The 72089-nt window shown below is 37.1% G+C and overlaps 3 protein-coding genes and 1 long non-coding RNA gene across 9 annotated transcripts in view; 3 read left to right on the top strand and 1 right to left on the bottom strand.

Moving 5' to 3' along the window:
• LOC131333929 (uncharacterized) overlaps positions 1 to 896 on the top strand; it is a 3949-nt gene extending 3053 nt beyond the window's left edge. For all 3 annotated transcript variants that reach the window (XR_009201971.1, XR_009201970.1, XR_009201972.1), the window contains one exon: positions 236 to 896. This is a non-coding gene — a long non-coding RNA (uncharacterized LOC131333929). The remainder of the gene's footprint in view (positions 1 to 235) is intronic.
• Positions 897 to 14373: 13477 nt separating this feature from the next.
• LOC131332952 (uncharacterized) lies at positions 14374 to 31187 on the top strand. The gene is made up of 16 exons (XM_058367259.1): positions 14374 to 15376; positions 15685 to 15789; positions 16295 to 16443; positions 16532 to 16742; positions 16850 to 17075; positions 17173 to 17320; positions 17768 to 18089; positions 23152 to 23324; positions 23415 to 23482; positions 24100 to 24965; positions 25653 to 25778; positions 28904 to 29052; positions 29147 to 29357; positions 29497 to 29722; positions 29814 to 29961; positions 30507 to 31187. Exons 1-16 carry the CDS (start codon positions 14551 to 14553, stop codon positions 30819 to 30821), a joined length of 4269 nt encoding a protein of 1422 aa, XP_058223242.1. The 5' UTR covers positions 14374 to 14550; the 3' UTR covers positions 30822 to 31187.
• Positions 31188 to 31327: 140 nt separating this feature from the next.
• LOC131333927 (cysteine-rich receptor-like protein kinase 11) lies at positions 31328 to 70060 on the top strand. Of its 3 annotated transcripts, XR_009201969.1 has the most exons (4): positions 31338 to 32777; positions 33112 to 33232; positions 34412 to 34608; positions 69895 to 70060. XR_009201969.1 is itself a non-coding variant. In XM_058368753.1 (3 exons), exons 1-3 carry the CDS (start codon positions 31952 to 31954, stop codon positions 34452 to 34454), a joined length of 990 nt encoding a protein of 329 aa, XP_058224736.1. In that variant the 5' UTR covers positions 31328 to 31951; the 3' UTR covers positions 34455 to 34847. The 3 variants fall into 3 exon arrangements, 2 of the variants coding, with proteins under 2 accessions (XP_058224736.1, XP_058224737.1); XM_058368753.1 differs by lacking the exon at positions 69895 to 70060 and having other exon boundaries at positions 31328 to 32777; positions 34412 to 34847; XM_058368754.1 differs by lacking the exons at positions 34412 to 34608; positions 69895 to 70060 and adding an exon at positions 40537 to 40663.
• LOC131333926 (O-fucosyltransferase 29) lies at positions 37373 to 46000 on the bottom strand. 2 transcript variants are annotated; one of them, XM_058368751.1, is made up of 9 exons: positions 45443 to 46000; positions 43585 to 43675; positions 42317 to 42393; positions 42115 to 42203; positions 41801 to 41990; positions 41283 to 41464; positions 39918 to 40020; positions 39393 to 39721; positions 37373 to 38066 (listed from the first exon to the last, which is right to left on the bottom strand). In XM_058368751.1, exons 1-9 carry the CDS (start codon positions 45686 to 45688, stop codon positions 37748 to 37750), a joined length of 1626 nt encoding a protein of 541 aa, XP_058224734.1. In that variant the 5' UTR covers positions 45689 to 46000; the 3' UTR covers positions 37373 to 37747. The 2 variants fall into 2 exon arrangements, with proteins under 2 accessions (XP_058224734.1, XP_058224735.1); XM_058368752.1 differs by having other exon boundaries at positions 42317 to 42383; positions 43581 to 43675; positions 45443 to 45975.
• Positions 70061 to 72089: the final 2029 nt, after the last annotated feature.

The following is a 72089-nucleotide window of genomic DNA, read 5'->3' as shown; positions in this document are numbered from 1 at the left end:
AGAAATCACATGCATTTTAATATAGATTTTTGGAAAAATTGTAAATGGACTGATTCTGGCCATGTATCTATCTTTGGCTTGATTATGAATGATGGGCTTGCCTTTAACAGTTTAGCGGCTTTAGCTGTTGGTATTAGACTTCAATGGGGTATGGGAAAATTCATAATTCTCTTTTTTTTTCCATGGCTTGCTACTATGGTTAGTTGGTTACTCAATTTTCTTGCACAAATTTTAGGAATCCTACAGAATATTTGCCATCCAATCAGCTTTAAACAGTTGGAAGCCCCGTAACTTAAGAAGTTGGGCTGCCCGCGGAATAGAACATGCTGCTCAGTCGTATCTAGCTGCATCAACATTTGATTCTCGATGCATTTGTGTAGGCAAATACAGGATGAGGTTGAAATATGAGAATTGATTGCTTATTGATCATGTTGGCCATCGTTGCTGTTGGGAAAGTCGTTCGGCTCGAACCTGGAAAATTCAGGCAGTGGAAGACTGCAATGTCTTAGTTGAAACTTTAGAGACTTTCATCGAGGAGTGGGAAGCAGTTACAGAAATATGGCTGTTCCTTGGAGGCAACATTGATGGAAAGGATAAGGGTTTTGAACTTGCAATCTGGGAGTTGGATTTAAGATCTGAATTACCTATTTTATTTATACCTCACAAAGGATCGCGATCAGAATGCGTTGCGCTGTGCCGCCTTCAGGCACGGGCATGCACTAGAAATTGTATTCAATTTTCGTTGTATATCTAAAGGAGTGTGGTGCTGCTCTTTCTTAGAAATTGTATCTTAAAAATGCTGAAGCTGTAAATTGGTAGCTGTAAATTGTATCTAAAGGGTTCTGTTATTGTTGCTGTGTTGTGGGAAAAATGTTTAAACCACGTGCGTTTTTGCCCTTTCTTTTTCTTCTATTGTTATTTCAATCCTTTCATATATCTCTTTTGTTGTAGGCAACGAGGTGCACAAAAGTGAAATGAAAGAAAATCAAAGGTTGCATTGGAAGGAAAGAGTAGGCAATGGCTTTAGAATGAAAAATTATTTTTGATTGATATATTACACTTGGGTTCAGTGTTTATTTGCGTGAGCCGAACGTTCGACCCGTGCCTTTAGGCACGGGCATGCACTAGTTTTACACATTTAAATACATATTCATACACACAAATATGCGGGCTTCACACACTAGATACTCTAGTGTGTGTGATAGATACTCTAGTGTGTGTGAAGCCAAGTGTATTTGGGTGTGATTGTAGAATAATTAATAGTCAGCACCCAAAGTCAAGTCACCCTTCTATGCACGGACTGGGGAGCTGCTGTGCTTGTAAGGGACAACAGTGTGCTGTCCCGGTCGAGCAGGGCCCATTGCGGTCTTGATCCAATGATCGAAAATGTTCACTTCGTAGAGTTCGTTGAGTAGAAGAAATATGCAAAAAATCAGCCCGATTGGATATCACTAAATTCCTAATCGAAATCTTTTTATCTTTAAAAGAACGGATCTGAAACACTAGATCAAATCTATTAGATGCTCCTCAAAATATCAACTTGCAAATTAGTACTACATAATACTAGCTTCCAGGCATTTGTGCCACAGTGCCTCACATATCCTGAAAACCACACCCCATTCTTCTCTTACATACTAAAACTGATGGCATGCAGTGAAAGATATTTCCACCGAATTTGTCCGTCCAAATTAAGGATCGGATCAAATTATTAATCAAAAGGGTAAACATATCCCATGTTTGGTCGATCGGAACCTTCGCGCTTATGATAATTAAACATCGATCCGTTAGGGTCGAATCTGATACCTTGGGGATGTGCTGCTATTATGAAAGTAGTCAAGTCTATGCGGGCCCAAAATAGACTCTTTTCTTTTCCTTTTTCACTCGCTGATGCTAATGCTATTAGCTCAGCCTCCATAGTAGAATTAGCAATAATAGATTGCTTTTTCAATTTCCAGCATATAGCACTACCACCTAAATTAAAAACATATCATGTGGTAGAGAGTGAATCACCTGACAAAGTATTTCAATCGTCATCACTATAAGCTTCAAGTACTGCAGGATACTTTTTGTAAAACAAGCCTTAATTTTTGGTACTAGATAAATATCTTATTATTCGCTCAATGGCTAGCCAGTGTTCTCTACTCGGCTTGCTAGTAAACTTGCTCAGTACTCCTACTGCATAAGCAATGTCAGGTCGAGTACAGTCAGTAGCATAACGTAAACTTCCTATTATGCTCGCATATCCTTGTTGATCAACAATATCTTTGTCATTTTTAATAGAAAATAAATGCATATGAGGATCAAAAGGAGTAAGAACATGCTTGCAATTATCAAAATGGTATTTTTTCAGAATTTTCTCAATATAGTGCGACTGATCGAGAAAAATACCATCACATGTTTTTATAATTTTCATCCCCAAAATTACGTTAGCCTCACCAAGATCTTTCATATTAAAATGGCTACTAAGCATATTTTTAGTCTCATTAATAATATGCACATTAGAGCCAAAGATCAGTAAATCATTCACATATAAGCTTACAATGACATGTGAATTTTCACAAGATTTATAATAGATGCACTTATCACACTCATTTATCTTATAACCATTTCCAATCATGCAGGAATCAATTTTCTCATGCCACCGTTTAGGCGTCTGCTTTAAGCCATATAGGAATTTAGTCAACTTACACACTTTGCTTTCTTGGCCGGGCTCCACAAAGCCCTCGGGTTGATCCATGTAAATTTCCTCATCTAGGTCCCCATTTAAAAAAGCTGTTTTCACATCCATTTGATGAATTTTTAAATCATGAATTGCAGCAACTGCAATTAACAGTCTAATGGATGCTACTCTAGTAACAGGAGAAAACGTATAAAAAAAGTCAAGATCAGCTTGTTGTTTAAAACCTTTTGCAACAAGTCTTGCTTTATATTTATCGATAGAACCATCTGGTTTAAGCTTTCTACGTAAGACCCATTTACACCCAATAGTTTTACAACCCGGTGGTAAATCGACTAATTTCTAAGTTTTATTGGACATTAGTGATTCCATCTCATCATTAACAGCCTCTTTCCAAAAGACAGAATCAGGTGATGTCAAAGCCTCTTGTAAATTAAGTGGAGTATCCTCCACATTAAAAACAAGATAGTCAGGGCCAAAATCTTTTTCAACTCTAGCTTTTTTACTACTTCTAGGTTCAAATTCAAAATTCTCTTAATTTTGTAAACTAGGAGTTGAAGAACTAGGCTCAGGTAAAACCAATTCTCTAGATTCTTGACCCCCACCATTTTTAAGTTTAAAAAGGGAATTTTTCTTCATGAAAAATTGCATCACCTGATTCAAAAATAATTTTATTTTCCATATCAAAAAATTTATAGATTGTACTGTTTTTTGCATATCCAATAAAAGCGCAAGTGATAACTTTAACACCTAGTTTGGGCCTTTTAGGGTCTGAAAGCCTCACAAAGGCCAAATAACCCTATACTCTCAAATATCCCAAATTTAGCTTATGACCTTTTCACAACTCAAAAAGCGTAATTTTAGTCTTTTTGTGTGGCACTCTATTTATCACATGACAAGCCGTTAAAATTGCTTCTCCCCAGAGATTTGAGGGAGGGCTTGCTTCAATAAGTATGGCATTGGTCAAGTCAATTAATGTTCTATTTTCCTTTCAGCCACACCATTAGACTCAGACAAATACTATGGAGTAATTTCATGAATAATTCCCAAAGATTGAGCAAATTAAAGAGTTAAATCCAAAAGATTCATATTCACGTCCTCTATCACTTCTAATACTTTTAATCTTTCTACTGAATTGATTTTCAACTTCTTGGAGGAATTCTTTAAAATTGTCAAGTGCATCACTTTTATGTTTCACACAATATACATAAGTATATTTTGAATAGTCATCAATAAAAGTAATTAAATATCGATCTATTTCCTCCACGAGTTAAAATTCCTTCAAATTCACATAAATCCATATGGATTAGTTCTAACAATTCGGTATTTCTTTGAACACTTTTATAAGGCCTCCTTGTAATTTTTGCTTTACTGCATGTTTCACATTTTTCAAAATCTTTTTTCAGTCTGGGAGTTAATTCTAAACTACTCGTGATTCCTATATATTTACTGTTTACATGATATAGTCTAGTATGCCAAAAATTTAAGGAAGACAACATGTAAACAGAAACAATAGCTGATTTATTATTCTCAACGTTTAGTTTGAACATTCCATCACATGTATATCCCTTACCCACAAACACTCCTTTTTTAGTAATTACAAACTGATTAGATTCCATAGTCTGCTTAAAGCCAGATTTGTTGAGTAGATAACTGGAAATCAAATTCTTCCTCATGGACGGTGTGTAAAGCACATCTTTCAAAGTTAGCACACGTCCAAATGTAAACTTCAAATCAACCTCGCCACTTCCAAGCACCTTGGTAGTACTAGAGTCACCAAACATCACAATTTTTCCTTCTGCAAAGGGAGTATAAGTTTTGAACCAATTTTTATCATAGCAGACATGCCTATTGGCACCAGAGCCTGCCCACCACCCTTCCACACATTGAACCATATATATGTCTGTAATCATAGCCACATAAGGCTCCTCGGCAACATTAGCCTGTAAAGCATTCTGTGTTTTTCGAAACTTGCAAAATCGAGCAATATGCCCACTCTTGTCACAGACAAAGCACCCACCAGTTTGTTGTGCTTGTGAAGGGGATCCTTGGTTTCAATTATTTTTTCTCATTTGCATTTCACTGTGAGATTTACCCTTATTTTTGAAGTTTTTCTTATTTGGTTTTAAATAAGCATTCTTTGGAAACTGACCTATGGGTAAGTTATTTTTTGCGGAAACTAAATTTACCTTAGTGGTGGAATGTCCGTTACCCTCGTGAGTCATAAGTGCATCTTGGCCTCTAGCCTCCTCGGATGCGGGTAATCAAAGTCTCCAGGGACGTCTTTTTTTGGTTGTGGCGCATTGATTTCTGGAACTCCCTCCACAAAGGTGGTAATTTGTCAATGATGCCTACCACCACAAGATTGTCCCCAATTTTGATGCCTTCAGACCGTACCTCCGCCACAATCATTTGAAAATCTTGCATTTGCTCCACAACAGATTTACCATCTATCATTTGATAATAGAAAAAACGGCTAGCTGCATATTTCTTTGCACCTGCTTCCTCAGTATCATATTTGCTCTTTAAGGATTTCCAAATTTTCTTTGCAGTGGAGTAAGTAGTATCACAATAATCATAAAATTGATCTGCAAGGCAATTTAGAAGATAATACCGACAATTATACTCATCTGCATTATACTGCTCAACTTATTCAAGATGAGCATATTTTTCGTCATCGGTCATCCCATCAGTGGAGACATTGTTGGGATCCTTCTCAGTTAGGATGTAGGCCACCTTGAGGAGACTGAGATAGAAAAGCACCTTGCCTTTCCATCGCTTGAAGTGAGCTCCCTTGAACTTGAAGGGCTTGTTGAGATCTCTGATATTTTCATTGAGTTTCTCAGCTGTTTGGTCCATTTTTGAATCTCCTTAAAATTGTTGGTGATATTAAAAAAATTTACACCAAAAATAAATTTTACAATGGACAAATTAACAAGCTGAGTCACGAAAATCTCGCTCTCTTTAAGAAGATTCAAGCCCTCAACGGTAATAAATCGATGCAGTAGAAAAATCTTTGACTTGTCCCCTCCAGGATATAAACTGCCCGATAATTTATCGTATGGTTCGGACCAACTCTGCACAAATAGGAGAACCCAAAACTCCACAAAAGAACACCCTTACACTTTGCCCAAGACTCTAACGTTCATATTAAAACTCACAAACTAGTTTTATTTAGAGAACATGATTGGAAGAAAAGTGTATGAGAAATAGAACAAGTGTTGAGAGTAGTTCTCTCTTTCTCTCTGGGCCTTTTCTTTAGCTAGGATACTTCTTACTTACATAGTCACTCAAGCATGCCTTATATAGGCATTAGATAAGGGCAAGATCAAGCTAAATCTCTTACATTAATGACTAAATCTCATAGGATAAATATGAATCCAAACTATATCTTTTTCATTAATGACTAAATCCAATTTGATAGATATGATCTTGATTTAATCTAGATTTACTTAGATATGGATAAACATGAAAGATATGCTCCTTCTAGATTGAACCTTCTAGATTGCTCTTAGATATTCAAACAACCGCTAAAATAAGAACCTCTCACATAGATATACATGTGACTTGTAAAGTCTACCACAAAAAAAAAGTACAGAAATTTAATATTAAAATAATAAATTTCCAACAATATATATATATATATATATATATATATATATATATATATATGCCCGTTGATAACTTGATATCGATCAATTTTGGCAACTTTTGCAAATTGTTCTCAATCTATCATATCCTCCTTATGAAACAGACAACCGTAGAATTTCTACAAATTGAAAGCATGTGTTGTTTTAGATAAAAAGATGATATTCACATAACAATCCAAATACAACTTACACAACCTCTCACATATATGTGGGGCCCACACATAGTAGTGTGTGTGGAGCCCACATGCATGTGAAAGGTTGTGTAAGTTGTTGTGTAAGTATCATTTTTGTTTTAGATATTAGACTGGTACTTCTTTGAGTGGAGGAAAAATAATGTGACCCCGGCCGAGCCCACGACCAATTAACATCATGAAGTCTACTCCTCCATGCACGATAAGTTGATATTGGGAACTGATTAGAACTTTTGGAAGACCTAATGTCTGATGAAATTAAATTTCATTTTACCCGTTCAGTTTATAAAAAATTAGTGTAAGATCTACTATAGATGTTTGTGTAACGACCCAGATTTTCGACCCAATTTTTTTATCATTAATAATATCATTTAAAAAGTATTATTCGTAATAATAAAATTCTTTTCTTTAATATACATATACAAATATAATTATTTTATTTTATCTTTTTTTTATTACTTGGCATGCAATTATACACAATTAGAAAGAGTTAAGAGTTCCACCTCTCCTCCTCCTGTCTCTCCCTCTCCTACTCGATCTCGACTTCCTCCCGAACCATATAATCGTCCATATTTCATCCATCTTGAAGCCTAAGAAATAGAATCCTTATTAAATACAATTTTATCAACCTCTTCAAAATTCTCCTATAAATACCACATTACTCCGACCCTAGGCATACCACGATTTTCCCCACGTCCCACCAGTCCAGAAGAGAGAGAAAAACGGGAGAAAACCAAGCTCCAATCCATAGAGTTTTAGAGAGAGAAAGAAAGAGAGAGAAAAGTGGGTTTCATAGTTTCGTCCCACCGAAACTCAAATTGATCGATCCAAACATCTCCTACGACCCCTAGCACCGCCAAACATCTCTCAATTCGATCCCAAGGTCTCTCGATCAAAGAACCCGAATTCATCTTCTCCAAAATTCAAGATTCGTTTTAAAATCAATTCGATCCGATTCGAGGTATTATAATTCATTCCAACCCCTTCTCCAAGTATATTAAGTGTTTATATGTTTAACCCTATGTCCCGAACGAAAAAAATATAGTTCACTGTGCGTTTTCTGCCATATTCACCAATATGATATTATTTTTGAGCCTGACACTTTATTTGTAATTATTTACGAAGAAGATGACCCTTATAATATTTATTTTACAATCTTTCTGATATTAATATTATGCAAAACTACTGACAAGATATTATTTTCTTACAATGTAATATCATCTTAGTATAAAACGTATTAATTATATCAGTTTAATTTATCTGGTAGATTGAGTTGATTAATAAAAGTTTTTAAATTAATAATACTCCTATTTATTAATTTTAGATGTTTCGAAATAACTTTGCGATCTTCCAAACAATGTTTTAACATCCAAATTATTTTTTTCTAGACTTCTTGCATCTCAAAGATGATATCTTGTTAATTTAATATTTTTTTATTTAATTTACTATTTATTGTTATTTTATTAGTGTTTCCAATCAAAATTACCTTACGACCTTATAAACCCTATTATTAATGCCCGAGTAATTTTATTTAGACTCCTTACATTCCAAAGATGAAACTTTCTTAACCTCAACATATTTTAAATTTGTAAATTATTTATTATCTATTTACTTCACTTTCGGCCACTTTATTTAACGTCTTCATTTAAATTAATTCCGGGAACCTCCGAACCAAACTTTTGACACTCAAGCATATTGCGTAGGACTGTTAGGACTCTTACTAAGGTCAAGATAATTTTTCTAATATTTTTACCCAATTAATGTATTTAATTAGTTCTTAATCAATCTAATTTCTTAGAAATAATTAATAAGAGCCTAAAATAAAAAAATTTAAAAATTTTCTTTTCAGTTCTTACTTTATTAATGACATCTTGACCATGCAAGACTAATGGCAACGGCCCATTCATAAGAGGTTGTGTGATTGCATTGATTGTTATTTTTTTTAATTATTATTCGTTTTAATTGTATATTGTACCGATACTTGATTTGAATGCTAGGTTGGACCCTAGAGACATGGGGTGGTATGCGAAATAGAATTTACCTAGACGATACTAGGTAAGGGATGGATGTGAAAGTTTTATTTTTAGATTGCCTGCAGGCGTGATGTTGAGAAGTGATGAGTTGGATGTGGTAATTTGAAACTGGCAAAGTAAGCCCAGTGATGAAGTGCTGAATTTGATTTGGAACTGGCAAAGTAGGTCCAGTGATGATTTAAAATCTGGCGGTGGTCCAGCGATGTTTGTGATGATAAAACCTGACGGTGGTCTAGTGATATTTTCTAATGATAAAACTTGGCGGTGATCCAATGATATTTTCTGATGATAAAACCTGGCGATTGTCCAGCGATGATTGTGAAGATAAAACCTGGCGGTGATCCAGTGATATTTTTTGATGATAAAACCTGGCGGTTGTCCAGCGATGATTGTGATAATAAAACATGGCGGTGATCCAGTGATATTTTCTGATGATAAAACCTGGCGGGTGATCCAGTGATGTTTTGTGACGATAAAACCTAACGGTTCGTCCAGTGATATTTTGTGATGATAGAACTGATGGAAGTCCAGTGGTGATTTTGATGTGGTGGTTAAGGTAGGCAAACCCTAGTTACGATTAGGACATGACTAGCTTTCTCTTGTTGTTAGGCTATTGGACAATGATGAATAGGTTTACGTGTGCTACTTCCGTTTTACTTTTCTGCATTGATAATATATTGTTACCTGCTTGCTGTAATGTAAGGAGGGTGGTTGGGTTGAATTATACTACGGGGTGAACTCTTTCACTTAGGCACGGATTGTCTGGCATCCATGTTAGATTTTGCAGAAAACCAGGAAGAGATTCAGGACCCTGAAGGAGGACAGTACTATCCAGGGATGAATCCGAGGATGGAGACTGAACCAATATACGCTTGGGATCCGTATCAAACTTAGAAGTCGGCTCTGTTCATTTTGTCTATTTTGTTATCACAAGACTAATTTTAGTATTTCCCCAGTGGATTGTAATAAATGAATCCTTATGTTGAATTATTATTTTTTTGACTTTGAACTTTAATTTAATAAATTTTTCAGAAATTAGTATTTAATGCTTCTGAGTTATTTCCAAAAATCGGGGCGTTACAGTTTGGACCAAGGCTTAGTGAAAAATTAGGATTCTTTAACAATCTGTAAAAACTCAAGCAAATCACTAAGTAATTAATACTATCAGCAAAAACTATGTAAGTAATCAATCACACAACGCAGAGATATATATGCAAAACCTCTGAATGGATAAAAACTACGGGAAGAAATCAAATTACTTTAATCAATGTGCAGTTACAATATACCTATTCAAACGAAGTAAATCCTCACAACATTCTAAGTATCACTTGTAGAGTCACACGTATACTGCGCCCAGTGATCTTGATCACCAATGGCCATGAGTCCACAAGCCCTCCAAATAATCTTTCAGAAATTCACCGGAAGCAACTCAAAGTTGATTGTATAAATGTTGTAAAAACCTCTTGGAGCGCTCTTGAATGATTATTGATTCATAGATCTTGTACTCTCTAAGAAGAGAAATATTTTTTGAAGAGAAATATTAAGTGCAAAGAAAATGAGCAAAGAAAAAAGACCCTTAAAGTGTACATGAACGGTTTAGATTCAACTTTCCCATGATTTTTGTAGTGTTCAGTTGCCAAGAAAGTACAAGAAAGGATGGGAAAATCAACTTTCCCATGATTTTTGTAGTGTTCAGTTGGCAAGAAAGTAATGGGAAACATGTTTTTAAGTTTTCCTGCAGGAATTACTTTCCTGCAAAAGTGATCCCGCAAAAAACACAGGATTTTGGGTCGCGGGAAAAGGAAAATGAGTAAACACTCACAAAATTTTTCCGAAAGTTTCTTTTTCCTGACAAATGAACAACTAAATCTTAATTATTCTTGCAAAATTCTTTTGTCAAATGAACACTCACAGGAAAATAATTTTCTTTTTCCTTTACTTCACTTTACTTGACTTTTCCTGAGAATAACTTTCCCGTACAATATTCCTGGCAACTGAACGGAGCCTTTGTCCTTAGCACAACCCCTCTAAGAACGTTTGGGGCTGCTGTGTATAGAGATAAGTGGTAACCCTAGAAGTGAATAAAACATGTCGTTATATAGTTCGAACAAACTGGTTGACTACCCGATGGATAGGTCGGCCGATCGATCTGTCTTGCCCCAACGAAAGACTAAAGCATCCAGCAGCTACTGATTGATAAATCGATCGATCGATGGAACAGTGTATTCTGTTTTACAGTAATTCCGATTGATCAGATTGTTGAAGACTTCCAGCCTTTGTCATTTGAACCGCACTCAATTACAAATGATAAATCCTTCCACTCTAATATTATACAGACTGACTGGTCTATAAAAAATAGTAATAAAAATACAACTCGATATAAATATGTTTTATCATACGGAATTGCCAATATAAGAAGACTCCGAAATTTGATTCTTACACCTAGTCCACTAACATTTTTTGCAAGGGTTTGGGTTCATTATTTTGTACTTTCCAAAGTGTGAGCTCTACTCGTTATTTGTAATAGAACAAAAATATCCTTACATAAAATTATCCAGCCACATCATCACCGAAAAGTTTGTCGGAAATTTGGTCAGTGACGGAAAAGTTGTCGGTGCCGGAACGTTTGCAGGAAAATTGGTTGGCGCTAGAAAGTTTGCCGAAAAAATTGCCGGCGCCGGAAGTTTGCCGGAAAGTTGGTTGGAAAAGTTGCAGCCACCGCCACACACACATATCCAAACGGTCGTAATTAATTTTTGATTATAAGGCTTTTATTTTAGTATATAAATCTTTTAACTTTGTTTGGTTTTACAGTTATCTTAAAGTTCTAACAGGAAAGCTTTAGAGTCAAAAAATAATTAAGACTTTTTAGGATAAAATGATGAGAAAAATAAGATCTTTGCACCGGTTTAAACGGATTGAAAACCCACTTAGTTCTCTTTGCAACTTAAAAAGAATTTTTCAAAAAATTCCCCCTAGATTCCCTTTACTTTTAACATTTCTCTCTCTATCTCTCTCCACTTATTACCCCTACTATTTTTCAAAAAACTTTTCAAATTCCAATCCAAACAAAGCAAGAACTATATTTTTAATATATACAACTCTTCTTAGAATTTTACGGCGCCGTTTCGATACAAAACTAACATGATTATAGTATTAAAAATATAGTTAAAAGATTAAGTGTTTCAATTTTCAATCCGTTTGAACCAATGTGAAGATATTATTTTCTTGATTATTTTATCCTAAAGATTAACTGTTCTAATTTTCAATCCGTTTGAACCGGTGCGAAAATATTATTTCCCTGATCATTTTATCCTAAAGGGTCATTATTAATTTTTGATTATAAGGCTTTCATTTTATCTTAATCTTTTAACTATATTTGATTCTACAGTTATCTTAGGGCTCTAACAGGAAAGTTTTAGAGTCAAAAATTAATTATGACCATTTATGGTAAAATAATCAGTTAATTAAAATATTCGCATCGGTTCAAATGGATTGAAAATTATAACTCTTAATCCTTTAACTATATATTTAATATATAAAAGTCTCTTCGAATAGCCTAGATTAATTTCAGATCAATGGCTCAGATCACTTTAATTCTACCCTTAACAAAGTGCCCATACTTTCTTAGTTTATTACACAAATGCCATCAGTCTTACTCAAATCCATTTTCAAACTTCAAACCCAAGTTGGAGAAATAAAAAAAAATATTTCAAACCCAGTTTATCTAGCAGAGAAGCAAGAGGCGAACCCCCCAAACCCAGGTTGTCACGTCACCCTCCATCCCTGTTGCCGCCTCCTGATCGCAGCCCACTCGCTTTCACCCACCACGGATTGTTGCTGATTCAAAGCCTAGATCTGCCTCCACCCCTATAAGTTAGGGGAGTGCTGTTAGCACGAGTAATTCTTTTTCGTGAATCGATTTAGTATTTGAACCACTGACTAGCAAGTGCCGTAGGTATGGGCAAATACTCATATATATATATATATATATATATATATATATATATATATATATATAAAGTAATAGTCATTTTAGGCTAAGCTTTTTTAGGGAATTGATTTTGACACTCTTTTTCTCTAACATCACTCCCCTTATCTTGCAAAACAAATCGCCTAATATAGACACAAAAAAAGAGTGGCGTTAGAGAAAAATGGAGTGGCAAAATCACTCCCCCTTCTTTAATGCCTTAATTACCTCAACGTATGCATTGTACAGCACATCGTGGACATTATCTGGTGTTCCTTTTTCTATTGACATAGAGCTTCACAATGTTTTGGAGAGTGATTTTGGCACTCCCCAAATTGTTAATTTTGAGAGTGCGGTTAACAATTTGGGAGGTGGCAAAATTACTCCCCAATGTTTTATGTATTCTACTTCTATTTGCTTAAAAATAAAAACTGGATTCTCATGGATTGATAACTAGAGATCTGCTTTAAAAAATAATAATAATAATAACTAGAGATCTCTGTATGCATAGTCCCTTTCATCTTATGTATTTTACTTCTACTTACTCAAAAGTAAAAAACTGGTTCTCATGGTTTTATTACTTAGAGATTACTGCAAAGTCCCCCGTATGTTGTAGATCAGAAAATCGGACTTCATATTTGCTTATTCGAATGAATCAATTGTTCTTAATCTCATTAAAAGCCCATGAAAATAGGCGATGCTCGAATTTACACAATGCTCGAAAATAGTGGATGCTCGAATCTATCTCTTCTTCGTAGAGAAAATCTTGTTTACAAAGCAGCTGTAAATAAATGTTTACGGAGCTCAATCTCGGCTGTTCAAAAGCAATTTTGGACGGTCCGGATTTAAAAAAAAACTATTCGCGTGAATAGTTTTTTTAAAATCCGGACTATTGATTGCTGAAACGGATGGCTAAGATTGCACGGCTCTGTAAATAGGCTATTTGCAGTTACTCCGGAAATAAATTTCTCCCTTGGTTCTTAATCTTGTATGAAATACTCTTGTTTGACAAAAATGGTTTCTTCTAAATTTTCTCTAGATGCATGTCCTAAATGTTGGGGGTGACTCTGTCAATAAGGTCATGAAGCTGCCTAACTTGTGGCAAGTTTTGGTGGACCTGACCACAAGGGAAATGCTGGAAATTTCCACCTTAATTATTAGTTCCTCTTTGTTTTTCTGGACCAAGGCCCCCATCTCTATCAAACTTTTGGCTGGTTTTGGCTAGTCTTTTTAGTTGTTGATGTCAAGACTCATAGTGTCTTTGCCACTTGATAACCGCAACCGCATTCTCTCTCCCCTCCCGGCCTTTGATCAATGTCACCGCCGGCAACCGTGGATTTTACACTGCCCCTCTCGAACGAGAAGACTTAAAAATATTTAGCATAATATTCATCCTTGGTAGGAATTTTGAATATACAAGTATTAAGAACAACAAACCTTACTGTCAACCAAAACTAGGAGGTCGGCCTGGTTCGAGTTTAACGCTCTTATAATTGATGACGTTTCTCCTTTACTTATTCCCTCGGCCTATTTGATTGGCTAAAAGGAGAAATTTTTCAGTGCCGGGTGGGCACGGGCCACGTGGTGCCGTGCACTATCTCGGCCGTCCAATGAAGTTTTGGACGGTCCAGATCTGTTCGGCTGTTTTAAAGTGTGAAATGACTAAAATACCCCTCGGCAGCCGAACAGATCCGGGCAGTCCAAAACTTCATTGGATGGCCGAGATGGTGCATGGGCACCACGTGGCCCGTGCCCACCCGGCACTGAAAAATTTCTCGGCTAAAAGGGATTAATCCATCATTGTCAATCTTAGCTAGGGTTGTGGGTGAGTTACCGTAGCTGTTTGTTACTTCCCTTGTCAGTGTCTGAATTGAAAGCTCGCGACATCTTAGTCAGGTTGACTGACTTTGAATGTGTCAAATACGTTTACAGAGCTGATCATGAAGACTCTAGGATTGAGCTGAAATAAACAGCTTAAAAACTCATTCTTGTGCCAACTGAACTGGTACTACCAACCCATCAACTAGCAATGGGTGCGTCAAGTTTGATTCTCCTACTGTCTTGTATAACCATAAGCCTTCTTCATCCCCTAACTTCCGCTCAATACTGTCCCTACCCGGGCAATTTCACTAGTAACAGCATATACGCCAGAAACCGCGACCGAATCCTCTCTTTGCTCCCCAGCGCCATCAACGATAACCATGGATTTTACAACTCTACCCTGGGGCAAGGCTCGGACACTGTCTATGCTCTTGCGCTCTGCAGGGGTGACCTATCTAACCAGAGTTGTTCAAATTGTGTCAATCTCTGCAGCCTGGCTATAATAGCTTCCTGTCCTAACAAAATAGAAGCAATTGATTTCGGGAACCCTTCTCAGTGTATTGTCCGGACCTCTAACAAGTCATTGTTCGGGGCCATGGATACCCGACCAGGGCGAATCGTTTATGAGGAAAGTAACATTACAGGCCATGTCAATGAATTCAATCAGGCTTTGAATAATTTGGTTGACAGGCTTGTAATCAGGACTGCTGCGGGTAATTCTTCACTTAAGTTTGCAACGGGGGAGAAAAATTATACTCGGTATCAGAATAATACTGTGTATGGACTTATGCAGTGTGTCCCTAGCCTTTCATCGGTTGATTGTACCAGATGTCTAAGGGCATCGGTGGATTACAACCAGAAATATTTTCCGAGGACACGATCAGTGATTATTCTGAGACCAAGCTGTATTTTTCAGCATGACTTGTCGCCGTTTTTGGAATCTTCAGCTGGTGCTGAACCACCACCACCAGCCCATCCGGTGGCGGATACTTTTGCTCCTCCTCCGCCATCAACCAACTTGACAAGGAATGAAGGTACGTTCATGTTGTGGGGTGTCTCTTTGCGCTGTACCAGTTGAGTTGTTCATGTAGTTTAATTTCAGTGAGTCTAGCTCACTTTTTAAGCCTTCATTATTGCATGCTAAATCAGTTAATTGTGGGAAATTTTGTACTATGTTTTTGTGATTGGAGTCGTTGGTTTATGCTTCTTTCTGCCTTGTTAATTTGGAATTTTGCTCTCAATATTGCTGAGTAACTATATTTGTTTATATGCAACCTTCCATAAGTGAATTTTGGTATTTACAATTGATAAATTGGATCTGAATATTTTCTGTCCATTGCAGATAATAAGAGTAGGACGTTGCAGCCAACTACTATCATCGTCGTCGCAGTGAGTATCTTTTTGGTACTCACTGTCCTTGTCTGTGCCTTGCTCCACTTAAGGAAAAGTGCGTATCTTTTTAACCTTTTCTTTTTTATTCCTCACTTCCTTTTGTGCGGTGATGGCATCCCGTTGATGTATTTTGAATAAATTATTTTTACTATCTAATACAAGTGGCCCAGATGTCCTATCTAAAACAGGATAATAACAATAAATGAACACACCATGTGTTGTGTCGGTGTCCAACATGTGTCTGCCACAAATACGATGACCTTTAAGGCGTGTGGATTCACTTAATTATTTAGCTAGGTATGTCCACAATTCTTGATTCACTCCGGACCTTCCCCTCTTGGGTATATCTGGGGTACCTATACTCACCCACAAGCCACAGATATAGAAAGGTTTTTGCAGCAAGAGTTAAACATGTACCAGACCACCTAGTTTCCGGTTGATCCCATTGACAATGTTAAACCATGTTTATCTATTCATCTTCCCAGGTATAATGTTAACCAAACTCCTAAGCTGATAAGCTTTAAAAAAACTTGCATGAGCCTTATATTCACAATTGACAGGAAAAGGAAGGTCTACAGTGAAGCAATTAGTTGAAAGCGGCACAAATGAAGATTTGCCATTGTTTGATTTCAACACCATTGTTGCAGCGACAGACAATTTTTGTCTTGAGAACAAGCTAGGTCAAGGAGGCTTTGGTCCAGTGTACAAGGTAGTACTGTTGTCCGTTAGAGATAAATCTCTGCCTTTGTTACTATGTGTAGTTGAAAATGGAATGAGCTAATTGTATCTTGTTTCAGGGTCGGCTACCTAATGGACAGGAAATAGCTGTCAAAAGGCTAGCAAAAAACTCAGGACAAGGGGTGGTGGAATTCAAAAATGAAGTTACCCTGATTGCCAAACTCCAGCACAGGAATCTTGTGAGGCTGTTAGGATGTTGCATTCAAGGAGAAGAAAAAATGTTAATCTACGAATATTTGCCAAACAAAAGCTTGGACTCTTTCATCTCTGGTATTTCTGGTTCTTTTCTATTACTTCAATTCCAGTACATTTACATGACTAATCTTTCATTAACCCATATATGTTGCATAATTCTTTCTGTTTTAAAATTTTTAAAGGATCTCTGCTAGACTGGAGAAAGCGCTTTGATATTGTTTTGGGGATTGCTCGAGGGATGTTATACCTTCATCAAGACTCAAGATTGAGAGTAATCCACAGGGATTTGAAAGCAAGCAATGTTTTACTTGATGCTGAAATGAATCCAAAAATATCAGATTTTGGTATGGCTAGAATATGTGGAGGGGACCAAATTGGAGCAAACACCAATAGAGTGGTTGGAACATAGTAAGTGTCCCTTGCACCAAACAGAGAGAAAAATTCATGAGAATTTTGTTATTATTTTCGACTGAATGACCTGTTTTTGTTGTTGTTGTTATTCCAGCGGTTATATGGCTCCTGAGTATGCGATGCAGGGCCTATTTTCCATAAAATCTGATGTCTTTAGCTTTGGGGTTTTATTATTAGAGATCGTTAGTGGCACAAAGAACAGCGGCTATTATCGAGACAACTCCATGACTTTGATTGGGCATGTAAGCAAAAATTGTGATAATTCTTACAACATATCAGGCTTCTGTCTTGGACCATGCTGTCCGGGCACGTTGGACCAACCATGGTATGCAGTTTGTAGGCCATGGTATGCAGATCCTCAGTAAAAAGTACACAACTTCATCTGAGGATCATTAGCAACATGATTACAACACACTTTCAGATCAAGCAGATTACATTTAGTTTTTTTTTTTTTTGTTCCAAACAGTTAGTGAAATCATGTTTCTACCGTTTTGGATCAAGCTGATTTTTTTCTTGATGATCTGCACAATGGTAGGAACAAATCGGATCATCAAAATTGATCCTAGTGGGACTCACTGACCTGGAGAGCACAATCCAATAGTGGACCGCACAGAAGCCTAATCCTTGTGAACAAAACCTGCTAATACCTTTTGTTTGAAATCCACAAACTGAATACTCTTTCTTTTCAGGCGTGGGACTTGTGGAGAGAAGGCAAAGCCTTGGACATAGTTGATTCGCTATTGTTGGGAGATGGTCATGAGTCATTTCTAGCTTCTCAAATGCTGCGGTGCATTCACATCGGACTGCTGTGTGTGGAAGAGTCCGCTACTGATCGGCCAACCATGTCAGATGTTGATTTCATGCTATGCAATGAAACAGCCTTGCTTCCTCCCCTTAAGCAACCTGCATTCGTAATGAACAGTGTTACAAGCGGTCCAGACTCATCGTCAACTACTAATGGAGCTGCTCCTTCCCTTAACGACGTTACAGTTAGCTCGATCAAGGCTCGTTGACGGCTCCAGCTATATATATATATATATATATATATATATATATATATATATATATATATATATATCTCAAATTAAGTGGATGTGGTAAAGGCGCAATACATTTATTTTTATGTACTTTCGGTTTCGCTATGTTAATGAAATCAGTTTCGTTTGCGAATAAAAGAAAGTTTGGGGAAAATTTTGGATTGAGGATATCTTTCCTCTCTCTCTCTCTCCATAGCTCATTTGCCTGGTTCTTCCGGGCCGATCCTATGTGAATGGAATATGTCCCATTAGGTCCTTGCACACAAATGAGCATAAGTATCTTCCCACAAAGTCCTATTTGCACGCGCGCATTGTTCCTCTTTGTGTCTCTCTCCTCCGTTTGTCCCACGCTCACCCCACTCCCTCTCTTTATTCCACATAGCAGTGTAAGAGCAATTAATGTAGAGTTGAGTTGGGAAACAAAAAAATCTGACATGCACAGTGATGTAAGTGCAAAATGGTCCCTCTTTCTCTCTCCTCTATGTTTTCAGCCTTCTCTCTCTCCCTCTCTCTCTCTTCATTTTCTCTCCCTTCTTTTTTTAAATTCAAAAAACTTAAAATATTTTCTAACTATTTTTGCACATATCTATTATTTATATCCTCATTTGATGGGCCGGAACGCATCCCTTAGCTTTGCGATCTTCCGATGGGGGTCCTAATTTGAGACGTGAGGCTCGTCGGCGACTACCAATCGACATTGTGGCTCCACCAAGCCGGTGAGGATCAGATGCATATGCATATGCAAATATACATGTATATGATAAAAGGGGGTGAAGGACAGAGAGAAATAAAAGCACCACATGCTATCTACATAATAAGGGAGAAGGGTTTTTAAATCTTATCTCTCTATAAATTCTAACAATTGATTTGCTCCATAAATCCTATGGCTCTCCCTCCTATCTCAAACAATATTAATTGCACAATTGCTACTAATTAGATCTCACGTTGCGCCGTGCCTTTAGGCACGGACAAACCCTAGTATATGTATATGATAAAGGACTGTCTGATTTGCTGATTGTAATTTTAGAATTTTTTTTGTTTCATTTTGTATATGATATGTTTTTGTCTATTTTTATTTCTCTAATTTTTGTTTATATTTGGATGTGAATTCTGCAATTTACGGGTGTGAATTCACATATTTTTTCAAAATTCACACCCCTAAGAATTTACACTCCCAAGAAATCTGGGTGTGAATTTTTGAACAAATGTGTGAATTCTGAAAATTATGTGCAATTTTTGTTTTTGTTTTTGAGAGTGTGAATTGTGTATTTTTTGGATGTGAATTATGTAGAGTCTGTGTAAATTCTGCATTTGAGGGGTGTGAATTCTTTCATTTTAGAGAGGGTGAATTCTGTATTTGACAGGTGTGAATTCTTTCTTTTCAGTATGTGAATTGTATATTTTGGAGAGTAAGTTGTGATGTATAAATTCTACATTTGAGGGGAGTGAATTCTGCATTTTGGAGAGTGAATTATTTAGGAGGGATGTGAATTCTGTCAACTAGAAGAGATGAATTATGTTTGGGGCACGTCATTTATTATTTTCTTATTTTTTATTTGATATATTTGTATGGTGGGCTATGAATTCTTTCTTATTTTCTTATTTTTTATTTCATATAATTGTACATGGTGAATTTTGTATTTAGGGCGTGTAAAATTTGAACAACAGGGGTGAATTATGTTTTTAGGGCATGTGAATTCTGTCAAATATAGGAGATGAATTCTGTCAAATATAGGAGATGAATTCCGTTTTTAAAGCATGTGAATTCTGTCAAATAGATGGGGTAAAATTTATTTTTAGGGAATTCTGTCAAATATAGGAGATGAATTATGTTTTTAAAGCGTGTGAATTCTGTCAAATGGATAGGGTAAAATTTATTTTTAGAGCGTGTGAATTCTGTTAAATAGAGGGGATGAATTCTGTTTTTAGGGCGTGTGAAATCTGACCAACAAGAGGGTGAATTATATCAAATAGAGGGAGTAAATTCTATTTTTAGTACGTGTGAATCCTGTCAAATAGAGGGGATAAAATTCTATTTTTAGGGCGTGTGAATTCTATCCAACATGGGGTGAATTCTATTTTTAGGGCATGTAAATTCTTTCCAATGGAGGGGGTGAATTTTGTTTTTAGGGCGTGTAAATATATTTGGGTGAATTCACACCTAAATAAAGAATTTACATCGCTAAATCAAGAGTTCACATACTCATCTGCAGAATTCATACTCCCAAATTATACAATTCACATCCTCCAAATTACACAATCAGCCATAATCACATCCAACCTCAATTACTAAAATGATATAAACCCCCCCCCCCCATAATTCACCACCAAAAAACAAAAAATAAAAAGGTGAGTGAATTCTTTTTCAGTGAAAATAATGCAAAGAATAAGAACACAAGCACAATAAGTATTACTAGAACACCTTCCCCGGCCTTTCGCTCGGTATTACTAGCGCCACCCTATGCTCCACCTCCTTCTCTGCCTCTGCGGCGGCAAGGGAGGGTTCGGCTCCCTTTTCTGCAGTGCCGCCACCAAGGCTAGCCAGAAGAAGACCAACAACTTCGACTGTGCCACGAGATGAGCGGGCGATAGCTGAGGCATGTGAACGTGGAGAAGAAGCTAGAGGAGTGGAACTGTTGAGTGGGGGTATATTAGGTAGATCACTTAAAACGGGGCTTAAGCGAAATGGAGTTGACAAGCGGTGGGCTTGGACGAAAAGGAGTTGACAAAATAGGGCCGGCCAGTAAGAACCCCTTAAAGTGGGGTAGCTGGGCAAGAATGGGTACCACGCATGGGTTTTTTTGGGAGGACCCATCTTAGCCACACCTCTCTCACATACAGGTGGGACCGGTTCTAGTGGGATCCACCTATATATGAGACGGGTGTGGCTGAGGTGTAGCACAACTGATGTGCCTCTAGCGTTTTTGTTGCACATATAGCGCATAGGATTTGGTGGGCTACAAACTCAAAATCTAGGATCGGCCAGTCATTTTCTCCTTCAGTTAATAGATGATAGGGAAAGTCCAACGAAGAGATGATTCACGTCGCGAATCATGTATTTTTAACGAAAGGGAACAGCGTTTGTACTCCAATTAACCAAGGACGGAATCGGAATTTCGTTAACTTGAGACCAAATTATGAAGAGTAAGCATAAGTACCATCACTCCGTAGTCTCAATCAACCATTGATATAACCTGAAAATACTGCCTAATTGTTTGAATTCTGGATGACGAACGACATTATGCTCAAAAATCAAAATGATTAAGCTTCGTTCTTGAAGATGTTGTGAACTTTCCAATACCTGAAAATATTTCTCAATTGGTCACGTGAACTTGAAATATTCATTTTAAAATTACAAAAAAAAAAAAAATTCAAAGCAACACGGAGCCTTGGCCCCATAGACCACTAGTGGTTTCGTCTCTCCAACCCGCGGTTAGAGAGGCACTACAAATGAACTAGCGTCTACCTTTACCCTGGGGACGTGGTTATATTTATTTACCAAAAAACCTTCAAAACACATTTCATACAAGGTTATTATGCCTCTTAATGGTTTCAATGGTTAAGGGTGCATACGGTATGCACTTATTATGTCTGTGTTACGTCTCTCAATGATTTTGGTTATGTCTATGTTATGCTTATTAGTAAAATGTTATGTCTATGTTATACCTCTCAATGATTTAGTTACGCTTCTCCAATGGTTTAATTATGTGGGTGCATATCATACGTACATGTGTACAGTAGACGTTGTCTTCATTTCCTCCATGATTATACAACTTGGCGAGTAAGGCTCTCTAACTGCTTAAGAATTCTACTGTAACAAGGTCAAGCATCAACTATTTTAAGAATTCTACTTTCCGTTTGCAGTATTAACCGACTTTCTCATTCCAAAATATTTTACAAGTTTCATTCTTCGACCAATAAAAAAGCATCTTGTGGTGAGACATTGTGGTCCTTGATCCACCGTATAAATTGCATACATGGAAGGCAAGAAAGGGGAAGCACCAAGGGTTAGTTTGGTCGGTGGATTGTTCCCCACACAATTGATCACTAGAGTTCGATCTTTAAAGTTGGCTGCAAGAAAGTAATTTCTTGTGAATTTTCTAGTTCCGGCGTGAATGATATGCCACCAACCGGGACTAGTTTATAGTTGGTGCAAAATCCATACGGACTAGCCCCACAAGAAGATATCATAGCATTTAAGAGTTTTCAAACCAAACCAAATCGAGCTTTAAGTCTCAATCAATTAGGGTCGGTTACATGAATTATTTTTTTCTATTGAGCTCTGTCAATGGCAATTTGTTCACTCAAACCCATTAGATTCATATCTTTGCACACATTAGCATCAAATATCAATTTAGGTCTTTCCCTCCCCGTAGCGTTGTTACTCAAAGTTATCTTATCTGCTTTCTTAACTACTGTATCTCCAGGTCTATGGTAGACATGATCAAACCACCTTAGCTTATTTTTCCTCCACTTCTATGTGCTACACCTACCATCTCACAAACTGTTTCATTTCTAATCCTATTTGGTCTAACCTTATCACACATCCAAGGATGGGATTAGGAGGGTCTAGTGGCGGCAACTGCTACAACAAGAATTTTAGAAAATCTAATCATTATAGGCTATGTAAAAAAAAATTATGCCCAACTTATGTAGTTTCGCCACCACTAAATTTTTTTAGTATACATTTCGTTACTACTAAGGTAAAATCCTGATTCCGTCTTTGCACACATCAACTTCAATATTCTCATTTCGGCTTCACATTTAAGAGGTTTTGAACTACATGTTGAATTAAGGGAACTCTTTTAAATCTTAAGTCTTAACCATCCGTTGGGTTGGGATTGCACCATAGTAGGGAGAGACCATAAATATTATTACTACTAAATGAAAGGAAAGAGGTGAAGGGAAAGATATGCTAAATTCGAGTTAAATGTAGTATTCGTTTGCCCCCCTGAAAGATACAGCTTTTGTTTTCCTCCCTAAACTATCAATTCGAGTTGGTGCATCCGTCAACTGTTAAATGGTTGTCTATTTAGGTGCACCTAATAATGCTGCGAGTGACTTGGTCAATAGGCGGGGTCATGACTCGCGAAGCAGGGTTATGGCAAGTCGTGGTGGGCCTGACCTGATGGGAAATGCAGGAGAATTCCCATCATGTATTGGTTTCTGTTTATTGTCCCATCATGAATTCCCATCTCCGTCAAACATTGTTTAGTTTTGGAAAGTCTTTTAAACTCCCATCTCTATCAAACATTGTTTAGTTTTGGAAAGTCTTTTAAACGGGGAAAAATTTTCACAGATAGGGCTGTTTATGATCAGGATTCGATCCGAAAAATTCGATAATGTTGATCCGATAATTCGAATTCGGTAATTTAAATACGGATCGGATCGGATTAAATCCGTCATCAATCCGAATCCAAACTTTATTTTTTAATTTGTTTAAATTTTTTTTAAAAAAAATAGTAAATTTTTTATTTTGAAAAAAAAATGTTTAAGAAGTTGTATTTTTTTTTAATTTTTTTTGGAAAATATTTTTTTTGAAAAAAATATTTTGTTTTTTGCTAAAATTTTTGAAGTACAAATGTTTTCGGATCGGATCCGAATTTTTCGAATTCAGATTCGGATTATTACTATCGGATTCGAGTCTTATCGGATCCGGCCCATTGACAGGTCTAGTCACAGAGAACTCAAATCCGTATTAATTATCAAAACACATCCTACGCCGTCATTTTCCTAATCTGAAAGCTTTCCAACTTTCCTGTTGTTGGGCCTGGAGTGTCTTTATAGATTTGGTTACACAATGCTATTCATTGAGACCGCTATAAAAACATACTTGCGGGTGCGATATCGAATGTCATAAAAGATTTAATGAAACCCTCCCTAACACCAATTGATTTGAAGAGATCGTAGAAAAGCGGTTCGACACCCGTCACCTTCCGGGAAAACTCCTTCCTGCGCCGTATCATTTCTTGACTGAAAAACAGCATCAAAAACTCATTCTTGTGCCAACTACGTACTCAACTAGTAATGTGCAAGTCAAGTTTGGTTGTCCTACTTTCTTGTATATTCACAAGCCTTCTCCCTCTAACCGCCGCCCAATATTGTTCCTATCCAGGCAATTTCACTAGTAACAGCACATACGGTACAAACCGCAACCGGATTGTCGCGTCGCTCGTGCAGAATGTCCATGACAACGTCGGATTTTACAACGCAACCCTGGGGCAAGGCTCGGACACTGTCTATGCTCTGGGACTGTGCAGGGGCGACCTTTCTAACATCACTTGTATTTACTGTATCAGTAAAGCGAGCCTGGATATAAAATTGCAGTGTCCTAACAAGATAGAAGCAGTTGCTTATGGAGACCCTTATCCGTGTATTATCCGGTACTCTAACGAGTCCTTTTTTGGGGCCATGGACAGCCGACCAGCCAGATTCCTACATGGTGCAAGTAACATCACAGACCATATCAATGAATTCGATCAGACGTTGAATGATTTGGTTGACAGGCTTATAATCAGGGCCACTGCGGGTAATACTTCGCTTAAGTTTGCAATGGGTACGACAAATTATACCCAGGATGAGAATAATACTGTGTATGGACTTATGCAGTGTGTCCCTGTCCTTTCATCGGTTAATTGTAGCAGATGTCTAAGGGGAGCGGTGGATGATTACCGAAGTTGTTGTCTGAGGAAAACAGCAGTGAATATTATGAGACCCAGCTGTTTTTTTCAGTATGATTTGTCCCCGATTATGGAATCTTTTGGTGGTGCAGCACCCCCGCCGCCAGCCCCTCCCCCGGCACGCACTTTTGCTCCTCTTCCGCCATCAAGCAACGTGAATCCAAAGCAAGGTATGTTCATATTACGAGGTGTCTTTGTATTTTAGTGTAATCTCAGTTAAATACGCCTTTTACGGACAGAGGGCCTCGGCATGGATCTAAAGGCTTATCCCTACTCATGCCCCAACTGAAGGATGTTGTGAGAGTTGAACGTTGCAATTCTTATTGCATAAAGTTGATCTAACATCCCAAGTTTTGTTTTTGCTGAAGTTGAATTACTTTTCCCATTATTATTGCAAACATATTGTGTTAGAACGTTTTGTCAGAAAAGTTAATTTCATGGATTTTGCCAAAAGAGGAAAAAGAGAGAGGTTGATTTCGATAGATTTTGCCAAAGGGGAAACTATGAGGTGGTGATATTGATGATGACTTGTTGTGAACGACATCACTGAAAAACTGCTTTATCACTCCATCCCCATGCCAAAGGGGAAACTGTGTTAGAAGGAGAGGACTACATGAATTTAGAGAATTAGTCCCGGCATAAACCGCGAATACTGTTGTCACCAAAAAAAAAAAAAAAAAGAAAGATCTGCTATAGGTATGTGATTGGAGTCATTCGTTTATGCTTCTATCATGATATTTTGGAATTTTGTTGTCAATATTAGTCCGTAACTATGTTTGTTTAAATGTAACCTTCCATATGTGACTATGTGAGTAATAGATGAATCCATTTTGAACATTTTTTTCTGTCCATTACAGATAATAAGAGTAGCACGTTGCGGCCAACTATTGTTATTGTTGTTGTTGTTGCAGTGAGTATCTCTTTGGTACTCACAGCCCTTGCCTGTGTGTTGCTCCGATTAAGGAAGAGAAAGGATGTCAGAAGTAAGTTTACTTGTGCTTTAAGTACTGTTATTATTGTTGCTGTTTGCTTACTGGCTTCATAAAATTCAGGAAACAATAGTTTACGGCTTTATGCGTAGACGGTTTAGCATTTTGACTCCATCCAAAACATTCAACGGCTTAAAAAACTAATTACTCCTAACTAACGACTGCATCAAATCTAACCAATTCATCAACCAAGCTCCATTTAGTAACTGGATTAAGCAATTACAAACCAAATCAACAAAGAATGAAAGCAAGGGACACATATATACTTGGAGAACTGGCTAATGGAAAAACCATAGTGGAGAGAATCAAATAGTAAGACCCATGTGTAGTTACAGGAGATCTACCAAAATATTAGGCATGCGGATATGGCAGGGGTACCGAGAAATCATAATCTAGCTTTAATAGATTTTATTCGTTATGCGCATGAATATTATGTCCACAGAACCACTTAAACTAAATCTTACATAACTGATAGATGGTCCACAAAGTACTTGTTCGGAGCTATTTGTGGTTGAGATCTGTTGATCTAGGCATTCTAACCGTGCTGTTAACATGAAAGAGAGAAAGGGAAAGGTCTAAGGACTGAGAGAGCAGAAGACGATTGTGAGATTAAGGCTTTTGTCCATCTATATACATGTCATTTTTTTACTTACAAATCCCAACCTTAAGTTTGTACGTAAATGATACCATTTGACACATGCAACAACTTTTTCAAATTCTAAAACATGCTTTGTCGTGTTCCATACTGTGTCTAAGCAAGACAAGTGTCCCAGATGTTCTATCCAAAAAAAAATTGTCAAGCCACATTTCGTGTCCTGTATGTATTTCAGAGTGTCTGAGACGTGTCGGTTACCTATGCGTGTCCGCGCAGATACGGTGACCAATAAGCTGTATCAATGTGTATATGTTCAATAAGCTGTGTCAATGTGTACATGTTCAGTGTGTATTTAGTGTGTCCAATACCATTGAGTTTACGTTGATCCAATTGACAATGCTAAACCACTGGGCTACCCTGATGGGTTCTGCCAGGCTTTCTTGATTGTTTATTCATCTTTCCACGCTACTACAATAAACCATAAAGATCACAGTTATTGGGCGTGATTGTAAGTTTTTCATCACGCTCTTGCTACCGTGATGGATTTGAGTGTGATTGTAATTGAAAGAGAGAAACAATCACGGCCAAAAGGTGTGATCGTTTCTCTTTAATCACGGTTATAAGCCGTGATTGTTTCTCTTGGGCGTGATCATTTCTCTTTTCTGGGTGTGATTGTATGTCACTTTAGATCACGGTATATAACCGTGATTGAAAGTTCAAAATGATCACACCACCATAAACTGAGATGAAAAACCATTGCGCGTGATCTTTTCTTTGTATCTACTAGACCATCTTTTCTTATTATTGCCAAGTTTCAAACCCACGCACCCTTAGTTGATTTCCCAAACTATTACCACTAAGCTAGCCAAGAACTTCTGTTACATGAGGAAAAACAAAAATATTTATATTTACTTCCTAAAATGAGAAAACTTTTTTTTTCCTTAAAATTTACTGAATTTTTTGAAATGCAATTAACAAGATATTAAAATATATAAAAATACATTTATAAACATTGTTTAAAAAAATTTAAAAATATGAAAACAGATCTTTTGCCAATCAAAATTAGTTGTTGGTCACCAAAAGATTTTCTTGGGGTGAAAAATTTAGTTTTAGCTAGTAAATTTAGTAGTGTGCGCTTTGTATTTCTATGAAAATTATCACAACCTGCAAATTGAAACATTATAAATAAACTTTAGATTTTTTTTTTTATAAACTAACCATTTCACATGAATTTTGTGTTTATATTGAATTTCAATTTCAATGGTGGCTTCTCAATTGGATTTTAATCCTTTTTCAAATAAGGCTAAATCATAATAATATAATTGCTTTTTTACCTAATGTGTCAAACGTATACTTGGAAGACATCCGAAATAACTAAATTTCATTACTACAGTAAACCATAAAGATCACGGTTCGCCCACGTGAAAATTGGGCACTAGTGGAACAGTCCACCCGTCGTCGAAGAAACAACTGGGCACTGGTGGAACCAAGTTGTAGGATTTGTCTTCTCTCTCTCTCTCTCAATCGTTTTGGGCGTGAAGATGAAGATGAAATGTAAAAAATTTTTTGGATGTGTGTAATTAAGGCTTATCTTCTTACCTTTTGTAAAAAAGAAAAAAAAAACTTTTCAAAGTTCTTAAATAACGTCGTTTTTCTCACATAATTTTTCAAAGTCTGCCTAAATGAGTACCAGTCTGTCCATGTGAAAATTCAGACTGCGCGCCTAAATAGGTAGGTTTTTTTTTATCTCACCATAAGAGTGAAATCATTTATCTCACTTTTTTTTGTGCTGAAGTTTTTTAACACGCTACAAAGTTGAGGTCATTTCTCTTTTATCTTGGCATAAGAGTGAGATCTTTTATCTCATTTTTTTCCGCTCTAAAACTTTTTATCACGGCACAAGGGTGAGATCTTTCCTCTTTTTTATCACGCCACAATGGTGAGGTCTTTTCTCTTTTATCTCGCCACAAGAGCGAGATCTTTTATCTCATTTTTTTCCGTCCTAAAATCTTTTATCACGCCACAAGGGTGAGGATGGTTTTCTTTTATCTCGCCGCAAAAGCGAGGTCTTTTATTTCGCACTAAAACCCACTTTTTATCTCAGCTTTGGACTTAAACTGAGATAAAAAATTTAAGCACTATTTTTTTATCGCGCTTTCACTAAAAAATATGATCTTTGTGAATCTACTTAGTGTGACGCATATCTATTATTCTAGCAGTGCCATTTGCCAATATTAACCAAATACCTGACTTGATAGGCTTTTTAAAAACTTGCGTTAGAGCATCTCCAATCCACCTCTATTTCTCCAAAATAGAGGATGGATGTGACACATTGAGGGGAGATTTTATAATTTATTCTCTTTTTTCCTCACTTTTTGTAATTTTTGGGAGAATTTTTGAGGGACCCACCGTCCTTTTTAGAGTTTGGTCCTCTAAAAGTAAATTTGGTCCTCTAAAAATGGAGGATCAAAAGTAAATTTGGAGTACAAAATTCCTCCAAAACTCTAATATTCAGAGTTGACAGGAAAGGGGAGGACTACATCGCAGCTATTGGATGAAAGAGGAACGGATGCAGATTTACCATTGTTTGATTTGATCACCATTGTTGCAGCGACGGACAATTTTTCTCTTGCAAACAAGCTAGGTCAAGGAGGCTTTGGCCCAGTGTACAAGGTAGGGTCTTCGATCTTCCCCATGGAGATAAATCTCTGCCTTTGTTACTATGTGTAGTTGACAATGGAATAATCTAATCTTTATCTTGGTTCAGGGTCGGCTACTTAATGGACAGGAAATAGCTGTCAAAAGGCTAGCAAAAAACTCAGGACAAGGTGTAGAGGAATTCAAGAATGAAGTTAGCCTGATTGCGAAGCTCCAGCACAGGAATCTTGTGAGGCTGTTGGGATGTTGTATTCAAGAAGAAGAGAAAATCTTAATCTATGAATATTTGCCAAATAAAAGCTTGGACTCTTTCATATTAGGTAGGGCAGGTTCTTTTCTACTACTTCAATTCAGGTGCATTCACGTAAAAGTTAAAACTGGTCCGTCTTTCATTTACCCATATAAGTTGCATAATCTACTTAATTCATTTCTTTCTTTTTTGTTTCAATAATATCAAAGGATCGTGCCTAGATTGGAGAACACGCTTTCGTATTGTTTTGGGGATTGCTCGAGGGATGTTATACCTTCATCAAGACTCAAGATTAAGAATTATCCACAGGGATTTAAAGGCAAGCAATGTATTACTTGATGCTGCAATGAACCCAAAAATATCGGATTTTGGTATGGCTAGAATATGTGGAGGGGACCAAATTGAAGCAAACGCAAATAGAGTGGTTGGAACATTGTAAGTATCCCTTGTACTAATCGGAGAGAAAAATCCATGCGGATTTTGTTTTTATTTTTGACTGAATGACGTGTTATTTTGTTTTTTTCAGTGGGTATATGGCTCCTGAGTATGCGATGCAGGGCCTATTTTCCATAAAATCTGATGTCTTTAGCTTTGGGGTTCTACTACTAGAGATCGTTAGTGGCACAAAGAACAGCAGCTATTATCAAGACAGCTCCATGACTTTGATTGGGCATGTAAGCGAAAATTTTATGTATTTTTTCTGTCCTGAAATGTTGGACCCACGATGAATTTCATTTTAACCATCTAGTCATTTGTAGGCCCTAGTATGTAGATCGTCAGTGTGAAAAATAGAAATTTATCTGGCCATCAGTAGCGACACAATTACAACACACTTTCTTGGAAAAAGGAACATCAAATCTGTTTTGGGTGGGGAAAAAAAAAAAGGAACGACAATAGAATGCCATCTGTTTTTTTTTCCCAAGACGATTAGTGAAATCATTAGCTACCATATTGGATCAATCTGATTTTATTCCTAGATGATCTGCACACTAAGAAAAACAAATCTGATCCTCAAGATAGATCTTAGTGGGACTCATGCACGGATCTGGAGAGAACGATCCAATATTGAACCCCAGAGAAGCCTAATCCTTGTGAAAAAGGCTATTACTTGTTGTTCGGAGGATGCCTTCTTTCCATGGATATAAGATGTTCCCTTGTTGAAAGCCACCATTTTAATGCTTTTTTCTTTTTCCTTTTCTCATTTTGTGTTTTCATAAAGGCGTGGGACTTATGGATAGAAGGCAAAGCCTTGGACATAGTTGATCCATTTCTGAGAGATCAAGAGTCATTTCCAGCTCCTCAAGTTCTGCGATGCATTCACATTGCTCTCTTGTGCGTGCAAGAATTTGCTACTGATCGGCCAACCATGTCAAAAGTAGCTTTAATGCTATGCAATGAAACCGCCTTGCTTTCCCCTAAGCAACCTGCATTCATAGTGAAGAGTGTAGAAGGGGTCCAGACTCATCATCAACTAGTGCTGGAAACTGCTTCTTCCGTCAATGATGTTACACTTAGCGCCATCCATGGTCGTTGAAGGCTCCAGCTAATGGACTCCAAGCAAAATGAAGGTGGGTCTACAGGAGGATTTTTGAACATAGTAAGATTTGTGCCTTCACATCTTTTTCCCTTTAATAAGTTGGAGGGAGAAAAGGGTAATGGTTATTTGTGATTCTTGAGAAGATATTCCAAAAGGCCGTGGATACCATGACTATGATCAGGTATATTGAAACTGGTTGTCATGGCTTTATTACTAGCTAGAGATCTCTGTGTATAGTCCCAATGTATTTGTAGTTTAGAAGAATCGAACTTCCTTTTTACGTAGTGGATCCATATTTCTTAATCTCATTAAACCGCCACAGAAAAGTCGACGCTTCAAAATACAACAATTATTGATTGTTCCTATCATTGAGTACTGTGTACAATTCTCCTCCTGTTTGTCAAAAATGGTTACTTGGAAATTTTCTCTTGGTGCATATAATGCTGAGTGTGACTTGGTCAAGATGAATTGTATTTGGTTAGATAGCGCAAGCAGGTCATGAAGAATTGTATTAACAACTATTGATTGTTCCCACTTTGTTGGTTTCTCTTTATTGCCTGGACCACTCCTATCTCTGTCAAACTTTGTTTGGTTTTGAAGAGACTTTCAAGTTCTTGATGATATGATTTGGGATGACTATATCTATTACTTGTTTCGAAGTTTATATGGGTGGATACGAGTGGGTGGACCACTCCTGTCGCGAATTACTGCTTCCCCTTCCTTATTACATCCTATCGTCGATTACTAAAAAAAAGGAAAGATTGTGATTGTCGATACAAAGCTGATAAGCGTTGGGAAAATGTGTTCTACCACCCTCCAGACGCCAAGTGCGAAATTGTCACTTCAATTGTCAGCGTCTGAAATTATACCGGGCTGCCTCATGCCATCGTAGTCAAGTTGATTTTGACATGTGGCCAATATGGTTACAGCTGATCAAGCCGACACTATGATTGAACTGAAAAGACAAATGATATGGTTCAGCACGGAGTTTCACCGAAATCTGAATGCTTTCCTGCTTTCCTGTCCCATTTCGGGAAAACTCCTTCCTGGGCCGTATCATTTCTGACTGAAAACAGCATCAAAAACTCATTCTTGTGGAAACTCAACTAGGACAAACTCAACTAGTAATGTCTAAGTCAAGTTTGGTTGTCCTGCTTTCTCGTACATTCATAAGCCTTCTTCTCCCCCTAACCGCTGCCCAATATTGTTCCTATCCCGGCAATTTCACTAGTAGCAGCACATACGGCACAAACCGTGACCGGATCGTCTCTTCGCTCATGCAGAATGTCCATGACAACCTTGGATTTTACAACGCAACCCTGGGGCAAGGCTCGGACACTGTTTATGCCCTCGGACTCTGCAGGGGCGACCTTTCTAACATCACTTGTATGTACTGCATCAGTAAAGCTAGCCTGGATATATTTGTGCAGTGTCCTAACAAGATAGAAGCAATTGCTTATGGAGACCCTTATCCGTGTATTATCCGGTACTCTAACAAGTCTTTTTCCGGGGCCATGGACAGCCGACCAGCCAAATTCCTACATGGTGCAAGTAACATCACAGACCATATCGATGAATTCGATCAGGCGTTGAATGATTTGATTGACAATCTTATAATCAGGACAGCTGCGGGTAATGCTTCACTTAAGTTTGCAATGGGTACAACAAATTATATCCAGGATGAGAATAATACTGTGTATGGACTTATGCAGTGTGTCCCTAGCCTTTCATCGGTTGATTGTAGCAGATGTCTGAGGGGAGCTGTGGACGATTACCGAAGTTGTTGTCTGAAGAAAAAAGCAGTGAATATTATGAGACCAAGCTGTTTGTTTCAATACGATTTGTCCCCGATTTCGGAATCTTCTGCTGGTGCAGCACCCCCGACGCCAGCCCCTCCACCGGCACACACTTTTGCTCCTCCTACGCCATCAACAAACGTGACAACAAAGCAAGGTATATATGTTCATGTTGTGAACGAGATCACTAAATAACTGATTTCTCACTCCCTCCCCGCGCCTTCCCGTGCCTGGTATACGTTAGAAGGAGAGGACTGCATGAATTTAGAGAATTAGTCCGGCGTAAACCTTGAATACTCTAGTCACAAAAAAATAAAAAAGATAGGTACGTATGAGATTGGAGTCATTGGTTTATGCTTCTATCATGATATTTTGGAATTTTGTTGTCAATATTAGCCCATAACTATATTTGTTTAAAACTTTAGATGTAACCTTCCATATCTGAATAATAAATGAATCCAATTTGAACATTTTTTTTCTGTCCATTGCAGACAATAAGAGTAGCATGTTGTGGCCAACTATTGTTATTGTTATGGTTGCAGTGAGTATCTCTTTGGTACTCACAGCCCTTGCCTGTGTGTTGCTCCGATTAAGGACGAGAAAGGATGTCAAGTAAGTTGACTTGTGCGTTATGAACTGTTATTATTGTCGCTGTTTGCTTACTGGCTTCATATAATTCAGAAAACAATAGTTTTCGCATGGACGGTTTAGCATTTCAACTCCATCCAAAACATCCAACGGCTCAAAAAATAATTACTCCTAACTAACAACTGCATCAAATCGAACCAATTCATCAACCAAGCTCAATTCAGTACCCGGATTAAGCAATTACAAACCAAATCAACAAAGAATGAAAGCAAGGGACACAGATATACTTGGAGAACTGGCTAATGGAAAAACCATAGTGGAGAGAATCAAATAGTAAGACCCATGTGTAGTTACAGGAGATCTTCCAAAATATTATGTCCACAGAACCACTTACACTAAATCTTACATAACTGATAGATGGTCCACAAAGTACTTGTTAGGAGCTATTTGAGGTTGAGATCTGTCGTGTTCAAATTCTAAAACTTGCTTTGTCGCGTTCCATGCCATGTCTAAGCAAGACACGTGTCCCAGATGTTCTATCCAAAAAAAAATATATGTCAAGCCACATTTCGTATTTCGAAGTGTTCGAGACATGTCGGTGCCCTATGCGTGTCCGACATGGGGATATGGTGACCAATAAGTTGTGTCAATGTGTACATGTTTAGTGCTTATTTGGGCATGTCCTGTTAAGTTACCAACTCTCCCAAAAGCTTAAGCTATTAGAAAATGAGCTCAACAATGTATATCAAGCTATCTAACAAACACAATACCATTGAGTTTACGTTGATCCAATTGACAATGTTAAACCACTGGGCTACCTTGATGGGTTCTGCCAGGCTTTCTTGATTGTTTATTCATCTTCCCATTTGCTAATATTAACCAAATACCTAATTTGATAGGCTTTTTAAAAAGGAAGTCTACTTTGACCCCCTGTGGCTTGGGTCATATGTGGATATACCCCATATGGTTCAAAAGTGTGCACATAGCACCCCTGTGCTTTGTGAAGAGTGCACATAATACCCAATTCCGTCCATAATAACGTCCAGTGTGACGGACGTGCATTAAAAGTCTGATATTCCCTCATCTTCCCCTTTGATTCTTCTTCTTCCTTGAATCTAACCAATCCATCCCAAATGTTAAATATTGGATCTAAACCGTTGATATTGTAGAATTTGACAAGTGCTACATGTTGAAATCTTGCAGGCATGGGAAACTTGGAAGGAAGGAACAACTTCAAATCTCATAGACCCCACATTGAGGTCTAATTCGGGTTTTATGAGGGAAACGATAAGATGTATTTACATTGGGTTATTGTGCATCCTGGAAAATATTGCGGAACGACCGACTATGGCTTCAGTTGTTCTCATGCTTAGTAGCTTTTCCCTCAACCTTCCGGTACCGTCAGAGCCAGCATTTTTTTGGCTTAGTGGTAGAACCAATTCAGAGCTACCATTGCTTCAGGAGCATAGTTCTGAATTGGCCGTATCGGGTCATTCAATAAATGAAGTATCAATTGCTGAGTTGTGTCCTCATTAAATTCTTAAGATGTGATTTCAGCTATAAGCAAATATGTTTGAACTAGGATGAGATTTTCAGCAATAAGCATAATTGTTAATTTCTATAAGAGGAATGCTATTTGAGTAAATTGATTATTGTAATATAGCTTTCCTGGTTGCTAGAATTGCTTTGCTTTGATCCTTCAATTCTGCCTAATCATAGAAGAATGATGTTTCCACATTGAGCAGATGCACCGTCATGAGTCTCATGATTAGAAGTTAATTTTGACAAAAAACCCACCAACTTAATTCGTACCTATTGGGAAAAATGCAGAACTTGTTATTTTGTAACTAAACGAATCCTATTTTGCTCATCTCATTAAATCCCTCGTGAAAAGGGTTAACACTCAAATTTTCATGTTTCTTTTACGAGCCTAACTTCATTATCCGGAATTCCCCCTTTTAATTTCGACGAATGATCTTTTACTATACGCAATAATCATGGATGCCTTAGTTCTAGAGATTATCAATGGCAATAAGTAGTAATTCTCACTTTTGATAGATCAATCAGACTCACCAATCATGTGTAATGTTTCTAACAAAATAAAACAATGTATTACTGATTGAATTCTTCTTGTACAGATTTTTCAAGCGTACTTCACTTATTTGAGAGAGAGAGAGAGAGAGAGAGAGAGAGAGAGAGAGAGAGAGAGAGAGAGAGAGAGATTTTCTAAAATAAAAAATTGGGTCCAAAAACACACTAAATCGCAACCCTATTTTTTATTTTTTGCAATTTTCATATGCGTCGATCATGTATCTATTAAAGTCCAATAAACATAATTTTTGGCAAGATTAATGTTCCCGCCAAGCTCTACAAAATGAATGGAATCAATCATCAAAGTGTACTTAAAAAATGGCCAAAAAATTAAAAACGGACCGGAGGGGACACCACCACGCCTCTTATCCCTGTGATATACAAAAGTTTCTTGAGGCGGCAAATGATGTTGGAGACTGTTAGGGTTAGGAATTGGGCTTTAAATGCTTGGGCTACTCCCTTATATCTGGTTTGGGCTACGTCGCATTTGATTTACATGTTTTATCTGGGCTTCTAGGCCAACAAGTATGGACTTTGTCCCAATAAGTGTTTTCGTGTTTGGCTTCTTGCTAAACTTGGGTTTAGGTCTCGGATGGGCATAAGATTATTCTTAGCATTATTTCTTGGATGGGTCTCGGGTTAGGAATATGATGTCATCACTCCCTGCTTCTTTTAGTCTTTGTTACAATTTTAGAGATTAATGAATTTTTTTTACCATTAAAAAAAAAAGGTCTTGCACCGAGAGTCTTGGTGCTTTTGTCCACAAAGTGTAGGACAAGAGCCTGAGAACAAGTTGTCCACAAACCACCGAGAGGACTCATGCAATGTGGACCATAGTTTGAATGTACATTTCTAGAGGAAATAAGTGGTTCCTAGCTACGCGGTGATTAACACTGGTGTCTTAATGAGAGTAGAAATTTGTGAGTGATTATTACCTTTTGAGATTTGGTGTGGGTCAAGAGTCTCTATAATCACATCTAGGGAAGATAATTACGGCGTTAGCAGGCCTCGTCCCAAGGTCGGCCATAATAATATCTTTGGAACCAAGACGAATTTAAGAAAGTGGGCCTTATATTCATTTTTTTGAAAAGCAAAGGCAACTCCAAGAAGCGAAATTATAGGTTATTGATTAACAGGATAATTTTTTTAGTTATATATATGATCAGTACAAGAATTCAGAACAATCACTTAAAAAATCACTCTTCTTTCATTTTGTGTTCCAAAACTGCTAATTTGCTCGTGTAATCTATTTTCTCTTATTTGTCATGCTCATTTTGAGCTCTCTTTTTTTGGGAGCTATATGAACATTTGAGCAACTCCAAAATAGTTAGCAATAGACTTCGAACTGTGACCGCAAGTCAATCGCTCCTACCATTGCAATTGCAATTGCAAGTCGATGGATCTTTTTTTTTTTTCTTTTTTGGAGATAAGCACAATTTCATTGAAAAAGCTCCAACGCATATATACAAAATTAAAAGGGGCATACACCAGTATCACAATCTATCCAAAAACTACTTCAGCCAAAAACTTGGCACCACTCAAAACCAATAATATCCACCTAATAATTTCTCCCAGCATTTACTTGCCATTGCAAATTGGCATAAAGACTTTAAGGACTTGAGAATGCAAATCTCTTCAACAAAAGAGAATTATGATGTAATCTCACCATAACAGGTTTTTTTAGTTGGAAGTTCTCCATCTGGGTGGATTGAAATTGCAGCAAGTTATTCCAATCATCAATCATACCATTTTGCTGCTGCAGTCGGTTCTATTTTAATTGGACTCGCCTACTATTCTAACCAAACGGAAATTCAACCGTTGTGTGAACAAATTCAAATTTCCCCGGATGGGTAGTACTAAAATTTGATGGTGGTAATCGGACCAAATTAGGACCACTTCAATATATGCAGTTATTCATACAGAAAACCCTCTTTTCAAGTTTTTAACCAACTAGGAAATAGACTGTATATCCATCAGCAGCGCTCATGCATTGTATGTTGGTTCATCACACCACTTGTGTCAGAAATATCAATGTCTGCTTGGCATACCTTACGGCAAAGCCCTGACACTCTCTTCAACCGAATAATATAAATTAAGAAACTGTGGCAATATACTTGGCATACCTACCTGCTATATACCTTACAAAAGTACATATGAGCACTTGTAGCTCATCAAAAGTCATATACTCCTATACAAAGTCATTCTGCCGTCCAAATTTAGGTTCGAGACACAAACCAGATGCAACCTGAGGTGTGGCTTGGCACCCTGTTGGGAAAAACTGGCACCATCTAACACCAAGCAAAACGTTAGCTGTGCATAGCAGAAAATTCAATCATACACCTTTGTCGCTTTATGCCTAGCCTTGTGGAAAATCTTTGTTGTCAGTGTCTCCTGCCAAAGATACCGGTCCTTCTCTAGCATTTGGAATGTTCAGTCTCTGCAAGCTATTCACCACTTGGCTATTCCCATTGTATCTTTGTGCAAAAAAATTTCCGTAAAAATTGGCCCTTGTTTTGGGGTCTGGTCCCGGTCATTTTCATTGTAGCCATTGGAATATGTGAATGGTTTCTGGCAAATGCAAGAGGAGGGGAATTCGTTAAACTCCACTCGTCCAGGTCTCATTTCCTCCGGGTCTCCCATGAACCCTCTCTGGCATGACTTAACCTTTCTAGCAAATGTAGCTGCATCCATTCGGCCTCGTGCCATGAACAAGGAGCTGAGCTTTTTCGCATTTGGTCGGATGGTCCTCTTATGACCCATGTACCTCCTTTGAACCATGAAAAGTAAGAGAAATAAGTAGTCTTAGGTGAGAAAGACCAAAGACACGGGCACTTAGGGACAGGTATGATGAGAGCAATAAGTAAGCACTACTAATAACAAGATAGAAACACAAATGCAATACCACCAAATAAATTGTTACAATCTTTCGAACCCGGGCAGTGGGTTCTACGTAATAATCCTGGAGACCTAGAATACTAACGAAAATTGATACAATAAATTGCACCTTCACAACCTTTAGAACTTCTCAACCAAGTTTACCCCTGTGAACAAAAGGAACTGCAGGAAGGACAATCTGCATCACTTCCTCGTCTTTGTAATTTGTCCACAAGATCCAAGAAGTACCATCTTTGATGCAGTATCACCAATATACCTTTTTTGTAAAGATTTTGATAACACTCCTAAGATTAAATCATATGCTAACTGAAAGTGAAAATACTCTTTATATACTTGCTTGTGACTTTAACAACCACTGCTCACATTGAACCAAGCATTCTATTTGACCTGTTACTCATCGAACACAACATCTTGCTTGTCTTGAGTCGAACTACTAAAATGCGAATGAAGTTAGATTAAGGTGTTTTGGACATATCTATTGTAGATCAGTGGAAGTGGTAGTCAAGAGTGATATAGTTATGGTAGATGATAGCATAGGGGAGGGATAGACCAAAATTGACTTTAGAGGCGGTAGTTCGAAAGAATATAGGTTTTCTAGATATCACGTAGCATGATGGCCTCAACAGAGCTCAATGGAGAAAACAAATTCATGTAGCCAACCCTAATTGATTCAAGAAGACAAGAACATGGTGTATAGGGAACAATTGAAAGTGCATAATGGATGAGATGTATGTAAATCTCTAAATTATGCATAAGTTCCTCTTCGTTGTCAAAAGGAATAGCTGACACCTCATGGATTTTTGGGGGAGTTACAAGCGTTTAGATTGAATAAGAAAAAAAGCAGCTTCCACAAAAATAAACACTACAGTCAGTTAGTTACCTGATAATTTTCTAATACAGTTTTGAGAAGTGTTGAAGAACCATTTCTAAGAAAGTTTCACCCCACTATAGTAGCTCATGTTATCTCACTTGACTTATATAAAAGTTTGGTTCCGTAGGAATTTTTACGCTCATGGTACGTGTCTTCTTTCTCTTAGCCCCTGCTTTTGGGTTGGAGCCGCAAATCGTTCCACAATAGACTCATTATGCAGCCAAATTCTTTTTACCAGATGCATATTTCTCAACCACAAAAACTAGTATTTCCATTTTTCACTTCCAACAAAACTGTGTCAGAACCTAAAAAGATATGAATTCTTACCTCCGTCCTGCAAGAATCTTGGCCATGTTCCCGTTGTTATTAGTGACAAATACATCACTCTCGTCACACACAATATAGTCAATGGCAGCTAGACGAGAAGAAAAAGAAAGAAAAGGCTGTAGCTCTTCACTGGCAAGCATCTCCTTCGTGTAGAAGTTTGGAAAAAGATCTCTTAAAGGCTGCAGAGTCTCTTCTCCACCATATATTTCACCAGAAGCAACATAAAGGTGTGTATCATTTGAGAAACCAAGTGCCCGGAGCATCAGACCCACTTCGTGAGGAGTAAGTGGACATTTACCGCGCTGTCGCTCTCCCTCAGGGCTTAAATCCTATAGATGAAAGAAAAGGGCGCTCTCAATAACAGGACATGGAAAAATATGTATTTCCTACTTTACCCCTCCAGAAAAGCCCAATTCTACAGATCTTTTAACTTCTGAGAACGTAACAGGAGTTTAGGAATGTCGGAGAAAATAAAAAAATGCAGGTTCGATTGGGATTAATAAGCGGTAAAGATAGCAATCTCACAGGTAATGTTGCCCATCGTTTCCTTATTTCACCAAGTTCATATCTCTCCTTATCACCACCGCCATAGTAACATCCAGAGAATGCTAGCATATCAGGTTCGAACCTGCAACACACAACAAAGGCAGTCTTCAATGTTACTGCTTGCTACTGGGGTCTCCAAACAAATTAAACTAGAAATTCTTGGTTTTGCTATGTTACTTACAGCTGTTCACATTATCTAGATTTCCAAACAATAAATAACATATAAGTTTCCAAAGGCACAGCAAAAAAAATTCATTGATTGGTATAGCAGAAGATACGCCCATACCCCCATTGATTGGGGACAACATGGGTTCTATCTGTCTATCTGTCTCGGTATAGCAGAAGATACATTTCTCCAATCCCATCAGTTGCTAATTCTATATGGTTATATATGGGCCATGAAGAATGCATGCAGATATTGCAGACTGCAAACCTATCTCTGAGTTGCCGGGTAGGATGTCACCTGCCAAAACTGTGATACATCTATCTAGAGTATTCTACTTGATATTCATGTCAAGCTCAAGTATTCGTGAAACAGGTTTACTGTTCCCCCAACACGTTTCTCCAATGCCTCAGTGTAGTTCTTGGCTTTCTGCAGGCTCGATTAAAATTTTCTTAGCAGTTAACAATGAGGACTCGCCGTACTGTGTTGCTTCAACAAGCAGTAAAATAGATATACTTCAATTGCAGTCTGCAGATGGGAGGCTGATGTCACAATACGGGACGCTTTACCACCACTTCATGGCCAATCAATTACAATGATTTTTCTGTGAGAAACTCCTTCCCTCTGAACATGTCATATACCTGCCTGTTCTACTCCTTTACAAATATTCTCCAATCTTTTAGAACTTAACTCGTGCACTCTAAATATATCTTGAAACATTTACAAGATGAAGATATGATATGTAGTATTACAATGTTGTGCAATTGTTGCATTTCTTAGAGGGCAATTTTACTGGAATGATCTAGATGTTTAATTGATAAAACTCATTAATTTTTCAGTTCCTTGTGCATAAACTACTCATCATGTAATAAACGTAACAAAAACTTTAACGTGCCCAAGGTGTAGCGTGTCCTACATTTTATTTTCAATTTTTGAAGAGAATCGATGTATCAGCGTGTTTGTGCTTGCCGTGTGTCCGCATCGACCAGCGTGGAGTGGGTTACTCGTCACCCCTTGGGAAAGGTGGGCAATAAATCAAAGAAATGTGCGGGTACGTCTTTAATTCAGCACAAACATGAGCGATCTATTAAAACTTCATATACATTGTTTTGAAGACTTGTGAGGTGAATTTTGAGCAAATATTAGCTCGTTTTCCATTTTTTCAAGTACATAAGACGAACCTCAAGTGAACTGCAATGAAATGATTTGTCATCTTGCGCATTCTTGACACCAGCTTCTGACCAAGTTCCCGAATAGGTTTTGTAAATCTTAAGGCATGATAGTTGACCCGGCAACGCAACTTTTGCAGCTCTTCATCCAGGTCATTAGAAAGTCTATAATCGAATTTAGTCAACTGGACAACCTGCAAATTATGTCGGCATGCAACTGTCATCAACATGGAAAATGTGACAATGTTACGGCAGTACGGCTTGACAACCAAATTAATCAGAGATCTAAAGTGACTTAATAGCTAGAACAAAAGCTGTATTGACAGTTCTTGGAAACCAGAGGTACTACAGTTCTCCTAACATTCGAGATTGTTATTCATTCAGAAGCAAGTGAAGAGAACAAACAAGTTAGCAAACATAGAAGCACACACAAAGTGGTTATATTTGTAAAATGGAACAGGTAGCGTTACAGAAACTGACTAATAGAATAGGAAAGTGAAACTCGACTTTGAGTTATATCGATCTCTTACACGTCTCCTGAGGAGTATTGGCAGGACTTGCTCAAGATAATACTCAGGTTCTGATTTCCTTGGGACACGCATAGTATACGGTGGCTTTTCCATGGATCTCATAACTTTATCTGGGATCCTTTTGACAATGGTTACATCCTTTGAAAGGGTCGAGATGAACCAATTAACATCGAAAATGTTGGGAAAGTCACTGCACGTCAAGTAATTCATCTTCATGACTACATAATCGTAACGTTAATTCACACTATTATGTCCAAGGAAAAAAAACATAGAACTTATATTTCTGGTCTCTTTTTTCAAAAATCAAAAATCACCTGTCATCCTTCCAGAATGAATGATGATCCAACTCAGGTACAACTAAAGTAGCATTGAGTATCCGAGCTACAACTACAGCATCAGTAATCTGAGAGCAGGAAATGGATTTCAAATTTCAAGTTATGAAGTGGAGAAGTAAATAGAAATCAAATACCTCAAAATGCTAAAGGGTTACCCTAGAGAAGAAATATTTTTACTTACTCCTGTTCTTTGTTGGTTCAGCCCCCCACTTGTTGCAATGAGCAAGTAGCCATTTGAAAACTGCTCACTTACCGCAGCTATGTTCATGGTTAGCAACATTAGGATCTTTTGTGTTCAGTATACAAAAATGGAAGAGCTAAACCACACAAGAAGTAAGATATTGCCAGCTTGAGAAATAGATGTAGGTAGCCATATAAACTTGAGGACCACAAAAAGTGTACAGCAAAAATAAGGTAAACAAATAGCAGTTCTTGTACATATAAATTGCATCCAATATATGTTGTACTCCAAATCCTAAAACTTCATCACTGAATACCCTATCATATTGCCGAAAAGAAAAACATCACCAGAATATCATTTGAGAATCAAAGAAAACAACTACAGTGACATTTTTTTCCGAACTCAAAATGAGAAAGAGAAGAGTTATTTAACTTTCGAAACTCAAAATGGGAAAGAGAAGAGTTCCAGCATATTTAACTAAAGATAGTCGTATGTAGAAAATAAAAATTGAATCAGGGCTCGAGTGCCTTGTTAAGCAAAGTATAGAAGCTTAATTGAATAAAGATTGCATCTGTTCAAGAATTTCTTCCATGCAAAAAAGTGCACAACTTGTACAATCAATGTCGTCCTACTCTTGGCCGATTAAACATTCTCACGCAACTACCAACACCAGATAGGACTAGTAGAAAGGCAAGGGGATGGAACGGTATTGACATCTGCTACCTTAACTATGCAAAACATGCTTGCTTTGGGAATTGAATAGCTAGACACGTGATAATGTGCTTCAAGAAGCATTTTCGTTAAGTGGACCAACTAAAAAGAATTCCATTTTAGGCAGAACCAAGGATTTCGAGGTTAGTTATACAGGAAATTGCCTTTGCCATAACCACGGGAAACACCTAGACCAACATTTGAATTTGATTTTAAGATAATTAAATAAGCAGAACTTTGGGTGCAATAACCACATCGCAATACTCTTCTGTGAACATGGACACAAGATAACCAACTGGCTGAAACATACTTACGACTGGAAAAGATTTCTTGCATCCCACAATTACATCTTTATAGTACACTATTCCAACAGCACTTCAAACAAGGGTCAGCCTTTATTCTAGTTTTGGAAAGTTAACAAAGTGCGAACACCTAACTACGTGATGGTTGAAAGAAACGTTCAGTGATTGTAACATAAAAGAATGAGCAGAAAGTTGCTAACAGCATTTGTGGAAGTAATTCAAAACTTTATGCAGTTAGTTGGTAAGATGACTTACAAGTAAAACGAGGTCCTCTTTCACTGCATTGGTAGTAAAATTCTGAAAACTTGGATTTCCAAATATCAATTGGCGCACGACTGCTCCCTTCCTACAAGGAAAGAATTAGTTGAATGTTCATGAGCATGGCACTCAACAGCATAAAATAAAGCAGAACCGAAATCTATATCTCAACCCTTAGACAGACAAACATCTACATAAGTGCACATAGAGCAATCTGACAACATAACAATGATCCCAGACAACTAATTAAAATAAAGGTCATATAACTAGCAATACTGAAATAATTCGAGCTCGATGGCGTCTGAGAGATCAATCTGCAAAATTATTTCAGTAAAATACAACTAGAGAAAAATGAATCCACTACCAACATCTATCGGAACAGCTCGTATTGATTTACTTTCAGACCACGATTTCACCATCTGCTCTCTTGGTTTTACAATATAGCTAGGCTGCAAGTGATGAATGAATCGTCAATGTAACTCTTATCGATTTACTTTCAGACCACGATTTCAAAGTTTTCATCTATAATTTTTGCATGATTAATCATCACTTTCTTGTCAATCAAGAGTGTAGATGATGCTATTATACTGCCACAGCACGAGCATCGCGTGCCCGGCACAAGTACTCGTAATACCCAAAGTTGCTATGTTGCTGGTGCAGCTGGTCAACCTGTTGTTTTATGCCCAAAGTTAAATGAAATATCTTGGTGAATGCGATATAAACAGTGGAACGGTAGCTACCTTATGAAGGGAAATTAGAAAATTTAAAAACTAAGGGAAATGGCATTTTCAAAATCTTCCATAGTAGCAAAGGGTTCAAAAATAATGCCAAACCCAAAATCGAGGCCAATGTAAAAGTCCAAATTAGCGAGGAAGACAGGAAGTTCCACACCAAGAAAGCAAGTCAACACATCCACAACAAGAACAGTTGTGAGGAGGACAAATAAATATAGCAAATCAAAAGGATTAAATAAATGAAATATCTTGGAGTATCATTGCGTGAGATTTCATTGTTTGATACATAGAAGAACACAAAATGTGATTCTGTTTCTTAGCTTCCTTCCCTTTCCTGACTTTTCTTGGCAAGAAAACAAAGCTCAATGACTTATCTCCCAATAAATTTCAGTTCTTTTGGCCACTCATTTTAGTATCTCAAACGTCCTTTTCCTCGTTTCCCCTTTTCTCCAAGCAAGTGACACACACACACACACACAATGTAGAGAGCATCGTTCCGGCACTTGTGAGAACAACCCATAAACACTCTTCCATCAACGTTACCAATTAATTTCCGTTCAGTTCACCAAACATTTTCCTTTTACTTCAATCCCATAAGCCCATCCACCAACATTTCACCAAGACAATAATTTCAGACAACAACCTTTCAACTCTAACTCAGAGGAGGGACTGCTGTGAAAAAAGAATTGAAATTTCACACAGAATTTTTCCCCTACATTTGGAAAAAGAGAGGGATAATATCAAAAGAAGGGATTTTTTTATTTTTCTCCTCCCTTGTTTGGTTAGAGAAGAAATTAACAAAATATAGTATTAGGAACGATGACATTTTCTTCACATCTTTCTCACACACTTAACAGGGCCAAAAAATTCTACCTGGAAAATCGATTTTTCGGGGAGAGGAAGACCGAGAACTGTTCAAAAAGCTTTGTGAGCAACATATCTAAATGAAATTCTACCATTCAATCTATGAAACTGTTAACACACCATACAGTTTAGCGTAAGCCCAAACCTACAGAATTTCAGTCAACCAAATACTCAAGAAACTTTTAACACTTTCAGTTCAATTTTGAGAGAGAGAGAGAGAGAGAGAGAGAGAGAGAGAGAGAGAGAGAGAGTGGTACTCGTTTATAGTAGAAGGAGGTGGGCTTGACGAGCCTCTGAGAGTACCAGTCGAGATCAGAAGCCACGTGGCCAGTAAAGAGAGAAATCAAACCCAGAGCGAAGAGCATCAATCCACACACCACCGACCAAGACAATCTCCCCAAGAAATGCTGCTGCTGCTGCTGCTGCTGTGTATTTTGATGAACCGAAGCCAATTTACTCAATACTCCTTCAACGCTAAACCTCCAGGCGTTGGCCACCCCCATCGCCGCTGCAGTATTCTCTCCCACAACGCCACCACCAAAAACAACGAGAATCTTCTTCTCATATTACTACGTCAAAACCCCAAAATTCTCAAAAGCTACTTCTACGGGTATTCAATGCCGGCCACTGACACAGTCATAAATGTATTGCCTTTTGGGACTTACAATAAAGAAACAATCAAGCCCCCCCTAATTAGGGTTTTTTAATTAAAGTGTGATCATTGTTGGATTTTCGAAATGGGGGAAGACTGTTCAGAGAGAGAGAGAGAGAGGAGAGAGAGAGAGAGAGAGATGACGACCTTTTCGATTTTCTTCACTTCAACACTCGCGATCGTGATTTATATGAAGGGCATATAGCGCACATATTCTCGAACCAAGGACTCCGCGGAGGAGGAATTGGCTTTTTAAACTCTTTTAATTGATGTAAACCCTATTTTTTTTTTCTTTAAGCGTGTAAATTTATGAAACTATTTCTAAAATTTGGAAAATGTGCATACATGCAGGGATTATTTTGTAAATTCACCTATTAAAAGACAAAAAAAAGTGTTTGTATCAATTAGAAGAGTGCAGAAATAAATTTTCTACATAATTTATACTTACGACTTTTGTTACGGGGTGGTGAAAACGGGTATTAAGACAGAAATAGGGGCCCTTGGGGTAGCTGTGTTTAATACTCCTTAAAAGGAGCATAGAAGCAACACGAAAGCTTTGTAGTTCGATTGATTGGTAGATTTGTTCCCCACACAATTTATCAACATTCTATTCTTGAGGTTAAGTTGGAAAAAAGTAATTTCATAATCTAGTCGAGCTATACATAAACTAGTCTGATTGATTGGTGAATACTTTGCCTTTGGCCGAACCCAAAAAAAAAAACTAATCGAGCTATGCATAAACTGTTTCAGACAACCGAGACCATTGAAAATAATAAATACGGTATAATAAACTAAAAGAAACGCAAACTATGTAGGGACCTGTGTCTTTTGGGGTTTGCTTGATATCCGGAGATAATTCCCTTTACTTGAAAAAGGGGCTCTGCTGACTCTGCTTCATGTAAAAGGTCCAAATACTCCCACATTATTAAAATACGAAAATGATTGAGGTATCGATCGTGTGAAGGGATTTCGTACCGATCGGCCGCGCTGGGCTGTCTTCGGCCACCGGACAGCCGATCCGAGCCATTCAAAAATTCTAAAAAAAAGAACCGAGGGGGCAATTGTGAGAATTAATGGCATCTAAGGTGTGTAGGGTGCTTGATCCGAGCACCCCTTTTCGTGTATATATGTATATACTTGTATATACATGAAAAAGGAGTGTTCGGATCAAGCGTCCTACACACCTCGGATGCCGTTGATTCTCACGCAAACCCCTTCGGTTTTTTTTTATAGAATTTTTGGACGGCTTGGATCGGCCATCCGGTGGCCGGAGACGGCCTGGTGCGACCGGTCGGTACGAAATCCCCACACACCCATCGGTACTTATAGCATTACCCTAAAATAAAATGGATTGTGGCTTAAATTTTCATGACTATGGTTTAGATACATATGTTTGTCAAACAAAATCTACGCGTTACGCGGTATTCTATTCTATAGTACATGATGATTTCAGGTATCACGTGACACCCGATTATATTTGTACTTAATATTTATATAATTGAATGAGTACGCACGAAATATTATAATTTTTGCGACGGCAAAGCAAATATAACCTAGTTATAGTCATTTTGAAGGTTTGTCATTCGTTGTTAATGATATCTAACAATCCCGTTGTGGATGACAAAAAAAAACCTATAAAAGATCTAACATGTCTTTAATTTATCGTGAACAACATTTTGATGGGAAGTGCCCTAAATTAACTTCCGCGTAACACCTAATTACAATTAATTTATTCTAGTTTGAATTTTTTTAGAACTGTGGATGGCGATGTTGGTGTTTTGACAGCAGGCGATGGAGGGTGGGATGCGAGGTTCACGGGGGTCTCTACAGTGGCGGCTTTTTTAAATCGTTTTTGGAACCGACGACATACGGCCGGTTCATGGCGGTTTTGCTATTCGACAGTGGCGGCTTGGCGTTCCAGATTCCAATTTGGCGGCATGCTTTTATGGTTTGGGTGTATCTGGGCTTTATTGTTGAACTAATACCCTTGTATTTGGGCCTTTAGGCTTTTTTTGATATTTGGGTTGCTAGCCATTTCCGCTTTATTATTTTATCTGGGCTTTGTGGCTTTTTAAATAATGAGCTTTAGAGCCCGTTCCAGAAACGAAATAAGAACTTATTTTTTGTGTAATAAGAAAGCTTGTTCTTGAGAATAAGAAGGCTGCTACTTATTTTGGAAGAATTTATATAGGTACCGACCGGCCGGGGAGGGAAATCGTACCGGCAGGCGCGCCCAGCCGTCTCCGGCCACCGGACTGCCGATCCGAGCCGTCCAAAAATTCTAGAAAAAAAAATGAGCAAGCCGTAGTGGGAATCAACGGCATCCGAGGTGTGTAGGGTGCTTGATCCGAGCACCCCTTTTCCGTGTATATATAATCAAGCACCCTACACGGAAAAGGGGTGCTCGGATCAAGCACCTTACACACCTTTGATGCCGTTGATTCCCGCGAAAGGCCCCCTCGTTTTTTTTTTAGAATTTTTCGACGGCTCGGATCGGCCGTCCGGTGGCCGGATACTGCCCGACGTGGCCGCCGGTACGATTTCCCTCCGCCGGCGCCCATTATCATAGCAACAGTCTTATTTTTTGTATAAGACAACTTCAAACTCAAAAATTATGTGTTTACGCAAATAATTTTCCTACCACTATGGATCTTGTTTGATAGATCTCATTGAGATCTTTAATACGGTGCAAAAAAAAATTGAACTTTTTTTTTTCATTTGCATTATTTTTGAGTTTAAAAATGTGAAAGGAACTTTTTATTTGAATTTTGTGAAATGAATCTTCTTATTTTTGAATGAGAAGTGGCAAAATAAGTACTTATTTTTTAAGAAGGTTTCCGGAACGGAGCCTTAGACTTTGGGATTTTCTCTTTGGTTGTCATCTTTACCAATCAAGAATTTGGGTCTTGAATGGACGTTTGTTACATTTTTCCTTGCTCTTTTTAGTCTTTGTTATCACTTTCTAAGGTTACTTAAAAAAAATTCACAGTTCAAAAAAAAAAAAAAAAAAAGATATCGTAATTATTTTTTGTCATCCAAATTGTTGACATTGCTATTGATCATTACCGGCAAACGACAAATTTAAAAACAACTATAGTTGATACGATTTGATTCATTGTCATAAGAATAAGGCTCCGTTCTAGTACTCAATATAAGTATTTATTTTTTAAGAAGACAATTTCAAGTTAAAAAATAATGTGTTTACGAAAATAATTTTCTACCAATATGAATCTTATTTGATTGATCTCATTGAGATCTTTTATACGGTGTAAAAAAAATCAAAAAATTATTTTTCATTTACATTATTTTTGAGTTTGAAAATATGAAATAAATACTTATTTTTTAAGAAGGTGTTCTGGAACGGAGCCTAATTCTATAGTAGCAGATGAGATTCTTATGTCAACACCTCGTGTTGGTTTGATTTGGCAGAGTGTCCTTGAGCCTATAGTCTAGAGCGCTTATCACATATAGTTGCCCGTGTCTTCGATTCAGTAGTTTTGATTCCATCCTCTTGTGGTGATGTCATCTTTTGCCCTTTGGGCATTGTGAAATGAAATGTATTCCCGTTATCAATAGAGATGACAATTACCTTCGACCCGGCCCCACCTTTGAGACCTCCCCGTCCCAATTAGAGCGGGCATTCCCTGATCCGATAAGCAAATAGGGCAGGGATAGTATTTGCTTCCCCCTCCTGTTTTAACTCGATCCGACTCCGATTATAGGTATTTATATTTTTGTATGTATATGTCTAAATAATTTCATTGTTTTCATATAATAAGAATAATATACCAATTACCGTTCAAAAAACAAGAATAATATACCAATTAATAAAACATTAGTGTATGTCTTTGTTTTCTTTATTTCTATTTTTTTTTAACTCTCATCAATCATCAATATCTTGTTTTTCTTGTCAAAATACTATAAAAAAAAACAAAATTAGTCAAATTATTTTGATGAATGGGGACCCGATTATTTTCTGACCCTGACACCTCCCCAATTTTTCTCGCTCTGACTCCGATCCGATATAGATGGGGCCGATTTGGGGGAAGCTAAATCCGACTCTGACATACCCCATTGCCATCCCTAATTCCATAATCACGTGAACGATAAACCAACAATATCAAAGATATCGTTATGGGATGCGAAGGTCCGAAGGAGGGCATGGAATTAGTAGTCAATATTCTAACTGGAACATAACTTTTCTCACCAAAACAAACGAATATAATTATACTACATCTGTCCTTAAATAAGTGTTCGGCCTGTAAATTTATATTCTTTTATTGTGAAATTTTTTCAATTTTTTACAGAAATGCACTTTTTAAATGCTTGTTTTGCGGACCACTTATTCAGAGATGGAGAGATTAGTTTTTTTTTTTTGTCAGAATATATATAAAAGTTATTTTAAAGATTTTTTGGTTGTCAATGAGAAGATAGAGGACAAGTGTAAAATTTTTACTGGTTGTCCTTTTTATTATTATTTTCGGAGAATAATTTTGTTCATCCACACCGCTAGAGCTGGGCAACGGACACGAGACACGATAACACGACACGAACCGGATATGAAGTTAGCGGGTTAGGGTTGAACATTTCTGACACGAAACACGAAAATGACACGACTCGAGAACACGAATTCTAAATGGGTTGGGTTTGGGTTGAACAAGCGAGACACGAAATTGACACGATTAACATGGTTACTAATCTGTGTCACCCATTAACACGAACATATATACATAATATATGGTATATCTGTAATTCTATATAGAGTTGGGCAACAGACACGATAACACGACACGAACCGGACACGAAGTTAACGGGTTAGGGTTGAGCATTTCTGACACGAAACACGAAAATGACACGACTCGAGAAACACGAATTCTAAATGGGTTGGGTTCGGGTTGGGTGATTTGTGACACGAACCCGACTAACATGACACGAACACGACCTGTTACCCAGGTCTACACACCGCGATCCATCAATGCACATCTGCTGTGCAACAGTGCAAGTATCATTTCTGGTTTGGTATATGGTCTCGAGGCCAAAAGATGGGCCGGGTATGGATACAAGCTTAGATGTGTACAAGTCCGATCCGTTATAACCAAAGCAAGGTTGTTGAACTTTTTTTGATGTTTGTTTTTGATTTATTTGTATTTCAAACGAAGTCTGATCAAATCATAGTTATTTTTGGCATGGATATTCTTCTCAACGAAATTATACAAAATGAATAGTTTCAATTATTCTTTGGAGAACGAAACGAACCCAAAAAAATAGAAAAGTGAATGCATGGTATTGGACCTTATAGACACTGGATTCAAGTATTTCGAAACAAGTAACAACGCTTTTTGTTTTTTGTTTCATGAACTCTAAAATTTTTGAAAACTTTTACAATTATCAATAAAGAGAAAATTGTTGTAAAGCGTGTTTTGTTGCAAGTTTCAGACATTTTGCAAACAAGAACAAAGTCGCGCGGACAAAGTATTTACTAAACTGAAAACATCACCGGTCACAGCAGAAAATAAACCAAAAAAAAAAAAAACTTCTTTTTGTATAAAAAACTTATCACTTTTTAAATAAAAAGTTTATATATATATATATACGGGACGGTTCAAGGGACACCCAAAAAAACACCTAAAAAAACACCCAAAATCTCAATCTCATAGTTCCCGGTCGAATTTTTATGATTCGAACCGTTCAATGTGTGCAGAATGTGATTTTAAGGGTGCTCGCGAGAAATTAGCAAAAAAAAATGACCGGAAAAGGCTTGATTTGAGCAGTTTTTATTTGAACCGTTCAATAAAAAACTGTTTGAAACTATTCGGATCAAGCATTTTCCGATCATTTTTTTTGCTGTTTTCTAGCGGGTACCTTTAGAATCACGTTCTGATCACATTGAGCGGCTCGGATCATCAAAATTTGATCGGGAACTATGAGGTGTTTTTTGAGGTATTTTTTTGGGTGTCTCTGGAACCGCCCCGATATATATATATACTAGTGAATGCCCTTATGCCCGTGCCTGAAGGCACGGCGCACCACATTTTGAAGACAACTAAAGCTACTGGTCGAACAATGAGCAAAAGGAGGACATGTTGGAAAAAAATGGGTAGAAACAAACTATACTTTGGTACATGTGCAGGACAAATCGAGGTGCAAATAATATTCAAGTTTTACACAAATTTTCAAAATCCATAAATCACCCAACACACGTAATAAAAATTAACTACTATCAAATTAAATATATTTTTGTAAAACGTAACCTAACAAATAAAATGTCATTATGAAATTTCCATTGTCTTCACAAAACTTTATCACGGCGACCTCATTGTCTCTTTGTCAGTCCTCGAATTTCTTACATAAATAAGATTAAACATTATTAAACTCATCGCAAATAAATATGAATTGGCAATGAAATTAAAAGGACAACTTATCACGCCTACAATAATTTTAATCGTTTATTACCTTTGAAAATGTGCTAATACTCTTCTGACCAATCAACTTTTAATACAAAAGTCACCACAGGGGCACAATGGTCAAGGCATCCAAATTTTGGAGTAGGAATAATAAACACGTATGGGCATTCATAAAATTGAGAAATATAGTCTTTGAGCCCCATTATCCTAGCAGAACAAATAAAGGTATTCTCAAATAAAGGTATGGGCATTCACAAATAAATGTATTGTTATATTATTTTAATTCTATACAGTGTGATTTATATACAACTTTTTAGTATTTACCTTTAACATTAATTTCTTCAAATATGAAGGGACACATTGTAAGATGAATTCTGCCTTCGTATCCTTTACCAAGTGTAGGTATAAAGCGATAATAGTTCATCTGAAAATATTGAAGTATTTTTGAATAGTATATATATTTTCATGTCAGCAGGATAAAAATTGCAGTTTATATGGTATACACAGATATTCTTGTCGTGGAAAAAATGCTTGTGGAAAGAATGCTTACCAATTAGTTAGTTGATTTCCATATTCTGCTCTACAACTGCTATATGATTATCCGCATGTGTCTCAACACAATTAATCACTGGAAGCGTATTAATTTCATTCTCAATGCTCATCTTGCAACTTTGGACACATCAAAGGAGATACTTACACAAAAAGAAAATTCAAATAACTCAACTAAGACATGTAAGAATAACAGAAAAATAGAAAGAAATAATGATAGACTCAATACCTGTGTGCTTTCGGCACTCATAATAGAAAGAAATCATGATAGACTCAATACCCGTGCGTTGGGGTAAATTAAAAGAAAATTCACCATAATTTAATTATTTCGGGCTTGGAAATCAATGTAATGTGTGGCACAAATAATTGGGACAAATAATTTAAAGTATTAATTATTTTAACCTAGTGAATATTTGCAAGTGTTTTTAAAAAGGCAATCGCAACACATTTTATTTAACAAATTCGCGGCTCACAGTTAGCAGTTGGTACAATATTGACTAAGTTAAACTGTTTAGATTTCAAATTTTAAAAAATAGATCGGGCAATCTCTGTCCATTTAACCCAAAAAAATCAAACCCTTTTTATTTAACTGTAAAAAAAAACAGATTAAACAAAAGAGAAGATAGAGAGAGAACCATGCATTCGGGGTACACCAAAAGAAAACAATAGAATATCTATACAGATAAATGGAACCACTCACTTCAATTCTTGTACAATATTGGAAGCTACCAACTACATAAATTTCTCCCACAATTTTACTCCACCTGAATCTACAACTACACCCCAAAATTACCACTTCTCAAATTGGTTCATTTCCTCCAACTTCCTTGGCTACTTGCCAACAAATTCATGGGTTGCCCCTTTAAATGTGATAGAGTTATAACTTTCAAAAGAACACTTCATGACAGCTATATAATGGAAAAGATTAAAATAATTCACTGTTTCATGGAGGAAAAAAGATTTGACAAAAAACACGATTAACTTGCACATTAAAATAATCCATGCTGGTGCCAATGTGTAGGCATATAACTGTAGCAAAATAGTACTCATCAACATTAGTAATAGTTTCGGATTAAAAAAACACATTAGTACTACCTCGAATTTAAGCTCGACGCCAAATTTCTCTAAATATATTTTTGCTGATCTTTCCTACAATAAAATATTAGAAAGAAAGAAGAAGGTAGAAGAAAATAATAAAGTTAGGATTAACGTAAAAGAGCCAAGATTGTAAAAAAAAAAAAAAAACGTATATGAAAGGATTGAAAAAAACAGAGAGGGAAAAAAAATACAGAAAGAAGTAATTAATTGACTCCGTAATTGTGTTGGAGTAAAGAACATACCTAATATGAGTAAAGGACATACCCATGGATAAATCTGGTGCTTTCTTGAGACTATGAGAGATAAAGGGAAGGAGGGAGAATTATTTTTGAAAAACATAAACGATCCCATAAATCATGGGATTAATTAGTAATAGAATTTTTTGGGTATCTCTAAATTAGGTATTGGAATTCTATTCAAACCAATTCTGAAGAATTTTGTATATATCACATGCATACAGTTTTTTACATATCCCAAGTGATATGTACGTATTGGTTTTAAGAAGGCAAAATCAAATAGCCTTAAAATTTCCTTTTCAGCTTATAACTGACAATACATGCCCGAAAGTAACCAATTCCATAAATTATGGGATTTCCTATGGATTGGTTTGGACTTTGGAGATATATACAAATTGATTTTTAGAAAGGCTAAATCAAATACCATTTAGGTTTTCTTTTTTATCGGAATGAGTATTTTAGGTTTTCTTTCATCAATTCTTTCCAAATATTTCTCTAGCAATACTATTCGCAAATCTCAACCGTTGAAAAAATATGAACTGATCCTAGGGTCGAAAATCCTATGGTTTTGAAAACCACCCTGTCATATTATATAGATGTGATTTTGGAAAAATCTTAGAAGTAGCTGAAAATGTAGAAATATGATATGATAAAAAAAACATGTACCTTTTTGTGATTTCGGGAAAAAAACGTATCTGTTACCATACTTGTAGCCGCAAATGTAGAAGTATGATAAATCTTCCTACTTTGATTTCGGAAATATCTTGCTGTGATTTCAGAAAAGTAGGAGTATCCTTTCCAGATATACTTCTAGCCCTACTACGCTTAGATCACAGCCGTTTAAAAAATGTGTATCAATCTAATGGTCGAAAATATATAGATTCAAAAACTTCCCTGTCATATTATATAGATTATATAGATATGTGTATATATATATGTATATGTGTGTGTGTATATATATATATATATGTATATATATATAAACCAAGCAAGAATACTTCAATGATGATGCTTTCATTTTTAAACAAGAAGTATTTATATCAACTAGATACGGCGATAATACTTGTGAAAGTCATATTGATGGATGCATGATTGATCTTCAATACTTCAATACCTGAAAAAGAAAGAGACATTAATGAATATTATGGAATTTAGAATATATTGATAGAGATATTGAGCGAGATCAAGGATTCTCGCTAATTGTCACAAGTCGTGGTGCCATGAGGAACCAATCGCCCACTTGGTTTCTATTGCCCACAGAGGACTAGTAGATCACAATCGAGTTGACAGGAGGGCAATACACGAGGTGGTATCGTCTGCACGTCTCAAACCTCTAACCTCCTGAGCTCCTACCAATTGGGAGTAGTATCCCATTTACCACCAACCTACCACCCACAATGGTAGCGATCATCGGAACATGTAAGTATGTAACATTGTTTCAGTAGCTAATTTTCTGGAATTGCAAACTTCCCAGTGGAACTGAAATTCCCTAGAAACAAAGTCTGCAATAGTGTTTACACAAACACATCAATCACCTTATTTCATTTCTCCTAGCAAACCTAAAAGCAAAAAAAGTTCCAGCATAAATATTGCTCTGGCTCATGGAGTAAACTACTCATTCGAAAGAATATATAAATCACTTAAAGGGAAAAAAAAAAACCCAACATTTAAAATATATAACTAGACACCTCAAACAAAATTTCCTTCTATTTTCTCTTCATCAATGTGACTACTTAGGTAGCAAAATCATACTATGATTTCCTTCTATTTTTGCAGGGTTTCCCAGTCTTGTGGCAAGGGACAAAAATCATACTATGATTTCGCTGTGGCATGACCAAACAAGCTTTATTGCCTCAGGAGTCCCTATTCTTGCTCCCCTTGGACCCAAATTCATATATGATTTGTGTAGAAACTCTATATCTATCTCAAAACCAATATATTGGCAATGAGTGGAGAAGTCGCTAATGTTATTAAGTGATCACCATTCTACTCCCAAGCAATGAGGGATTATATTTCCTCAACATCCCCCCTCACGTGCAACTGCGTTTGAGGTCTGTCAGATATAGCCTTTTTTTTTGGGTCTATCTCATCGTATAGCATTTTTGCTGGTCTGTTATTGTGGGGTGTGGATTGTTTTTTTTTTTAAATGTGGGGTAGAATGAGCCCCGCTCTAATACCATGTGAAAACATCCAATTCAATACCGATTGGCAATAAGTAGAGAGATCTCTCACGTTATTATGTGATCACCCATTCTCTATGGCATGACCAAAACAAGCTTTGTTGCCCCAAGAGTCCCTATTCCTGCTCCCTTTGGATCGATCTCCAGCTGGCCCAAGCCTGTATGGCAGGCAATTATATTTGACATATAAAGCATTCGGAACATCCCCGGCCGGCGGCCGTGATGCAAAATAATTTGAATGTTGGGTTTTTGAGTTACCATTGATTTTGATGAGCCAAATTCAGAATAAGTAGTTCAGTTGATTGATTTTCCAGTGACTTCTTGCAAATTGAGTTTTGACAAAAACTTAACTTGAACTAATACCAAATTCATAGCTTTGGGAAGATGGTTGATTTGCTTAACTTTATCTAAGTACTTCCAATGATGACAAATAGTATTTCACAATCAATAACATCTAGCTACTGAATCTTATACAAAAAAACATATTATTGGATATCTTGGGTTTATTTACGGATCGATTTCTGGGAGAACAAAGGAAGGAAGGGGACTTTCTTGACAGCTATTCCTTGTCTTGTGCTCTTGACCCTTGGGCATCCCGATCTTGCTCCGAAGCTTCTTTTCATGACTTTTTGGACTCGGCATCGGGTAGCCACGAGGCCTCGGGGCCTTGGACACTCTCAAGACTATCCATAGCGTTCAAACGCGGCTTATTCACACATTTGACATAAAAACGTTTCCGAAAACACACTTTTCGTGCAATATCATTCAAATCAAGCCAATTGTGTGCGTGAGTGTGACAAAAAATGAAAGAGATAAGTCCCTTTATTTACACTATTGAGAGTTTATCACCACAACTATCACAAGCACGCGCCGATCAAAAAAAATTTTTGCCAATCAAAAAAAAAACTATTGCAAGCATGCCTTATAGATACTTTTTGGTACAAACAAATACAATATAGGAAAATATGATACGGAGACGGTTGTTTACTGGAGTACAACAATATATATCGAAATGTAGGATTGAAAAACAATAGAGTTAAAGTAGTTTTAAAGGGTCTCTTCTCTTTACTTGCATTCTGCTTGATTCACCCAACTCATTTGGATTTCATCGTCTTGAATAAGCTGTTTGTTGGTTCTCTTGTCTCACCTGTTGTACATATGTCTATATTCCGTTCAATCATAGTAGTAGTAATAGGCGTAGCTTGTTTCTTTGTCGAGAGTTCGGATTGCTCCTTGTAAATGAGGCGTTTCGTTTTATTTTCTTTCTGATTTCTTTCCTTTTCCCGCGGTGCTGTTGGAGCCCCTTTCCTTTTCTTTTCTTTTTTTTTTTGTTTTTGTTTTTTCCTTTAGAGGGCAATGGTCTCGGTCAGCTAGGACTTCCCGGAACTCTTGAGTCGTCTTGGGATATTTAGTACTATTTGGAAGCAATCCTAACTCCGGACATCTTGGTACTTGAGTGTTACTTCACTTTCATTTCCCGTTAGGTTGATAATGACCAGTGAAATAAGAGCCAACAACACGCAAGAGACAACGAACAACACCACAGTCTTATCAGCAAAAAACTCATTACCCGTTGTTGGCACGTAATAACCTAATGCCACGACAATTGCTATGTAGAGTTGAACGTCGTCAACGAAGACTAGTAGTATTGAAAACATCACAAAAGTCAAGCATTATATATACTCCAATTAACTATATAAATGGACTTAGCAACAATAATTGGAGAGCGCTTATGTGAACAATTAGGTGCTTATCACTGGCCCAACAAGCAACGCTTAGCACAGGTGCCCCACTTGACGAGGTTGCAGAACTGTTAGCCCCATTTTGGGAATCTTGGGTTCATCCCATTACAATGTTTTTTTTATTGATACGTTGTAACAGTGTCTAGTGGATTTTTTTCTTTTTTCACCCAGGAAGGAGCAAAATACCTAGCTTTGGAGATGTGTTCATCTAGAAGCTGATAAAGGGATTGGAATACAAATCGAATTGCTACAAATGCTTCATGCTTGGATTATGTTCCATACTTGTGGTGGTAATGTTCATTAATTATTGGTTACACATTAGAAGGAGGAGATGTCCCTTTACCTTGGAAAGATTTCTCGAGGAAAGTCATGTTAATCTTAGTAAGGCAACGGCAACCATATAGAGTGGACCGAAAACCTTCATAAGGAAATAGAAGAACTGGACCAAGAAATACTTTATAGAAGAACTGGTCCAGTTCTTCTATTTACTTATGAACGTTTTTGGTCCACTTTATATGGTTGTCATTTCCTTACTAAGATTAACAGGACGTTCATCAAGAAATCTCTCTAGGGTACAAGGACATCTCCTCCCTTTGATGTGTAACCAATAATGAACATTACCACCGCAATTATGATACATAATCCGAGCATGAAGTGCTTGTACCAATTCGATATTTATTCCAATCCTGTTATATATCAGCTTCCAGATCAGCTTGAACACATCTCCAAAGCTGGGCATTTTGCTCCATCCTGAGTGAAAAAGAGAAAAAAATCCACTACATTGTTACAAAGTATCAATAAAAAAATCCATTGTAGTGAGACAAACCGAAGATCCCAAAATGGGCTTACAGATCAGCAGCCTCATCAAGCAAGACACTTGTGCTGAGCGTTGCTTGTTGGTCCAGTGATAAGTGCCTAATTTTTCACGTAGGAGGAGAAGTCCCTCTGATGAGAGTTTCCTTGCAATGGTCTCAGTTAGCTAGGGCTTGCCGGCACTCTTGAGTGGAATATACATTATTGCTCAGAAGCAATCCTAACTCCACATCTTCATCCTCCTTTGCTACTTCACTTTCATTTCGCTTTAGCTTGACCAGTGAAATCAGACCCAATAATATGCACGAGACAACCAACAATACCACACACTTATTGATAAGTGTCAAAATATACATATTTTGGCCCTCCAAACTACATTTGTTATTCATTTATTTTTGTTAATTAATATTTATTGTGTTCTTTTGTTGTTTATAGATTGCTCGAGCTCGGTTTCCAATAATTTGGGTAAAAAGAAGATTTTATAGAAGTTTTGAATCAAGATGCAAAGTCCTTCGAAGTTGAATGGCTAATGTTTTATTATGTGAAGTTCAAGGCCCATTATGTAATTATTGCCTTCAATCCCTATAAAGCCAACTTTGTTACCCTACTGATGGGTTAGCAGCCGTGGAAAAAAAAGAAAAACGTACCAGGCCGTGGAAAAGAAGAGAAAGGACGGACGGGGCTGTTGCCAAGATCTCTTTCTGTTCCGATAATTTTTTCTTTCTTCGGCGTTTTGTTCCTATCAAGTTTTAAAGCTTTGTTTAATTACTCGTACTGAGGTAACTCGTTTTAATTTATGTTTTTAATAAAAGTTATTCACTGGTATTTAATTAGTTGTTATTTTATGTTTATTTGCTATCTCGCGTAATAGAAGCATGTTTCAATCTAGGGTTTATTTTGCTTCTTACTTCTTGTTTAATAATGAGTGAGTAGACGTACAGGTAAGGTCGCGGGGTGATTAGCGCACCGTGGCTAGTTCGGGCACTGCTTCTTTTATCAAACAATAAAAAAAATGATTTTAGATTGGAAAATACTTTCCGCGGACGAACTTGGGCATCGTCGGAGCTCATGTGAACGGGAGAATGAGGGTCCAAAACTCATTCTTCGCTGCGCATGGGTATAAGGTGACCATAGGGTTTCGCATCTTGTAGGGTATCTATTTCAATCTAAAATTAAACGTTTTTAAGAACTCCAAACAGAGCAGGTTAATCCGGACTAGTTACAAGTGCTATGAACCCTACGATCATACCTCCTTTTAATTTTCTGAAAGTTGCAATTAATTTCTAGATTTTAGTTAATCTCAATCAAAACGACAAGAGGTGGCCACCTAAGAGTCCGTTTAAATTATAACAACCCGAGTTTTTGTTCAGTACACATCACCGTCTTTGTGGATTCGACTCCGGTCTTACCGGATATTGTGCTGTGTCGGTCTCCGCCCTACGCTTGGGGCAACCCATTATTTTAGGTCTAGGAATCGGTCAACAAAAAACTCTTGAATTAGCCGTTGTTAGCACCTGATCACTTGACGCCACGAATTTGTACAAATTCAAAACTTTTCCTCTCTCTTTGTACAGGTATTTTTCTACGGACACAACATCCGACAAAATCATGAGCCTGGCCTTCACATTAGCCCACAAATCTTTGTCGTTTTCAACCACTTTGCCTCCCTTCTTGGCCAAATAGGTCAAATACAATATATAATGTTGTGTTGAACAAAAACACAAACACCTTGCCCCAACTCCTTGATAGTTTAGCTTGCACACCTACAACACAAAAAGGCTACATCGAGGATTTAGTTTCATCATCAAAGCACTCGATTTCCTCACAAAATATATTAGCACCTAAACGTTATTGCAAAAGGTATTCGTGAGGAAAAAATATATTTCCTCATTATTCTGACACATTTTGGCAAGAAAATTTTTCCTCGCTATTTTTGTCCTTTCTAAACTGACGCCATGTTTACAAAATATATAGGCAAGGAATTTTCTTGTCGCCATTTACAGTTTAGGCGAGGAAATGTTTCTTCGCTAAAACTCTCGAAACAAAAACAATGCATATCATTCAACCCGTAAACTTATAATCCATATGTCCGGTCCTTCTTTGGGTTCATAACTATGAGGTAAACTTTTTTAACATGTCCTTAAAATGTTTTTTTTTCACAACAAACTTCATGACAATTTGAAAAAACTAACATCGTTAAAAATTAATTTCAAGTGGAAAAAAGTGAATGCGTAGAATTAGTGAGAAACATATATTTCATTCCTAATTAGAATAAAAAAAAGTGACAAAATATGAGGTTTTTTACTAATTCATTGTGATTGGCGAGGAAACTATTTTCGCCATTTATCACTTTTTTATTATAATAAATTTGACAATGGTATCGAACTAGTAGTTGATTATGTGTTACCATCATGATGTTACAAATACCTATGAACATAATTAATAATGACTTATATATCAAAAATTAATATCCTAAAAAAGGTGACAAAATATTTTCTCGCCAAGTGTAACCTTTTGACGTGAAAATTTGTTTTCCTCGCAAGGAAAGGTCTTTTGGCGAGGAAATCAGTTTCCTAGCGATTTTCTAGCTAGAAAAGATGACAAAAGTGAATTTCCTCACTGATAATGTACTTATAGCGATGAAATCCATTTTCCTTGCCTTATTTCCTCGCGATAGCCCTTTTGTGTTGTAGGTGCACCTCGTTGTCTGGGCCAGAATGCATACACCTCGACTAATTTCGAGATGTTGAAGTTACTGATGAGGCAAACCCTCTAGTGGCCCGAAGGTTTAGAATTTTTGGCCTCCATGAAATTTGGACATGCATGCGACCTCATGATGGACAACCACTCATTTGCTTTCTCATCCAACTTGACTAAATTGCTTGGGGTTGAATTGTCTGGTACAAATTAAGGAGTTACTTTTCTATTGTTCATGAGAACCCTAGTGTAAAGAGGTAAACAAAAAATGAAGCAATAAGGTAATTTAGGTTGACTGAGAAACCTAGGTCTCAGATTAAATACCAGTGTTTGAAGATAAACAATAATTTACTTTATTCATCAGCTGTATCTTATATAGAAATTGTAAACTAACTAGGAAAAATAGGAAATAGCTGCAAATTAGGAGATTCTTAAGACTAGGACAAATAGCTCTTATATATAGAGATTGTAAACTAACTACGAAAAATAGGAAAATAACTATAAATTAGCAGATCCTTAAGACTAGGACCCACAAAATAGGAGACCCGTAAGACTTGGACTCCAAGTTTCTACAAAAAGTACTGAAAAGCTAGGACCACTAACAGATTAATCCATTGTTTTGAAAATAAAAGATAATAAGGCGTACAATAAAAAACAAAAGACTTTTAGGCTCGTAACATTATCCCTACAATATATCGTCTGTATGAGATTTATATCCAATATAGAAGAGTGTGTGTGTGCATATTTGTATGCGATCGTCTATAGTATTTTTATTCGGCTTGGGACCTTAAATAATAGATCAAACTAAAAATGATTTGTCACCATTAGTGCTACTCTATCAAATTTTGACTAAATACCACTGTAACAAAAGTAAAAAAAAATAAAAATCTTTTGTTTTAGAATTAACAAGCAGTGGATCCATATTTCTTAATATCATTAAACCCCCATGTAAAAGTCGTTGACGCCCGAATTTACACAACGCTTGATTGATCCTATCTCTATTGATTATAGTGTTCAATTCTCCTGTCTATAAAAAATGGTTAATTACTTTGAAATTTAATGTAATACTGAGGGTGACCTAGTCAAGATGAATTAGTGTATTTTGTTTTTTGTTTTTTTGTCGATCGATAGGAGAGATTATTACATTATGTATAAACTACAAAGTAGAAACTATGAGACACTATATCTATTGTGTTAGAGTGCATGAGATAATCAAAGCCAACAACTGAATCAACAAGCTTTGTTTGGTTCCCATTTCATTTTAGTTTTAGTTTAGTTTTCGAATTATTATCCTACTTCTTTTTCCAATCATTACCCTATTTTTTCAATTATTACTTTCTCATCTCTCTCTATCTCTCTCCAATCATTACCCCTATTTCCAATCATTATCATATTTCTCTCTCTACCCACTATCAAAACTAAACTAAACTAAACTCCCAACCAAACAAAGCCAACTACTATAACTCCAACTCAACTTCAAGCTCCATTAAGGGGAGAAATAACCCCAACAATACAACGGGAAAATGACGGTTAAAGACGTGTTTTGATAATTAATACATGCCAAGGACATTTTCAGCATTATCAAATGTTCTTAGCTTGTTCTTGGCATGTATTAATTATCAAAACATGTCATGAGCCGTCATTTTCCCCAATACAAATGAAAGAATACCCATACACAGATAGAAAGAGTCAAACTCCTAACCTCCTAAGGTGATACAAAAATGCTGGCCAACTGAGCTAGCCTCTAGCTCAGTTGGTTAGATAGTGCAATTAAGGTCATGAAGTGCTATTTTTTGGCATGGTTTCTCTTTATTGTCTGGATCACTCCCAACGGAGGCGGGTCTAGTAGGAGTTGTCACCCCTTACAATCTTTAAAATAAAAAATTGCTCAGATGTCCACTATAGGTCCCTCCGTGGGGCTGGAGTCCACCACAATCTTTCAAGTGATTGCGGCTCCATAGAATTGATCGATGTTTGGTTAGCCGAATGTCCACTCCATATTTTAGATCTCAGTAAATATCTTTGATGCAAATACCATTTCATCGCATGACAGTTTAGAGTTAAACTAAAGTCCTTGTAAGCAAAAGATTTAGATGTTTTTACGATTTTAGATACAACGTATATGTTTTTAGCTTTGATTCAACCATATGCACAGAAAAACATATAGATCCAAACAGGCACAAATTGTTGGTTAGATGAAGACATGAATCCAAAAATTTCAGATTTTGGCATGGCAAAATTGTCTATGGTGAATGAAACTCACAGGAGTACAAGTAGAATTGCGGGGACCCGTAAGTATTGGAATCTGTCTTTACCAAATTGTTTTGGCGCACTTTTGGATAAAGCATTTGAAAATTTCTCTCAACAATTTGACCACATAAATTCTTAGAAAAGGACTTCATGCAGTTTATATTGAAATCTCTATGAAGCCAAACAAATTGGTTGGTTAACTCTTGAACATTTTTATTTTTGTACTGATACCTGTCACGCCCCAAATCCGGGAGCATGATCGGCCGTGTACCATGAAGCAATCATGGGACATGAAGTTTAATTAAAAATATTTTTAGCAAATTGAAACAAATAAAGAAAAACTGGATATTATATTACAATAAAATGCGCGACTCCAAATCAATATTTTTTCTTAAGCATATGACACAATGAACTGCTATTTAATAAAAGTGTGGAAGCGATTTGACACGATAAAAGAAATAAAAATGCAAATGCCATAGAGGTCTAAACACAAGGTCCGGACAACGCCGCAGAGTCCACTATATGCTCCATGAACTAACCTGAAAAATAATGTGGAATAAATCCGTCAGCTTACAAGCTCAGTGAGTAGTTAAGCATGCTAGGGTAAAGAATACAACGCGGCATACTTTTAAACAAAAGATATTGTGGGTTCCAAGAAATGGTTTCAAATAATAAGGATCAAGGGTTCAATGAATAATATCAACAAATTGACAAAGTCAATGGCTCAGCAAATAGTATCGAAAGATGAGTGACTGAATAACGAATTATCAAAACAACAATCGAACAATGATGATAACCATTTTGTACCAACAACCTGCTTAACAATATCGGAACAAGTAACAGCAATAATGAGGTAGTCCAAACCAAAGTGGGAACCATAATTACCAATTTCCAAGTACCAAATATCAATTGCCAAATATTTTCTCAGGGCTTAACCTGTTGGATCCAACACCGCACTTAAAGTCACCACAGGATGGCGCTTGGGATCTTTTCCCTAAGCCGATCCGGAATAGGGTCACAGGGTATTTCACAAGTCTTTTCTCTATCCGTTGAGCACTAGAGTCACAAAGTATTTCACAATCTTTTTCCTAGTGGCCAAAGTCACCACAATATTTCACGGGTCTTTTCCTTGGATTTTCACAAATATAAACATAATCCATGGTCCCAACACAAAAGAACAACAACGAACCGGAGTCACCTGCACCAGGATTATCCTCTGTGCCATTGCAGAGTCACAATAATATTATGGAGTCAACGAATCGACGACAATAAAAGTAAGAACAATCGACTAATCACAAATATTCCCAATTAACATTATATGTCAAAGGGTACGTCAATTGTCAATAATTATGAGAGCACGAATAAGAATAAGAATAATTAACATCGGATCACAATGAATAACGAATTGTCAAGAATAGATTGGCTCAGGAGGATTCCAAAAGAAAGAATCACATGCTTAACCACAAACCTCGATTTGATAGATAAATTGTGAAATACAATATTATTCGAGTACTCTGCTAATCTGTGTTTTTAAGAATGCACATAACATGAATCAATTTATATGGAAATACTACTAATCTGATTACAGTGAATACTACTATTATTTACTATCATTTACTCCCTTATCTATTCCCAGACCACGTAGTATACGTAATAGTATTACCTTGATCAATTAAAGTATCAATTATAATACTAAGTGACGAAAACCTTTAGTTCCAATTGCTCACCTCACACATACCTTTGATCTCTTTCTCCCTTAATCCAAGGAACGCAAATTCTCTACGGCACCGATAGCAACCGCTCACTAGCACCATGCAACTCAAACAAAAGATGCAGAGAACTCTCTCTCTCTCTGCGGCACACACTCTCTCCAACGTGATGTATTAAAAACAAACCTTACCACATGCCTTCTCTATATAACTGGCCACGTACAAACCTAACCTTCCAGTCTAATTGCACGTTCAGTCCAAAATTTCTCCTTCCACATTCAATAATCATTCGTCGAGGAAAAATACCTAATTATAACCCAACTTAGAATTTCAATATAAGTTATTCGAGTTTAGATAAATTTTCAAAATACATGAAGTAAATAACAACTGATGTCTTTTTTTTATTAGTATTATTAGCAAGAAGTTTGAAAAAGAAAAATGAAAGATTAATAATTTGGGTGAAAAAAAAAATACTTTTACTAAAAAAGTGGGATGGCACAACCAATCCATTAACAATTGCAATGGATATATATGGCTCCAGAGCATGTAGTTCATGGGCAATTCTCGGTCAAATGAGATGTCTTTAGCTACGTAAGAATTCTTGGTCAAATGAGATGTCATTAGCTATGTAAGAATTAAGCTAAGTAAAAATTCTCGGTCAAATGAGATATCTTTAGTTCTCGAAATTCTGAGAGTAGCCAGAAGAACAACTCTATTCATAATGATTAATGAGGTGAACTCTGAGGGCCTTTTAAGCTACACAAGAATTCAAATTCCATGAAGCATTGTTTACCACAAAAAGAAAAAAACGCATGGTATTTACAAGTCATGAAAGAAGGTAGTATTCCATGAAACCTTAATTCACATGTTGAATTAATTCTTGCAGGCTTGGAAAACTTGGAGGGAAGGAACAGCTTCAACAGGCTAATTCGGGTTCCATGCAAGAAATGATAAGATGCATTCATATTGGATTGCCGTGCGTCTAGAAAAATATTGCGGAAAGACTGACTATGGCTTCGGGATTGCCCCCACATGAGAATGGCTAAACAACAATCATTTGCTCCAAAATACCATGAAATTAAAGCTATATATTGTTCGATAGAACGAGAGGATCGATGCATGTGAATAAGGAGAAACGTGCTTGCTTTACCGGTGTGACCATGTTGACAAAAATAAATAAATTTAGTTTAATACTCTTTCCATCGCAATTTAATTAATAGAAGTAGTTTTTTTGGGAGTTCGTGTCACTTTTCAATTGATTATATCTTATAGTTTATAATATTTTATGTGATTTCGAAAATATTGTATTATAAAACTAATCGAGATCTATTAAACAAGATCCATATTCGATATAAAGTTCATTACGAATTTAAAAATATAACTCAATTTTTAGCCGGTTAGAATAGAACAAGGGACAATTAAATTGGGATGGAGGGAGTAGTGACTATGGTTAAATGTAGTGGGAAAAAAGAACAAAGAACATGCATAAACCCTCAAAGACGAATGTAAGAGGACAACACACTGTGGGCCAATCTACTGGTTTTCTTGATGTGCATATCTACCACATTAGCGGCATCAAACTCGCTCCACGAACCGGATGAGAAAGAGAAAGCATGGAACTGGTTCAAGTCCCTCCTTCTGGCAGCGCACTCTCCACGAACCGGATGAGAAAGAGAAAGCATGGAACTGGTTCAAGTCCCTCCTTTTGGCAGCGCACTGGTTGGCGTTAACATCACCTTCGTGATTCTCTCAAACTCAGAGACAGGTGATGGTACTGTGCAAATCATCTCTTTTGTCGTTTCCTTCATCCTATCAGCAGCTAGCTCCCACATAAAACTTGTGCAACATGAAACTGAACCAGCGCCTGATGATGGCAACGACCTCGAGCTGGGAACCCAAACTTTTGACGAGTTTTTGAAGTCTTACACATGCATAAACCCTCAAAGATGAATTTTAGAGGAGTAAAATGCATGAAACGGCGTAGAGGGCGACTTGCCAATTTGCTAAAGATTCCATTTTGTCATCCAAGATATCATTGTCATCCTTCTTTTCGTACGTGATCCTGATGTAGTAATTAACAAGCAGCAGAGCTGTCAAGATAATTAGGATTTTGAACCAATTCCACGATTTAAGTTTTTCCTTTACTTCGTGGAGAGAGTTTGCTGCGGATGCTATTTTCGATAGGAACATGATGAAAAACAGTACATTGAGCGACATATCCTTTTGGCGCGTCGTGTTATGGTTCCAGTACTCATGTTCGGTCGCACGTACATTGGGTGACATCACCCGAAATTTGGTGGCCACCCGAAAAATTGGTTTCCCATAAAAAATGTTCCTCTATTCGTAGAGGGAATTTCTTACGGACACAACATTGAACAGAATCATGAGCCCGGCCTTCACGTTAGCCACAAATCTTTGTCCTTTTCAGCCACTTTGCAACACTTCTTGGCCAAACGGGTCAAATACAATGTTGTTTTCGCAACAGTGAATCACCTTGCCCCAACTCCTTGATAGTTCAGCTTGCACGCATCTCCTTGTCTTGGCCAGCTTGCGTGCATCTCGACCAATTCTGAGATCCTGAAGTTACTGACCAGGTAAACTTTCTAGTGGCCCCAATGTTTGAAATTTTTAGCCTCTGTAGAATTCGAACATGCGACCTCAGGAAAGAAAATCACTTACTTGCTTTCTCATCCAGCTTGACTAAACCGCTTGGAGTTTAATTGTCCGGTACAAATTGAGGATTTAATTTTCTATTGTCTGTGGGAACCCTAATAAAAAAGAGGTTAACAAACGAAGCTATAAGGTAATTTAGGTTGACAGAGAAACCTAGTTCTCTGATGAAACACAAGTGTTTGGAGAAAAGTGATAATTTCCTTTATTCATCAGTTGTCGTATCTTATATAGAAGTCGTAAACTAACTAGGAAAAATAGGAAAATAACTACAAATTAGGAGATCCTTAAGACTAGGAAAAATAGCTACAACAACCAACCAATATAGCGGTCATAAACTAACTAGGGAAAATAGGAAAATAGCTACAAACTAGGAGATCCTTAAGACTAGGAAAAATAGCTATAATGACCAACCAATATAGAGGTCGTAAACTAACTAGGAAAAATAGGAAAATAGCTACTCCCTCCGTCCCTCTTTAAGTGTCCTGCTTCGTAATTCCAACTTATTAAAAAGACATCATCATTATACCTTTCACATCAATTTTTTCCTCACTTTTCCTACTTACCCATCATCATTACACTTTTACTCACTTACTTTTTAAAAAGAAATCTACTTTTAGGGATAAAATAGACAATACACCAATTTTTATCCACTAACTTTACAAAATGGACACTTATTAAGGGACAACCCAAAATGGAATACTGGACTCTAAAAAGGGACGGAGGGAGTAGTACAAATTAAGAGATCCTTAAGAATAGGCAAATAGCTACAATGACCAACCACAAAATAGGAGACCCCGTAAGACTTGGACTCCAAGTTCCCACAAAAACTACTTTTTTTTTTAAGGCGTGGGGGCTCAAAAACTACTTAAAAGCTAGGACCACAAACGGATTAATACATTGTTTAGAAAATAAAAGATAACAAAGCATAAAATAAAAAGGAGAGAAACTTTAGGCTCGTAACATTATCTCTACACAATATCCTATGTATGAGCTTTATCCATTATAATTGTGTGTTCATTTTGTATGTGTTTTTGTTGTATTTTATTCAGCATGAGACCTTAAACAACAATCTCCTGTGATTTCTCAACTTCAAAAATATTGACAAATCGTTTTTCTAGTCAAATTTGACACAACAAATGGTAAAGTTGTCTATGATCATCTCAGTATATGTGTACTACTATATTTTTTACTGACACCAACCCGTTAACCATTGTACTGGATATATGGCTCCAGAGTATGAGATGCATGGACAATTCTCGGTCCAATCAGATATCTAATTAGCTTTGGTGTCTTCTTAAAATTCTGAGTGGCCATAAGAATAACTCTTTTCGTACAGGGAAGAACATAGCGGACCTTTTAAGCTATGTAAGTATGAAAATTTCTTGAAATGTTGTTCACCACAAAAAGAAAAATGCATGAGACTACAAGTCACGAAAGAATTAATGTAGTATTCCACAGAAACCTAAAGTGACATGTTGAAATCTTGCAGGCTTGGAAAACTTGAAGGGAAAGATCGAACAAATCTCATAGACCACACATTAAGGGCTAATTCGATCGGGCCGGTTCCATGCAGGAAATGATAAGATGTATTCACATAATTGACTTATTGTGCGTTCTGGAAAATGTTTCGGAAAGACCAACTATAGCTTCAGTTATTCTCATGCTTAGAAGCTCATCCGTCAACCTTCCGGCCGGTACCATTAGAGCCAGCATTTTTTCTGCATAGTGGTAGCACCAATTCAGAGCTACCATTGCTTCAGGAGCATAATTCAGAATTGACCGTGTCTGGTCATTCAATAAATGAAGTATCAATTACTGAGTCGTATCCTCGTTAAATTCTCGAGATATGATTTCAGCTATAAGCAAATATGTTTGAAGCAGGATGTGATTTTCAGCAAAAACCATATCTGTTAATTTCCACAAAAGGAATGCTAATTGAGTAAATTGATTTTTGTATTATAGCTCTCCTGGCCTGGTTGCTAGAATTGCTTTGCTTGGATCCTTTTGCCTTATCATAGAAGAAAGATGTTTCCACCTTGAGCAGATGCATTGTCACTATAATCAGGAAAATAGAAACTGGTCGTCATGGTTTTATTACTAGAGATATCTCCGTGAAGTCCCAATGTATTTGTAGTTTAGAAGAATCGAATTTCCTTTTTACGTAGTTATTAGTCGGTCCATTTTTTCAATCTCATCAAACCGCCATGGAAAAGTCGATGGTCGGATGTACAACAATTCTTCCTTGATCCTACCGTTGATTATTGTGTTCGATTCTCCTGTTTGTGGAAAATGGTTATTTCGATGTCGAAAAGTGTTACTTATGAAATTTATTGTTTGGTTTCTCTTTAATGTCTGGATCCTTTCTAGTCAAACTTATTGGGAACCTGTTGAGAGATAGGGGTGGTTCTGGAAAACCAAAGCAAACAAATTCATGTTTGGCTTTGGAAAGTCTTATTAAATTCTTGATGATTCCCCTGTAATGGCATTGGCAGCTGAGGAACGAAATTTGCACATAGTTACGCAAATGAGCAAAAATCTTGAAAACTTTTGGAGTTAAAAATCATTGTTTTCTATCCTTTTTGTTTTTTTTGCTTGCGTGCTTTCTTTTTTGCTTTTTGCTATTTATTATTGTTTTCATTTGACTTGGGAAGTCGTAGTCTGCTTTGGGGATTATGTTATAATATTGAAAACCTTTGACAGGTTCAACTAGGGAATTATAGGCCACAAAGGAAAGAATGGATCACCAAATGCTTTTGCAAAACGACCGCCTGGTCTGAGTTCCACATAAGAAGTTTGCATAGAAATTTTGACTATACAAGTAAAACTAGCGGACGTAATTGTCAGTCAAGACTAACAGGTTGGCCTACTGGTCAAGGCATTCTCGTTCAGGTGTGATACTTGGGTTCAAATTCCAACTCCTCGAATCAAATCATTCCCTTTCCTTATAATATTCCCTCCTATAGATTAGCATAAAGAAAATACTCCTATCATAATTTTCAATCCGTAGCTAAGCTTTGTGAGATTCTATGGTTTCCCCGGAAGCCTAATGAGAACATGTTATGCACCATAGAAGCTTCCTTAGGCTCTCGGGTGGGTTTCTGTTGTTGTTTCCTTCCTCAAGTTATACTCATCGACCCTCTCTCTGCTTTTGGTATTCCTAGAATCCTACCTTTGGCCCAGAGCTAGACTAATATTTAACCCAAAAAAATGGGATGAAAGAACATAATGCCAGAGATTCCTCGTACTTTTTCAGCTGCTCCTGGAGAAAAGAAAAGCCATTATAGAAAGCATCATTATTGTGTTTTTTTTTTTACTTATTATTGGTTTGTTAACTCTTCATGCCTCTATTTAAAAAGTTTAGACTACAAGCATCCATTGTTCCTCCAACCCCTAATTAAATTGGTTGCTATCCCAAGATCACAAACTTAGTGCTCATTTAACCCATTACTGAATTATTCTTCACCAGTACATATTTGCTGAGCCTCAACCAAATTGGAAAACTGAATATTAGTATATGGGTTCATGCCTTCATGGAGAGAGCTCCTCTTCCTTCATCTCATTCTCCTAAACATTGCTACTCTCACCGTTTCCCAGCCTGATTTGCTAAACTACACCTATATATATCTGGATCTGGCAATTACTCAACTAATAGTACATACCAGAAGAACCTTGTCGCCCTCGTCTCTAACCTTCCCTCCGGGACCGATAGATATGGGTTTTACAATTCCTCATTTGGTGACAATCCAGACAAAGTTTATGCAATTGTGCTTTGCAGAGGAGACGTTGAGCTCCATACCTGTCGTAGTTGTATCAACGATTCCACTATTAAGCTCCCACAACTGCTTCCTAGCTAATAACAAGGGGGCGATTGGATGATATGACTATTGTATGCTGCATTACT

The sequence above is a fragment of the Rhododendron vialii genome, chromosome 7a (genome assembly GCF_030253575.1).
Source record: "Rhododendron vialii isolate Sample 1 chromosome 7a, ASM3025357v1".
Classification (NCBI taxonomy): domain Eukaryota; kingdom Viridiplantae; phylum Streptophyta; class Magnoliopsida; order Ericales; family Ericaceae; genus Rhododendron; species Rhododendron vialii.
The sequence above is the reverse complement of the archived record's forward strand: the minus strand, read 5'-3'. Positions and strand labels throughout refer to the sequence as shown.

Coding starts and splice junctions, on each gene's coding strand:
- LOC131332952 (XM_058367259.1), top strand. CDS start 14,551: ATGGGTGCGTCAAGTTTGATTCTCCTACTGTCTTGTATAACCATAAGC. Junction 15,790..16,294: donor CTTGCTCCACTTAAGGAAAA/GTGCGTATCTTT, acceptor CACAATTGACAG/GAAAAGGAAGGTCTACAGTG. Junction 18,090..23,151: donor TAGCTCGATCAAGGCTCGTT/GACGGCTCCAGC, acceptor TTGTCTATTTAG/GTGCACCTAATAATGCTGCG.
- LOC131333927 (XM_058368753.1), top strand. CDS start 31,952: ATGTCTAAGTCAAGTTTGGTTGTCCTGCTTTCTCGTACATTCATAAGC. Junction 32,778..33,111: donor AAACGTGACAACAAAGCAAG/GTATATATGTTC, acceptor TGTCCATTGCAG/ACAATAAGAGTAGCATGTTG. Junction 33,233..34,411: donor AGGACGAGAAAGGATGTCAA/GTAAGTTGACTT, acceptor GAAATCTTGCAG/GCATGGGAAACTTGGAAGGA.
- LOC131333926 (XM_058368751.1), bottom strand. CDS start 45,688: ATGGGGGTGGCCAACGCCTGGAGGTTTAGCGTTGAAGGAGTATTGAGT. Junction 42,204..42,316: donor TGAACCAACAAAGAACAGGA/GTAAGTAAAAAT, acceptor TCCTGCTCTCAG/ATTACTGATGCTGTAGTTGT. Junction 39,722..39,917: donor AACGATGGGCAACATTACCT/GTGAGATTGCTA, acceptor TTTCATCTATAG/GATTTAAGCCCTGAGGGAGA.